We start from the raw sequence: 72,089 nt of genomic DNA, 5'->3' as shown, positions 1-72,089 counted from the left end.
TAGCTAGGGATTTGCCCTGGTTACATAAACACCAGGACCAAAACAGAGTGAAGTCACTTAAACAGTGTAATGGAAAAATCCTGTTTTGTAGTAATAATTTATGGCACCTATTGTGTAAAAACATACAAGGGAAACTTTTATGATTTTAGTCCCTTCACATTGGGAAGAAGTTCGGGACTGGTATAAGTGTTGTACATGGCCTACACATTGTTGTTCCCTACAACAGATATATTTTCTATTAAATAACAGTGTCTTCTATAATTTTTATCATCCCTTGTGGGGGCACTTGGTAATTCTTAGGAATAATAATCCTCCCTATTGGAATTGGTGGTTTAGACAAATAGCTTATATATAGAGCTTACGTGAGCCAGGACAATAGGTTATATGCTTAGCTATGCTGGCGCCAGATAAACCGCAGTGCCAAGAATGTCATGAGCCTAAGGCTCTCATGCATTTCTGTTAACCACATACGCCTTTAGCTAAAGAATGTTAGGTACCACAGTCTATTACTCATTAAAGCTTTGTTCTTAATATATAATAGAATAGCTTACTGTTATTGACCTATTAAGAAAAATACAATGTGAAATTTTAAGTTTGTAATCTTAAAGAAAAATCTGAAACTGATGGAACATGTTCTGACTAATCTCTTTTTTCATCTAGAGTGGAGGGTACAGTAGGGGCTTTAAATCAAGTGTTAATGTCAAATCTTACATAAGACTTGTTTGTAAGATGGTATAAAAGCTGATGCTCTTCACTTAATAAATTGGGTCATCTGCAGCATGTAGCTGAGGAGTTGGCTCCAATTCTTTCTGCGCCTTTTGTAGCCCCTCCTCCTGTTCGTCATCTCCTGGCTGCTGGGGCCGGACCCTGGCAGTCAACTGTGAATTCTGATATAGGTACTTGGTCCTACAGCATTTGTAATATCTTTGCTCTCTGATCACCTCATTGGGAAAATTCTCATGTCCCTCCCCTTGCCTGTATGCTCAGAACTGAGCTATTTTAAATCCCTGGTGATGGTAGGGGGAGAGAAGCCATGGCAGATATGAAGGAAGCTATTTTTGGAAACTTTTTTAAAAAGTCAATTATTGAAGTTCTGTGGACCTACTAATCTTTGAGGGGCATGGTTTGGACCTGTTTTTCCTGGATGTGAGAGCCAGACCTCAGAAGCAAACATGTTTGTCTTTTACTTCCTCTCTCCCTCCCATACTTCCTACATTATTTCTTTCCTGCCTTCCATTATTTCTTCCCCTCTTTCTTTCCTTCCTTCCTTCCTTCTTTCTCTCTTTCTTTCTTTCTTTCTTTCTTTCTTTCTTTCTTTCTTTCTTTCTTTCTTTCTTTCTTTCTTTCTTTCTTTCTTTCTTTCTTTCTTTCTTTCTCTCTTTCTTTCTCTCTTTCCTTTCTCTCCTTCCTTCCTTCCCTCCTTCCTTCCTTCTTTCCTTCCTTCCTTCCTTTCCTTCCTTCCTTCCTTCCTTCCTTCCTTCCTTCCTTCCTTCCTTCCTTCTTTTTTTTTCCTTTTATATTTCTTATAGTCATTTAATGATAAAAATAAGTTTATGTATTGAGCACTTTATTTTGTATATGGTACATTAATGTTCCATATAATACCTTAAGTGGTGTCTGTATTGTGTGTGTGTGTTTGTGTAATACAGACACAAGCATGTAGGCTGTCTGAGAGTAGAGCCATGGCAGGTATTGTGTCTTAGTTATTACTCTCTCCCTAGTGTCTATTATGATGTCTGCACTTTAAAAAAAGAGATGAGCTGCTTCTGTATTTCCACTGAATGGTTTAGTCAAAGTTCATATACTTTATCCATGTGAATGTGTCAGTGTTCTGAAAATTGATGTTGTGTTCCTCTCACCAGACTGGATGAGACATCAGTGTGTGAGTACAGTGTACTGAGAACTGTCTGCACACTGTCACAATCACTTGAGGAACCCTGTGACCACAGGGTAAATGCAATGCTTGGTACATCTAGGTTCCTGGCATTTCTGCTTTCACTTCATTCCCAGAAGAGAATATACAAGCATGAGGAGGAAGAACCAGAGAGGTGTGTCTGAGTTCCTTCTTCTGGGGCTCCCTGTCCATCCAGAGCAGCAGGGCATGATCTTTACCCTGTTCCTGGGCGTGTACCTGACCATGGTGCTAGGGAACCTGCTCATCATCTTGCTCATCAGGCAGCACCCTGGCCTCCAAACCCTCAAGTGCTGCTTCCACAGCCACTTGGCCCTCACAGACATCTCCTTTTCATCTGTCACTGTTGCTAAGATGCTGATGAATATGCAGACTCAGGATTAATACATTCCCTTTGCAGAGTGTGTAAAACAGACATAATTTATTCATATTTATAATTTGCATTGATAAACTTCTTGCAGTAAACGCTTATGACAGGTTTGTGGCTATTTGTCACCTTCTATGCTACACAATCATCATGAGAGAAGAACTATGCCTGTTGGCTGGATCCTGGCCTCTCTCCTGTGCCATTGCCCTGACCCACACCCTCCTCCTGGATCAATGGTCTTTCGGTGCTGACATCATCTTCCACTTCTTCTGGGATCTTGCTGCCCTGCTGAAGCTGTTTTGCTCTAATCTCTCTCTGAATAAGCTGCCCATAGTCAATCTAGGGCCTGCACTTGTCATTTTGCCTTTGAGTGGCATCCTAGTCTCTCATGGCCGCATTGGGTTTTCCATCCTGAGGGTCCGCTCTACTAAAGAGATCTGCAAAGCCTTGTCCACCTGTGGCTCCCACCTCTCTGTGGTGTCTCTATTCTATGGGACAATGATGGCAGTATACTTTTCCTCCTCATCAGGCCAGTCCCATGACAAACACATCGTTGCTTCCATGATGTACACATTGGTCACCCAAATGCTGAATCCTTTCATCTACAGCCTGAGAAACAGAGACATGACTTTGGCTCTGGGGATTCAGAAACAGTAGCCTTTTAGCCAAGTGATAATCACTTATGATCTTATTTTACTCACTGACCTTGCTAGAAAAGACTTAAAATGTTTCATGGTCAGCACCCATGTCTCTAGAACTTTTCTAACTGTCTTTTATATGCTCATCATTATTGGATCAATCTCTTTCACTTTAGTCATAATTTCTTATTGATTTATTCTTCCATAACCCTAAATATGACATTACCCACAACACACATTCATTGTGTGTTCTTCCATGCACCAAACTCCTTTGTTTGTCTGTGTAGGTATGTTTAAGTTTTGGATTTTTTAAAATGTTTTATTATTATAACATTTGGCTTTTTAAAATTTTTTTGGAAGTATTTATATTTTAAGTTTTATTATGTTTATCTATTCTGGAGGGTTGGTTTTTAAGTTATTTAATTGATTATTTAAGTTATCAATTTGAAATATAGTTGACTTAAAATGTGTTAGTTTCAAGTGTAGTGCAAAGTGATTGTATCTTTCATATATATGGTAGTATATATGTATATTTTCAGAGTATTTTCCCTTACATGTTAACCCAAATTATGAGTATATTTCTATGTGCTAAACAATTGGTCCTTGTTAGTTATCTATTTTTTTTAGATTTTTATTTTAATTTTTTTCCCACTGTAGAGCATGGGGACCAAGTTACACTTACATGTATACATTTTTTCCCACCATTTGTTCTGTTGCAATATGAGTATCTAGACATAATTCTCAATGCTATTCAGCAGGATCTCCTTGTAAATCCATTCCAAGTTGTATCTGATAAGCCCAAGCTCCTGATATCTCCCACTCCCTCCCTCTCCCATCCAGCAGCCACAAGTCTATTTTCTAAGTCCATGATTTTCTTATCTGAGGAGATGTTCATTTGTGCTGGATATTAGATTCCAGTTATCAGTGATATCATATGGTATTTGCATTTGTCTTTCTGGCTCATTTCACTCAGTATGAGATTCTCTAGATCCATGTATGTTGCTGCAAATGGCATGATGTCATTCTTTTTTATGGCTGAGTAGTATTCCATTGTGTATATATACCACCTCTTCCTAATCCAATCCTCTGTTGATGGACATTTGGGTTTTTTCCATGTCCTGGCTATTGTGAATAGTGCTGCAATGAACATGTGTCTCTTTTAAGTAGAGTTTTGTCTGGATATATGCCCAAGAGTGGGATTGTGAGGTCATATGGAAGTTCTATGTATAGATTTCTAAGGTATCTCCAAACTGTTCTCCATAGTGGCTGTACCAGATTACATTCCCACCAGCAGTGCAAGAGGGTTCCCTTTTCTCCACACCCCCTCCAGCATTTGTTATTTGTGGACTTATTAATGATGGCCATTCTGACTGGTGTGAGGTGGTATCTCATGGAAGTTTGGATGTGCATTTCTCCTATAATCAGTGATGTTGAGCATTTTTTCATGTGTTTTCTGGCCATCTGTATATCTTCCTTGGAGAAATGTCTATTCAGGTCTTTTGCCCATTTTTCCATTGGGTTGATTGGCTTTTTTACTGTTGAGTTGTATAAGTTGCTTCTATATTCTAGAGATTAAGCCCTTGTCCATTGCATCATTTGACGCTATTTTCTCCCATTCTGTAAGTTGTCCTTTTGTTTTCTTTTGGGATTCCTTTGCTGTGTAAAAGTCCCAGGGGTTTATTTTTACTCTAATTTCTATTGCCTTGGGAGACTGACCTGAGAAAATATTCATGATATTGATGTCAGAGAGTGTTTGATACTATACATAGCAAACCCTTAGGACTCAACCCAAAAATAACTTGAACTGATTAATAAATTCAGCAAAGTAGCAGGCTATAAGATTAGCATTCAGAAGTTAGCTGCATTTCTGTATACCAGCAATGAAATATTAGAAAAGGAATACAAAAATACGATACCTTTTAAAATTGCACCTCACAAAATCAAATACCTTGGAATACACCTGACCAAGGAGGTAGAGGACGTATATGCTGAGAAGTATAAAATTATAATCAACGAAATCAAAGAAGATGTAAAGAAATGGAAAGATATTCCATGTTCCTGGATTGGGAAAATCAATATTGTAAAAATGGCCATACTACCCAAAGAATCTACAGATTCAATGCAATCCCTATCAAATTACCCAGGACATTTTTTGCAGAACTAGAACAAACAATCCAAAAATTTATAGGGAATCACAAAAGTCCCAGAATCACCAAAGCAATCCTGAGAAACAAAAACCAAGCAGGAGGCATAACCCTTCCAGATTTCAAAAAATATTACAAAGCCACAGTCATCAAAACAGCGAGGTACTGGTATCAAAACAGACAGACAGACCAATCAATGGAACAGAATAGAGAAACCAGAAATAAACCCTGACACCTATGGTCAATTAATCTTTGACAAGGGAGGAAAGAACATAAAATTGGAAAAAGAAGGTCTATTCAGCAAGAATTGCTGGGAAACCTGGACAGCTGCATACAAAGCAATGAAATGAAAATACACCCTCATACTATGCACAAAAATAAACTCGAAATGGCTGAAAGAGTTAAATATATGACAGGACACCATCAAAGAGAACATAGGCAACTGTCATCACTTCTTTAATGAGCTGAAAGTTCTCTGTTAGATGGGTTTCTAAGTTTGAAATAAATAAATACTAAGTTTTTGGTAAAAACATCTATGAGTAAAGAGGCATAAAATGGGAGGAGCATGAAGTTCCTGTCATGGCTCAGCAGTTACAAGCCTGATTAATACCCATGAGGACACTGGTTTAACCCTGAGCTCACTTAGTGGGTTAAGGATCCAGCATTGCCTTGAACTGTGGTGTAGGTCTCAGTCAGGTTAATATCTAGATTTGCTGTGGCTGTGGTGTAGGCCAGAAGCTACAGCTCCAAATCCATCCCTAGTTGGGGAATTTCCATATGCCCCATGTGTGTCACTAAAAATGAAAAAAGGTGGGAGGAAAGAGTGCTGGGATGGGGTTCATAATTTCACACCGTGTGGTCTAGGTAGAGGTCATTGGGAACATGACATCCAAAGACATTAGTGAGGACAGGGAAGTGAGCCATGGGGCCACCTGGGCAAAAGCATGGAGATAAGCACCTACAAATACTCTCAGGTGAGATGGTGCCGGGCCTATCCCAGGGACATTAATTGGGCCTCTGTTCCTGGACAGGACTACTTGGGGGAGGGGTGGTGGGTGATGAATTCAGAGATATCAGAGGGCCAGATCGTTAGGGTACTTCGGATCATGGTAGCTGTATTAGCCAAGATTCTCCAGAGAAGTGGAATCAATAGTGTGTGTGTGTGTTTTTGTGTGTGTGTGTGTGTGACAGAGAGAGATTTATAGTGTTCCTTTTGTGGCATTATGGGATTGGTGGCATCTCTCCGTTGGTTAAATGATCCCATTGCTGCAGCAGGCGTAGGAGTCTGCTGTGGCTCGGATCTGATCCCTGGCCTGGGAACTTACATATGCTATAAGGTGGCCAGAAGAGAAGAAATAAAAGAGAGAGAGAAATTTATTTTAAAGAATTGGCTATTATAGTTGTGGAAGCTAGCAAGTGTAAAGTCTGAAGAGTAAGTTGACAGGCTAGAAACCCAGGGAAAATTTGCTGTTTGAGTCTGAAGGCAGGCTGCTGACAGAAAGGTCTCTTCTTTGTGGGAGGTCATTCTTTCTATTAAGGTCCTTAACTGATTGAATAATCAACACCATCATTATGGAGGACAGTCATCTTTATTCAGAGCCTTCAGATTATAATGTTAATCTCATCCACAATGATACTGTCATGGGAAGACCTAGAAGTGTGTTTGACCAAATATCTGGGTACTGAAGCCTAGCCAAGTTGACACATAAAATTAAGCATTATTGTTGAGTTTTTGGTTCTCAGTCTTATTTGGGAACCTGCTGGAAGGGATTCAATAGAGGAATAAGATGGGCATACTTGATTTTGTTATTTTTTTCTTTAAAAATGCCCAGTTTTGGGGGTATAAATGATATACAATAAACTTCATATACATAAAGTATACCATTTGACTCAGAAAACACAATGTAGAACTACAATATGGTCTAGCCATCCCACTCCAGGGCATATATCCAGATAAAATTACAATACAAAAAGATACATGCCTCCTTATGTTCTTAGAATCACTGTTCTCCATAGCCAAGACTTGGAAATAACCTAGATGCCCATCAAGACATAAATGGATACTGAAGATGTGGTGTATGTAGAGAATGGAATACTACTCAGCCACAGAAAAGAATCTAGTAATGCTATTTGCAGCAACGTGATGCAACTAGATAGTCTCACACTAAGAGAAGTAAGACAGAAAGACAAACATCATATGATATCATTTACATGTGGAAGCTAAATATATTACAAATGAACTAATCTACAGAATAGAAGCAGATTCATAGACATATAAAATAGACTTGTGGTTGCCAAGGGGGAGGAGGGGAGAGTGGTATGGATGGGGAGTTTAGGGTTAGTAGATGGAAAATACTGCATTAAGAATGGATAATCAGTGAGGTCCTACTATATAGCACAGTGAACTATCCAGTCTCTTGGGATAGACCATGATGGAAGAGAATTTAAGAAAGTTCATGTACACACACACACACACACACACACACATGCACTGTGTCACTTTGCTATCTGGCAGAACTTGGCCAACATTGTAAATCAACTATACTTTAATTTTAAACAAGGTAAAAAAATGTATACCATTTAACCAATTTTGAAATATATACACATCCATGAAACTATCATTTCAGCCATCAAGATAATGAATTTCCCTGATATCTAACCTCCTGCCCTCACTTTGCTCCTCTCATCTGTCCTCAGGGAAACCACTATTCTGTTTCTGTCACATGGATTAGTTTTCATTTCCTAGGAGATTATTGCAATGGAATCATACAGTGTGTATTCTTTTCTTGCCATCTTCTTTCACTGCGTATATGCATTTTGAGATTCATTCATATTCTACTGTGTTCTAAGAATTCATTCTTTTCACTGCTGAGTAGTATTCCATTGTATGGATATACCAGGGCTATTTCATCCATGTACAGTTATATTTTTCATTTTTTTATTATTGTAAAATTTTAAATTACTTTTATTTTTTAGCATATTTCTGTTTATCTCTTTAAAACTTTCATTAGACTTTATTTTTATCAAAATGTAGTTCATTTGCAATATCGTTTTAGCTTCAAATGTACAATAAAGTGATACAGTTATACAAACACACACATGCACATATTATTCTCAGATTCTTTTTGCTGATCAGTTATTACAAACTATTCAGTATAGTTTCCTGTACTATGTAGTAAGTCCATTCATTACTATCAGTAAGTCCATTGGTGAACATCTGGGGTGTTTCCAGCTTCTTTCCATTAAATAAAGCTCTTATGAATATTCTTGTATAAATATATTTATAGCTATATGTATTTTTTACCTTTGACAAATACATACTCACTTGATAAGAATGTTTAACTCTTTTAAAAATGTTCAAAGTGTTTTGTATTCCCACAAGCAGTGTATGTGTGTTACAGTTCCATCATATCTTCACTGATACTGGGAGCAGCATTCTTTTCCATTTTAGCCAGTCTAATAGGGGTGTATTGGTTAAACCAGTTTACAGAGCTGGAGCACCTTTATTGAAGGGGTGTCTGTTCCTTTGGAAAAGAATCCTGTACACTGTGTATTTTTTTTAACTTTTTGAGTCTCCCTAGCTCCATGAATGATACTTATCATTCCACAACAATTGTCACCATTTAACTGCCATTCATTTTGCCTTAAAATTTTTTTCTGTGCCACCTCCAGTTTGTATGTGTGGTCCAAGAGAGAGATTTCTATTTATATTTTACTCTGTTATGTCTCTAGGTAATATATCAGTATTACATTTGTGGGAAACTTAATGATTATTTAAGTGAATGAATGAATGGATGAATTCATTCAACAGTTACCAGTCAGAATTACCTGTTGTGAGCCATAGCTTATCTCCAGTGATACAAAGACAGTGACATTTAGAAACTGTGCTTTCATTAGGTGCTCATTAAACTATTCTTCAAACTCACACAAAGACTATGATTATTATTTCCACTTTATAGAAATTGAGTCTCAGTTGTATTGATAAATTGCTCAAGCATGCTCTCTTAGCAGGGGAAGAACCCAGAATCTTTTCCAGAGTTTTATATTCAATCCCCCTTCTCCTGAGAAAGGCATAGACCATGGTCTACAATACCTTCCAGGGGAGTAGGGAGATGTGCACATTTTAATGGCCTTTGTGTTCTAATGAAAGTCTGTGTCATTGTTGAGGATGCTGCTAAAGACTTCCACTGCCTGTGCCACACACTGCCCCTTGGAGAAACTATGCTCATGACACAGAGGCCATGGGCAATGGGGGAACTCATTCTTCTCATCACAGACTTGACCAGAATCTTAAGGTACCACTCATATCAGGAATACTTTTCTCCTGTGAAACCAGGTGCAGCTCAGTGCCTGTGGAGCCAAAACATCCTCATTTCTGAGGGTCCAGGAGGGAGTTGAGCAGTTGCCCCAGTGAATTACCTCTCTAGTCAGGTCAGAGGTGGATTCCCTCTGGGGTTTCTTTAGGATGGAGAAAAGGAAATATCCTTGTGCCTCATTTTGCAGCTGGAGAAATGACTGACATGCAAGTCTGTAAAAGTCCTCAAGCAACCATGGTTTGCTTTTTTGTTTGGATCCTGGGTCTTCTGGACAGAAAGTGAGGATTAAGGTAACAGAACAAAGCAGAAGGTATTTGAACTCAGAGCACAGGTATAACTCAGAAGGAGCCCAGAAACCTCCCCATTCATGCATGTGTGTCTGTGTTTAAGTGTGTGTGTGACCATCAGAGAAAGTATATCTATTTGTGTGTGTGTTGTGTTGTAGTGTTGTAGGAGTCTGTGTGTATGCATAACTGACAAACACACTGAATGACACATATTAGGATATAGAGAGGTCAGGGAAGACTGGACATTTCTTGAGTGTGTGCTTATTCTACTTGCATCTGCTGCTTGTGTGACATGTGTAAGACCTTTTGCACTGCTTGTGATTTGAATATGAATTACTTCTTATGATGATAACACCTCAGGTCTAAAATAATTGACAGTTCAGTGTGTTTAGCTGTGTTGTATTTGTGAATTTTTTTTTTTGAGTTTCACAGAGTTTATGTGAAGCTGACTCACACCCTGACTGTTTTTATCTAATGAGAGTATAATCCTGAGAAATCTGTAAATCTCCATTTGGCAAGTGTGCATCTGTGATAGTGTGTTCTTTTATTTAGCAAACCCACACCTTCACTTCTCTCACACAGAAGTTATAAATCTGTGTGTTTGTGTGTGTGTCTGTGACATTCTCCCATGTTTTTACTCTCCACCTGCCTGAGATCAGAATCCACACAGGCAGCTCCACAGGAAACTGACTTTACAGAGCTATTGGCACCCATTTTTCAATGATTTGACTCTAGCGGGATCCCTCAAAACCCAATGTTTTCAACACTCTGCTTTAGTTTTGGTCTAACCATTTAGAAATGAAATGCTCATTTCTGGAATCATGTACTTTGACACTCTGAGTTTTACCTTTTCCCCACGTGATAGCATGGTGTCTGTGGTTTTGGCCATGGTGATTCTCAACATCCACTGCTATTACATGGAATCATGTTAATTGTTGATAGATCTTGCATGTAAGGTGCTTAAGAAGCTATGCACATCATAAGCACTTAGTTAATTGTAGCCTATTGGAGGCCCAAACACCTGACTCTCCATGTCCTGATTGTGGAGGTGCCAATATTTGTATGAAGACAGGACAATCAGCCTCATCCATAGACTCTCTCAACATGAGAGCCCTACCCCACCCCCAGGTTACACACATCTTCCTCTCCTCACTACTGAGAAATATCTCAGCCACTTCTTTGCAGACAGCACTGATGGATTTAAGGTACCATGTCTGTGTTGTTCCTTTCTGATCACATTGCAGCTCCTGGGTGTCATTAGGAACTCTAGTTCTCCTGCAGGAAATTTGGGAGATCCTGGGCTACATCTGACCTAGCAGCTTTCAGTGAGAGGACTGTGCTTAGCAGGAGGGTCAAGTGCCTGGTTCCTCCTTGTGCCCCGTGAACCCTGAGAAACTCCCTGGTCTGGAGCAAGCATCTGCTGACAGTTTCTCACAGAGCATTAATGTACGTTTCTTCTCCCAGGCATATTTTAACATTTATCTTTTCACTTTTAACGTCTCACCTTTGCCTCTCTACCCCCCATAAAAAGAAATGGGTGGATTCTCTCTGTAGTGAAATGATGATCAGAAAATCAATATATGAGATGAATTTCCACTATGCGATATCTATATGAGATTGTTTAAGTGATTTCACAACTCCTGTTGGTAAAATGCAGGGAAATAAGACTGTCTTCTCTGCTTCACAGACACAAATATATAATGATGGATTGAATGATTTGAAGGCATGTATAAGACATTGGCAAACAAAAGGGATGCAAGAATACGAGTGTGGACAGTTATGTGAGCAGGTGGATTCCTTCAAATCCTGAAATATTTCTTCTTAACATCCTGCCTATTTGTCTAACTAAAGATAGGGAGGAACAGTAGGTCATAGGGGCAAAGTTTCCAAGGTATTCTTAAATGCTTGGGAGAGAAATATGACCACAGCTGTTACTATGTCTATGATCATGCTCATTTCCTATTCCTTCTGAGTATATTGATAGAGAAGATTTTTTTTGTAGTTCTTAATTTTTGGGAGGCCATACCTGAGCATATGGCACTTCCCAGGCTAGGGGTTGAATCAGAGCTTCAGCTGCTGGCCTAAATCATATCTGAGCCTTCTCTGGAGCCTCCATCACAGCACATGGCAGTGCCATATCCTTAATCCATTGAGGGTGGCTAGGGATTGAACCTGTACCCTCATGGATACTAGTTGGGTTCTTAACCCACTGAGCTACAATGGGAACTCCTGAGAGTGACATTTTAAAAGCACCACCTTTCCTGGACTATTGAAAAGTTCCATGAGGCAATCATGGAAAAATGTATTTGTCTGCCATTATGCTCATTAGCTAGCAGTTATTATCAGTGTGAAGGTCAATATTGGGAAATAGTGCTGATCAATCAGGTCACTGAATTCTGAGACACCCCAGTCCATCAGCTCTCTCAGCTCTCAGACCCCATCTCAGATCTCAAGTATCTTCATACTGAAGAATAACCAGATCTGAGCCAACTTGGAGGAAGCAGTTTAGATGAGATTGATGTAGGTACATGCACCGAATTAATGTTTATTTCTTGGCAAAGAGGTAAACATGCATTTAGACAAGTTCCAGCAGGGAATTTACCCCAGTGATAGGATATGAGCTCAGAAACTCACCTTAAGAGTGTGAGATCTCAGATAAGTGAACATAAATTTTAGGTCAGCTTCTTGGTCCTTTATGCTGACCACTTCATAATACTGTTTTATGAAATTCCTAAACTTGATACAAGTTTTTTTTTGGGGGGATACAGATCCTCTCATCAAAATAATCTATGCAATTTTTGGTGTTTATTTGATGTGGGACAGTGTTTTTAGATAATAATGCCTAATGAATTAGAATTCTTTATGTCATCTCTATGCAAGTGTGATTATGGCATGTTCACATTTAGAGGGACAACAAAAGGGCAAGAGAGACTTAGCATCCCAAGTCCTAGAGCGAGAAAGTGGTGGGACCAAAATCATAACACATTGAATCAGGCTTCAGGTTCAAACCTTTACTTAGTCTTTGGTCAGGTGAGCCCTCGAGAGTTGATCTCCTGATGGAAGGGCTTCTGTATGTCATATTTATTCTATGTCCAAATAGTAGCTTAATGTCAGAATAATGGTTGATCAAAAAGAAAAAAAGGCAGCATTTGTCCTGGTTTTCATTGAAAGGAAACATGTTGAGTGCTGAGGGTGTGTCACGTGCTTTGCCAACAATAGGTGATAAAAGAAATGGCGGCAGATATTCTTTTTTTCCAAAGAGAAGGTGAGAGAGGCTAGTGTGGTGGCCACAATCATGACTTCAGTGTATCTGACATTTCCTACTCACTTGCTTCCCTAGCAGACAGGAGAGGAGCATGAGGAGGGAGAACCAGAGCAGCGTGTCTGAGTTCCTCCTCTTGGGGCTCCCCATCATGCCAGAGCAGCAGGGTGTGTTCTTTGCCCTGTTCCTGGGCATGTACCTCACCACAGTTCTGGGGAACCTGCTCATCATCCTGCTCATCAGGCTGGACCCTAATCTCCACACCCCCATGTACTTCTTCCTCAGCCACTTGGCCTTCACAGATGTCTCCTTTACATCTGTCACTGTCCCTAAGATGTTGATGAACATGCAGACTCAGGATCAATCCATTCTCTATGCAGGGTGTGTAACACAGACCTATTTTTTCATATTTTTTGCTTGCATTGATAACCTTCTTCTTGCAGTGATGGCCTATGACAGGTATGTGGCTATTTGTCACCCACTGCATTATGCCAGCCTCATGAGTGAGAAGCTATGCATATGTCTGTTGGCTGTATCCTGGCTCCTCTCCTGTGCCTATGCCCTGACCCACACCCTCCTCCTGGCTCAATTGTCCTTCTGTGCTGACCACTTCATCCCCCACTTCTTCTGCGACCTTGCTGCACTCCTGAAGTTGAGCTGTTCAGACACCTCCCTCAATGAGCTGGTCATCTTTACTGTGGGAGGAATGATTTTCATCCTGCCTTTGAGTAGTATCCTGGGCTCATATATTTGTATAGGGACAGCAGTTCTGAGTGTCTCTTCCACCAAGAGATTCTTTAAAGTTTTTTCCACCTGTGGCTCCCATCTCTTTGTGGTGTCTTTATACTATGGGACACTTGCTAGTGTTTACTTTTTTTCATCATCATGGGACTCCACTGACAAAGACATAACTGCTTCTTTTGTGTATGCAGTAGTTACTCCCATGCTGAACCCCTTCATCTACAGCCTCAGGAACAGAGACATAAAACAGGCCTTAGAGATACTTGTCAGTAGGGCTAACTTCTTGAAGTGACAATCTCTAAATCCTCTTACTGCAGTCATCAGCACAGTGGGATATATCTCCTAAAATTAGCATATGGTTGGCAACTCTGTAACTTCAAGTGAATATGCATTCAGCTGTCATATATAGTGGTCATATATAGTGTTATTATGTCAATAAGCCCCAGTTTGTGATTTCCATTGTTAAATATTCTTTATCTTTATTTTTTCTGCTTTTTTATCATCTCATAAAATATGTGAAAAATCCTATACAAAATATGTCACATAATTGTGATTGTGGTTTTGTATTTTTCTCCTATCAGATATGTCTGTTTTTGCTTATATATATTTTATAATATGTTATTGAGAACACTCTGATTTATCACTCTGTTCTGCTCCTTGTGGACTGATTCTTCTCTGTAAGATGTGCTGAAATTGGCTTGCAGTAGCTTCAAGCTGATTGTGAACATCTCTTTTCAACTCCGCAGTCAATGAGAATATTATGGTTGAAATCAGCCATGATGGATATAATTAAATCATGGAAATTTTCAAGTGCTACAGAGTGATGCTCTCCTGTGAATGGGAGCCTTGTCTCATCCACTGAACAACACACCATTGCAGTTATAGTCAGAGGGGATTTCTCTTTATCACCAGCTCCCACTCTCACATCTCATTTACTTCCTCTGTTTTTAGCATAGATGTACCAGCTATCTTTTAGTTGGTGTTTACATGGGATTTCTATTCAATTATTTAAACTTTTTATGTGCTTATAGCTGTAAAGTGTTAGTGGTTAACAGTGTAAATGGGTTTTACACTTTTTATGTAGTTTGTAAATCTTTGTATTTCTGGGGAATTTGATCTATTAACATCTGTTAAATAAGGTTGCTCTGAATTTGTTTTCTGTGTTTCTATATGTTTTCTAATTGAGACATCTTATTTCATATTTATTCTCACTTCTTTTCATCCTTTTTGATTTCTTAAATACATGTTTTGCCATTCCATATCCCTTTGATTTACTTATTAATCCTATATTATGATTATTTTATTATTCTTTTCTGTGCTATATGTAGATATTATGACTTGCTATTCCTTAAAAAATTTTTATTGCAGTATAATGGCCTACACAACATGGAATTTACTATTTTAACACTTTGAAGTATATAATTAAGTGGCATTTAGTACATTCATCACTGCTATTTTCTTCTAGGGCTTTAAATGGAAACTATGGAGCATCAATGCAGTTGAGTACTTTGTAGCTATGAAAAACAATGTCAAATATAATTATGAATCAATATGGAAGGATTTCCAGGATATAGTATTAATCAGAAAACAGCAATGTGAAAAAGAGCATCTATAACATGCTACTTCCTATGTGAAAGAGAAGGGAAAATAATGTATACATGTATCTTCCCATTGAGCAAGAAGAAACACATGAGGAATCAATTCGAAATTAATGAGACTGCTTACCTGCAGGGGGTGGGGTGGGAATAGTATAGAAAGATGGGGGCATGAGTATATTTGTTTATATAGTTTCAAATATTCTAACTTGTACCTACTAAAAAATAAGAAGTAAATGGAAAATAAACAAAATGGAATAAAATAAAAAATAAGCCTAAATATATTTAAATTTAATACCATAATCTGCCTAAAGGGGAAAATAAAGTAATTATTATTGAACACCAAATTTCATCTATAATTTAGTCTCAGAATAATGAAAGAACTGTAAGCACATTTTTTTGGTAAGCCAATTCTATGGGCTGAAGTTAATTTGTCATTAACAGTGGTTTGGGTTCAAGATTCTGAAATTACATGTATTCAAAGATTTAGTAAATAAGTAAACTTGTTCTGGAAAAGAGAATGACTCTTTAATGGGGGAAGGTGCAATGTACACAGAAAAAGAGAGGCTAGAAAGAACTCTATGGTGTCACACTAGAACTGAAGATACCAACTTGAACTCATGGGTTGTAATGTATATAAGCAGATTGAAAGTATATATCAATCTGTCTGGTTCCCATCTCCCATTATTTCTGTCCCACTCCTGATTCATCTCCTATGGGTAACCATTCCTTTAGTTTGCTTGTTTCTAGTTTCTACATCCAGTGTTTCCTTTATATATGCTTCCTGGCTGTATTCTCTGAGATCATTTAAAAGTCTCATAAGCAAAAAACACATGTAATGCCAAATTTGACATTTGAATATCAGTCTCCTCTACCAAGAACCAAAATGACTTAGAAAAAATGGTGATTCTAGGGCTGGGGCCAGGACACTACAAGACCAGGGAAAATTTGCAGATCTTGAAAATTAAAAGTGTTCTAATATCATGGAAATAAAGAAGTCAGCTCAATGGGGCTCCCATTGGAAAAATCTGGAATAGTTATAGCTTCAAAATGAATAACATCAGTGATGGGTTACAACTCAGAGAATAAATAAGAATTCATGAGTCCATGATGATATAAATAAATCAATGAAGAAACAAATGAATGTAGAGTAAGGGGAAGTTCATTCCTATAGGAGAATTCAGCTAATAAACACAGAGGAAATGATTGAATTAGAAAATCACCATTTGGCCACCATATTTGCAATTTTTTTTCAATATAAGAATCATCAATGGATGTTAGATATAGTGGGTCAAACTGTATTAAGAAAAGTGTTGAGGTTATACATTTTCAAAATATGTACCAAATGAGAGTTAATGGCAAAGTTTGAAATAGGTACTTGCTGTAGAGAGCCTGGAAGATACCACCTTAATCAAATGATCAAGGATAAAATCACTAGTAATTGGAAAAAAATTTTTTTCCTTTTAGGGCCACACCTATGGCATATGAAATTTCCCATGCTAGGGGTAGAATTGGAGCTGCAGGTGTGAGGCTACACCATAGCCACAGCAACAAGGGATATGAGCCCACATCTGTGTCTTACATTGCTGTCTACAGCAACGAATGAGGCCAGGCCTTGAACATACATCCTCAGGGATACTATAGGGTTCTTTACCTATTGATCCCCAAAGTAACTCCAAAGAACATAAATTCTTAATGAAGCTGTGCCATTTTTGAAAAAATCTGGGAATGTATGGCTGGTGTGTGGTATTCATTAGGAAGCATGGGTGAAGCCCTTTGCCTAGAACCCAGATATTCATTAAAATGTTCAACATTCTATCACCAAGCAGCTTTACTTACTTTTTTATTGAAGTAGTTTGCAAGGCCTTGGTAGCTCAGTCAGTAGAGCATCAAACTTTAAATCTGAGGGCCCAGGGTTGAAATTCCTGTCCAGGGGCTGGGTGAAATATAGTTTGTGAACAATATTACCATAGTTTCAGCTGTATTATGTGGTGATTTGACATTTTCATACATTATGAAATGATCACAATTATTAATCTAGTAACTATCTGTCCCCAAAAGCTTTTACAGTGTTATGGATCATATTCTTTATGCTGTATATTAAATCCCCATAGTTTCTCTATTTTATAACTGGAGGTTTGTTCGTCTTCACCCACATCACCCATTTCCTCCATCTTCCCAAACACTGTCCCCTCTGGAAGCCACTGGTTTCTGCTCTGTATTTATGAGTCTGTTTTCATTCAGTTTTGTTGATTTGTTGTTTTGATTTTATATTTATCATTGTCTATCTGTCCTGTTTCACAGAGCATTATGCATTCTAGATCAATCCATGTTGTTTGAACATGGTTGTGAATTGTGAGATGCACTTAAATAGCTCCCTTATGGCCAAGTTTTTGCCAAGAAAGGTGGGAAACATTTTTAGTTCCCAGGATGGGTTGGAACAGCCACTTGTTTTCACCGTTGGTGATTCACTTTCATGGTTTTGTGTGTGGATATCCAGTTTCCCAGCACCATTTATATAAGAGACTAACTTTTCCCCATTGTGTATTTTTGTTTCCCTTGTCAAAGAACGATTGAACATCACTTAGCATGATAATTTCTAGGTCCATCCATATTGCTAAAAATGCTGGTATTTCATTCATTTTAATGGCCGAATAATATTCTATGGTGTATATGTACCACATCTTCTTGATCCACTCCTCTGTCGATGGACATTTAGGTTGTTTCCGTGGCTTGGATATTGAAAATAGTGCTGCCATGAAAATAGGAGTACACGTGTATTTGTGAGTCATGATTTTCTCTGGATAGATGCCCAAGAGTGGGATTGCTGGATCAAATGGTAATTCTATGTTTAGTTTTCTGAGGCCTCTCCATCCTGCTTTCCACAAAGGTTGCACAAATTTACAATCCCACCAACAGTTTTTAACAGGGTTCCTTTTTCTCCACATCCTCTCCAGCACTTCTTGTTTTTAGACTTTTGGATGATGGCCATTCAGGCTGGTGTAAGTTGGTACCTCATAGAGGTTTTGTTTGGATTTCCCTACTAATGAGTGATGCTGAACATCTTTTCATGTGTTTTTGGCCATCTGTATGTCTTCTCTGGAGAAATGTCTGTTTATGTCTTCTGCCCATTTTTTGATGGGGTTGTTTGTTTTTTTGGTATGGAGCCACAGAAGGTGTTTATAAATTTTGGAGATGAATCCCTTGTCCGTTGATTCATTTGCAAAGATTTTCTCCCATTCTGTGGGTTGTCTTTTCATTTTATTTAGGGTATCCTTGCTGTACAGAAACTTTTCAGTTTGATTAGGTCCCATTTGTTTATTTTTGTTTTTATTGTCAATACTCTAAGAGGTGGATCTGAGAAGATGTTGCTGTCATTTATGTCAGAGAGTGTTTGGCATTTTCTTTCCTCTAAGAGTTTTATAGTGTCTGGTCTTATATGTAGGTCTTTAATCCATGTTGAGTTTATTTTTGTGTGTGGTGTTAGGAAGTGTTCTCATTTCATTCTTTTCCATGTGGCTGTCCAGTTTTCCCAGCACCAGTTATTGAAAGGACTGTCTTTTCTCCATTGTATATTCTTGCCTCCTTTGTCATAGATGAGTTGGCTGTAGGTGTGTGGGTTGAATTCTGGGCTTTCTGTGCTGTTCCACTGATCTATATGTCTGTATTTGTGCCAGTACCCAACAGTTTTCATGATTGTTGCTTTGTAGTATAGTATGAAGTCAGGGAGCCTGATTCCTCCAGCTCCATTTTTCTTTTTTAGGATGTCTTTGGCTATTTTGGGGCTTTTGCACTATAATGAGAAACCAACATCAAATGCTTTCACTAACACGTGGAACCTGAAAAAAGGACAGAATGAACTTCTTTGCAGAACAAATACTGACTCACAGACTTTGAAATCTTATGGTCTCCAAAGGAGACAGTTTGGGGTATGGGAGGATGCGATGGGGTTGTGGGATGGAAATCCTATAAAATTGGATTGTTTTAACATATGCAAATCAATCAACGTCATACACCACATTAACAATAGAAAAGTCAAAAATCATATGATCATCTCAATAGATGCAGAAAAAGCATTGGAAAAAGCCCAACATCCATTCATGTTCACGACCCTCGCCAAAGTGGGTATAGATGGAACATTCCTGAACATAATCAAATCCATTTATGACAATCCCACAGCAAATATAATACTCCATGGGGAAAAACCGAAAGCTTTCTCACTCAAATCTGGAACAAGACAGGGATGCCCACTCTCACCAATGCTCTTCAACATCGTTTTGGAAGTCCTAGCCACAGCAATTAGACAAACAAAAGAAATAAAAGGCATCCATATAGGAAGAGAAGAGATCAAACTGTCACTGTATGCAGATGACATGATACTATACATAGTAAACCCTAAGGACTCAACCCCAAAACTACTTGAACTGAACAGCAGATTCAGCAAAGTAGCAGGATATAAGATTAACATTCAGAAGCCAGTCAAATTTCTGTATACCAGCAATGAAATATTAGAAAAGGAATACAAAAATACAATACCTTTTAAAATTGCACCTCACAAAATCAAATACCTTGGAATACACCTGACCAAAGAGGTAAAGGAACTATATGCCAAGAACTATAAAACTTTAATCAAAGAAATCAAAGAAGATGTAAATAAAAGGAAAGATATTCCATGTTCCTGGATTGGGAAAATCAATATTGTAAAAATGGCCATGCTACCCAAAGCAAACTACACATTCCATGCTATCCCTACCAAATTACCCATGACATTTTTCACAGATCTGGAACAAACAATCCAATCATTTATAGGGAACAACAAAACAAAGCAATCCTGAGACACAAAAACCAAGCAGGAGGCATAACTCTCCCAGACTTCTAGAAATACTACAAAGCCACAGTCATCAAAACAGCATGGTACTGGTATCAAAACAGACAGACAGACAAATGGAACAGAGTAGATAATCCAAAAATAAACCCTGACACCTATGGTCAATTAATCTTTGACAAAGGAGGCAAGAACATAAAATGGGACAAAGAAAGTCTATTCAGCAAGCATTGCTGGGAAACCTGGACAGCTGCATGCAAAGCAATGAAACTAGAACACACCCTCACACCATGCACAAAAATAAACTCCAAATGGCTGAAAGACATAAATATACGACAGGACACCATCAAACTCCTAGAAGAAAACAGAGGCAAAACACTCTCTGACATCAGCCTCGTGAATATTTTCTCAGGTCAGTCTCCCAAAGCAATAGAAATTAGAGCAAAAATAAACCCATGGGACCTCATCAAACTGAAAAGCTTTTGCACAGCAAAGGAAACCAAAAAGAAAAAAAAAAGACAACTTACAGAATGGGAGAAAATAGTTTCAAATGATGCAACTGACAAGGGCTTAATCTCTAGAATATAGAAGCAACTTATACAACCCAACAGCAACAAAGCCAATCAATCAATGGAAAAATGGGCAAAAGACCTGAATAGACATTTCTCCAAGGAAGATATACAGATGGCCAACAAACACATGAAAAAATGCTCAACATCGCTGATTATGAGAGAAATGCAAATCAAAACTCTCATGAGATACCACCTTGCCAGCTGTATCTCAGTCAGAATGGCCGTCACTGATAAGTACACAAATAACAAAAGCTGGAAGGTGTGTGGAGAAAAGGGAACCCTCCTGCACTGTTGGTGGGAATGTCAACTGGTACATCCACTATCGAGAACAGTTTGGAGATACCTTAGAAATCTATACATAGAACTTCCATATGACCCCACAATCCCACTCTTGGGCATATATCCAGACAAAACTCTACTTAAAAGAGACACATGCACCCACAGGTTCATTGCAGCACTATTCACAATAGCCAGGACATGGAAACAACCCAAATGTCCATTGACAGATGATTGGTTTAGGAAGAGGTGGTATCTATACACAATGGAATACTACTCAGCCATTAAAATAATGACATAATGCCATTTGCATTATGGATGGATCTAGAGAATCTCATACTGAGTGAAATGAGCCAGAAAGACAAAGACAAATACCATGTGATATCACTTATACCTGGAATCTAATATCTAGCACAAATGAACATCTCCTCAGAAAAGAAAATCCTGGACTTGGAAATTAGACTTGTGGCTTCCGGATGGGAGACAGAGGGAGTGGGAGGGTTCGGGAGCTGGGGCTTATCAGACACAACTTAGAATAGATTTACAAGGAGATCCTGCTGAATAGCATTGAGAACTATGTCTAGATACTCATATTGCAACAGAACAAAGGGTGGGAGAAAAATGTATACATGTAAGGATAACTTGATTCCCCTTGCTGTGCAGTGGGAAAAAAATTAATTTAAAAAGAAGTAAATAAGTAAAATAAAATAAAATAAAATAATAAAATTGGATTGTGATGATCAGTATAAAAAATCAATTGAACATACACGTGTGGGTCTATTTCTGGGCTCCACTTTCTGTTCTTTTATTTTATAAATGAATAAATATGTATTTGTTCTAGTAAAACAGCATTTATAGAAACAGACTGACTAAAGAATAAACAGAAAATCCTGGTGCATTTTTTATATGTCTGTTTTTTATATCAGTAACATTACTGTGTTGATTTCTAATTGTAAAGTATAGTTTGAAATCAGGCAGTGCAATGCCTACAGTTCTTACCATTTTGCTCAAGATGGCTTTGGCTTTTGTAGGTCTTTTGTGGTTACACATTGATAGAATAAATGATGGTAATGGGATGTGTGCTCCAACACACTTCAGAGTCAGTGGTATGGGCTCTCAAGTGCTGATCCTACTCTGTTTGGTCCTTTCTGCAGTGGATGGAGTGGCAGATTCCACTGCAGATTCTTCAAAGTTCAAGGGTGTTCATGGCCTCTCCTTCCCCTCATAGGCAGGCAGAGGGAAGACTGTTACATCACTGACATTAGAGACATCTTATGGGACTCCTGTTGTTCAGCCCCTTTGGTCATTGCACCGGATGCATCTCAAGAGGAAGGGGAGTAATTGGGCAATTAACAGAGACGTCTTCTTTAACCAGAAGCTTCTTCTCTCACACCAGGTTTTGGTCTCTGGGGTCTCATTCCTGTTGGAAGAGATCTCACTTCCTATATGAAAAAGTACTAAATTCCTTGAATTTATAATTTCTACACACAAAAACATCTACTGCATGTCTACCATGTGCCAGGCAATGTTCTACATACTGAGAATCTAAATTCTGAGTTAAATCATAATGTATCCCCTTGTAGAGTTTACATTCCAGCGCTCCTGATCCAGCTCATCATGTTCCTTTTTTCCATAGAAGGCTTTAACCTTCTAGAACACTGTAAAATTTATTCATTTTTAATTGTCATTGTTTCCTTACTGGGGTGAATGTTCTAGGGAAGATGAAATAAATTATAAGTTTTCAGTAGGTAAAACTTTTATGAATAAAGGAGGCATCAAAAGGGAAGAGCAAGGAAGTCCTGTCATGGCTCAGCTGTAACAAAGCTGACTAATTTCCATGAGGACAAGGATTTGATCCCTGACCTTGCTTAGTGGGTTAAGGATCCAGCATTGCTGTGAGCTATGATATAGGTCTCAGATGGGGCTCAGATCCCACCTTGCTGTGGCTGTGGTATAGGCAGGAAGCTACAGCTCATATTCTATCCCTAACCTGGGAATTTCTATGTGCCATGTGTGTAGCCCTGAAAAAGTAAAATCAAAATAATAGTGGGGGAGCAAGAATGCTGTAGTGGGGTTCATAATTTCACACCGTGTGATCTATGTAGAGCTCATTGGGAAGGTAGCATCCAAAGACATTAGTGAGGACAGGGAATTGAGCCATGGGCTGCCTGTGCAAAAGCATGGAGATCAGCCCCTAGAGAGGAGATGGTGCCTGGCCTATCACAGGGACATTAATGGAGCTCCTGTTCCCGGACAGGATTAATCAGGAGGGGTGGTGGGTGATTAGTTCAGACATATCAGAGGACAAGATTGTTAGGGCGCTTAAGGTCATGGTAGGTGTATTAGGCAAGATTTTCTGGAGAAGGATTACAAATAGAGTGTGTGTGTGTATAAGAGAGAGAGAGATTTATGGAGTTCCTTTTGTGGCATTATGGGATTGGTGGCATCTCTGCCAAGGGTTAGTGGATCCAGTTTCTGCAGCTGTGGCATAGGTTGCAACTAAGGATATGATCTGATCCCTGGCCTGGGAACTTCTGAATGCCATGGAATGGCCAAAAAAAGAAGAAGAAAAAAGACAGAGAGAAATTTATTTTAAATAATTGGCTTGGAGTTTGTGTTTGATTAGTGGAAATGAATCTGACTTGTATTCATGAGGATGTAGGTTCAATCCCTGGCCTTGCTCAGTGTGTCAGGGATCTGGTATTGCTGTGACCGGTGGTAAGGACAAAGTCATAACCCAGGCCCTGTAGTGCAGCTAAATGTGGCCCCTAGCTTGGGAATTTCCACAGGTTATGGGTGTGGCCTTAAAAAGCATAAGAAAAAAAAGAAAGGAGTGAAAGAAGGGAGGGAGGATAGAAGGAGAGAGAGAGAGAGGGAAGAAGGGAGAGAGAGAGAAAGGAAGAAATAAAGAAAGAAAGGAAGGAAGGAAGGAAGGAAGTTGGCTATTATTATTGTGGAGGCAGCAAATATAAAGTCTGCAAAGTAGGTTGGCAGGCCAGAAACCCAGGGAAAAATTGCAGTTTGAATATGAAGGCAGGCAGGTGATAGAAGTCTCTCTTCTCTGTGGGAGGTAGTTCTTTTTCTTAAGGTCTTTAACTGATTAGATGAAGCCCACCCTCAGCATGGAGGACAGTCTTAGCTTTATTCAGAGTCTTTGGATTACAATGTTAATCTCATCCATAAAGATACTTTCATGGAAACATCTAGAGTTATGTTGGATCAAATATCTGCTAGCCAAGATATTTCCTAGCCAAGTTGGAACACAAAATTAATCATTATGGTTGAGTCTTTGGTTCTCAGTCTGATATGGGAACCTGCTGGAAGGGATTTCATAGAGGAATAACATGACCATACTTGAGTTTGTTATTGTTTCTTTAAAATCACCCAGATTTTTGGAGGTATAAATGACATACAATAAACTTCCTATACCTAAAGTATAAAATTTGACTCAGAAAACTGAATATACAATGTGATCCAATGTAATTAAACACAAACTCCAATGTGATCCAGCCATCCCTGTCCTGGGCACATAACCAGATAAAACTACAATACTAAAAGATACATGCACCATTATCTTCATAGCAGCACAGTTCACAATAGCAAAGGCTTGCAAATAACCTAGATGCACATTAAGAGATGAGTGGATACAGAAGATGTGGTGTAAATAGAGAATGGAATACTATTCAGCCATAGAGAAGAATGCAGTAATGCCATTCGCAGCAACCTGATGCAAGCACATAGTTTTATACTAAGTGAAGAAAATCAGGAAGACAAACATCATGTGATGTCACTTACATGTGGAATCTATAATATGGCACAAATTAACCTATTCACAAAATAGAAGCAGACTCATAGACATACAGAATAGACCTCTGGTTGCCAAGGGGGAGGAGGGGGGAGTGGGATGGATGGGAGTTTGGGGTTATTATCTGCAAACTTTTACATTTAGAATGGATAAGCAATGATGTCCTACTGTATAGCACCTTGACTATATCCAGCCTCTTGGGTTAGACCATGATGGAAGAGGACATAAGAAAGGGAATGTATATGTGTAGGACTGGGGCTCTTTGCTGTACTGCAGAAATGGACACAACATTGCAAATCAAGTTTAATTTTAAAAGAGGTAAAAAAATAAATGATGTCATTTGAATAATTTTGACATATGTACATACCCATGAAGTTACCACCCCAGCCATCAAGATCATGAATTTCCCTGATGTCTACTCTCCTGCCCTCTCTTTGATCCTCCCATCTGTCCTCGGGCAAACCACTATTCTGCTTCTGTCACATGGATTAGTTTGCATATCCTAGAACCTTATTTCAGTGGAATCATACAGTGTATATTTTTTTCTTGCTGTCTTCTTTCACTCTGCGTAAGTATTTTGAGACTTGTTCATGTTGTACTATTTATCAATAGTTCATTCTTTTAAATGGTGAGTAGTATTCCATTTTAATGATATAAAATAGATATTGCATCCACTTACATTTAAATTTAAAAAATTTTTTCTACTTAATATTTTTAATTTTTTAAAATTTCTATTTATCTTTCTTTAGAATTTATTTTTATTGAAATATAGTTAATTTACAATATAATGTTAGTTTCAAGTGTACACTGTGATTCAGTTATAAATATACTAAGATATTTTTCCCTGATATGTTGTTACAAAATATTGAGTATAGTTTACTATCCTATATTGTATGTCAATTTACTTACTAACAGTCTGTTGATGAACATCTGGGGTATTCCAGCTTTTGGCTATTAAATAAAGTTCTTGTGAACATTCTTGTACAAATCTACATATAACTATATACATTCTTTAACCTGGTCATGTTCTAAGTATATTTTTAACTTTTTAAAAAATGTTCAAAGTGTTTTGTATTCCCATGAGCAGTTTATTGGTGTTCCAGTTCCCTCACATCTTCAAAGACACTGAAAACAGCATTCTTTTCAATTTTAGCCAGTCTAAAAAGTGTGTAATGGTGTAAACCAGTATACAGACCTGAAGCCACTTGATTGAGTGGTGTCTGCGTTTCTTTGGAAAAGAATCCTGTAACACTGGGGTATTTTTTTAACTTCTCGAGTCTCCCTAGCTCCATGCATGATGCTCATCATTCTTCAGCACTTGTCACCATTTACCTGCCACACATTTTGCCTTAATTTTTTTATATCACCTCTCACTTGGATGTGTGTTGTAAGGTAGGGATTCCTGATTATATTATTCCCTGTTATGTCTCTAGAGACTATATCAGTATTACATTTGTGAGAACCTTAATGAGTATTTAAGGGAATGAGGAAATGAAGGAACAAATGAATTCATTCAACAGTTACCAAACACAGTTTCCTGTTGGGAGCCATAGCTGATCTCTAGTGATACAAAGACATTGACTATAAAACTTAATATTTACTAAGCTTGCATTATGTGCTCATGTAACCATTATTCCAACTCACACAGACTATGATTATTATTTCCACTTTATAGGAAGTTGTGTAGGCCTTGGAAAAGTTGCTCAAGGTGATCTCTTAGCAGGGGAGGAACCCAGAGTCATTTATCCAGAGTTTTATATTCAATCCCTCTTCTCCTGAACAAGGCAAAGAAAGACCATGGCCTAAAACCTTCCAGGGAAGAGGGAGATGTTCACATTTAAAGGGCCTTTGTGTTCTAATGTAAGCCTGTGTTGGTGTTGGGGGCAGAAGCCCTTCGACTGCCTGTGCCATTCACTGCTGTTGGGAGAATCTGTGCTCATGATACAGAGGCCACGGGCAATAGGGGAACTCCTGCTTTTCCTCAGAGACTTGACAAGAAACCCAAGATACCACTGATATCAGGGACAATTTCTCCCATAAAACAAGGTACAGCTTAGTCCCTGTGGACCCTAATCATCCTCCTTTCCAAGGGGCCAGGAGGTACTTGGGCAGTTGCCCCAGTGGACTGCTTCTCTAATCAGGATTGGGGTGGATTCCCTCTGGGGTCTCTTTATGATGGAGAGAAGGAAATCTCCTTGTGCATTGTTTTGAAGCTGGAGAACCAACATGAGAGATTGTATGGTCCTCAGGCCACCAAAGTTTGCTCTTTTTCTTTGGATCCTGAGTCTTCTGGACAGAAAGTGAGGATTCAGGTAACAGAATGTAGGAGAAGGTATTTGAACTCAGAGCACAGGTATAGCTCAGAAAGAGCCCAGAAACTTCCCCAGTTGTGCATGTTTGTCTGTGTGTAAGTGTGTGTTTGTGACCATCAGAGAAGTTATGTGTATTTGTATGTGTGTTGTGTTATAGGAGTCTCTGTGTGTATGTGTAACTGCCAAGCACACTGAATGACCCACATTAGGATATACAGAGGTCAGAGAAATCTGGATATTTCCTCAGTGTGTGCTTATTCTACATGCATCTGCTGCTTGTGTGCCATGTGTAAGACCTTGTGCACTGCTTGTGATTCCAATATGAAGGGCTTCTTGTGAATACAGTGTCTCTGGTTTAGGATGCTTGACAGTTCTGTGTGTGGCTGTCTTGTACACATGTATTTTGCTTGTGAGTTTGCAGAGATTTGTGTAAAGCTGACTGACACACTGACTATATTTACCTAGTAAGATTATAATCCAAAGGAATCTATAAATATCCATTTGGCAAGTGTGTGTAATAGTATGAGTTCTTTTGTGTAGCAAACCAACAGCTTGACTTTCTTCACACAGAAGAGATAAATATCTGTGTGTGTGTGTGTATGTGTGAGTGAGTGAGTGCGTGATATTCTCACATTTTTTACTCTCCACCTGCCTGAGACTAAAGGCTAAAGAGGCAACTCCATAGGAAACAATTTGATTTTCAGATCTATGGCATCCATTTTTCTATGATTTGACTCCTTCTGCAGGGCCTCTGGAAGCCCAATATTTTTGATGCTCTGCTTCAATTTTGTTCAATCCATTTATAAATGAAAGACTCGCATCTGGAATCACATTCTTAAACACTCACATATTTATCATTTCCCTAACTAACTAAAATAGCTTAGTTGCCTTGGGTTTGGCTGTGGTGATTCTCAGCATCCAGTGCTCTGACATGGGCTCATGCTATTTTCTGACAGATCTTGTCCATAAGGTGCTTAAGAAGCTATGCATATCATAAGCCCTTAGAAAATTTTAGCCTCTTGGAGACCCAAACCCCTGACTCTACATGTCATAATTTAGCAGGGGACACTTTTTTTTGGTATGAAGACAGGAAAAGCAACCCCATCCATAACATCTGTCTCAATGAACCACTCCTAGGTCACACACTGTCTCCTTTTCACTACTGAGAAATTCCTCAGCCACCCCTTTGTACGCCGTGGTGATGGAATCAATGTACCACATCTGTATTGTTCCCTCCTGTTCACATTGCAGATCCAAGGTGTCATATGGAGCTCTGGTTCTCTTGCAGGAGATTTGTGAGTTCCTTGGCTAAGTCTGACCCAGCAGTTTTCAGTGAGAAGCCTGTGCTTGGCAGGAGGGTTAAGTGTATGTTCCCTCCTTGTGACCCATGAACTGAGTCAGTTAATAACCCCAAGCAACTCCTTGGTAGGGAACAAGCACCCGCTGACAGTTTCTTATACAGGGTTAAGGTCAATTTCCTCTCCAAGGCATATTTTAACATTAACCTTTTCACTTTTAACATTTCACCTTTGCCTCTCTACCCCCCCCCCCATAAAAAGAATTGGGTGGATTGTCTGTAGTGAAAAATGATGGAAAAAAATATTTGAGACCTGGTTCCTCTATGCAGTATCTATGTGAGAATGGTTAAGTGATTTCACTACTCTTGGTAAAATGCAAGGAAAAATCACTGTTTGCTGCCCCCCTAGACAGAATTAAACAGTGCTGGTTTGAATGATCTTGAAGCCACATGAAAACCATAGGCAAACTAAAGGGCTGCAGGATTATGAATGTGGACTCTTATCTCAGGAGAAGGACTCCTTCAAATCCCAAAATACTTCTTCTTAAGGTCTTGTCTATTTGTCTAACTAAAGAAAGGGAGGAAGAGTAGAGTCATAGGATCAAAGTTTCCAGTATAATTTTAAAAGCTTGGAAGAGAAATGTGACTAGAGCTGTTACTAACTCTATTATCATGGTCATTTCCTACTCCAAGTATGTTGATAGTGCAGTTTTATATTTTTTAAATTTAAAAATTTTTTTAAGTCTGCACCTGTAGCATATGGCAGTTCCCAGGCTAGGGATTGAATCAGAGCTGCTGACCTACACCACAGCCACAACCATGCCAGATCTTATCTCCCTCTGCAACCTATACCAGATTTCATGGCAATGCTGTATTCTTAGCCCACTGAGTGAGGCCAGGGTTCAAACTGGTATTCTCATGGATACAAGTTGGGTTCTTAACCCACTGAGCTACAATGAGAACTCCTGATAGTGAATTTTAATAGCACCTCCCTCCTAGGACTCTTGAAAAGTTCAGTGAGGCAATGATGGAAAAATGTATTGGTCTACCATTGCGTTCATTATGTCAGTTATTTTCAGTGTGAAATTCAATATTTGGGAATAGTGCTGGTCAATCAGGAAACTGACTTCTAAGAGACACCCCAAATCCTTCAGGATCTCTCAGTTCTCAGACCCCATCATAGATATCATGTGTCTTCCTAATGATGAATACCCAGATCTGTGCCAACTTGGAGGATCAGATGTAAACAGAGATAGATAGAGGTCCATGCACTGAAGTAAGGTTTATTTCTTGGCAAGAAGATAAACATGCATAAGACAAGTTCGAGCATCGAACTTACCCCAGTGATATGATATGAGCTCAGAAACTCACCTGAAGATTGTGAGAGGTCAGATAAGTTAACATAAATTTTAGGTCAGCTTCTTGGTGCTTTATGATAATCACCTCATAATACTTTTTTATTAAATTCCTGAACTTGATACTTTTGGGGTGGCTATACAGATTCTCTCATAAAAATAATGTATGCAATTTTGGTATTTATTTTATGCAGGAAAATGTTCTTAGATATTAATGCCTAATGAATTAGAATCTTTTTTTTACCTCTCTGAAATTGTGATATTTGCATCTTCACATTATCCAGGGACAACATGAGGCCAAGAGTGATTTAGCATCTCAAGTCCTAAAGCAAGAGTGTGGTGGGGCCACAATCATAACAGGAAATCTGGCTTCAGTTTCCCACCTTAGTTAGTCCTTGGTCAGGTGTATTCTTGAGGAATATTCTCATGAGATAAGAGGTTCTGTATGTCATATTTATCCTTCTGTATCCAATTAGAAGCTTAGTGTCAGAAACATGGTTAATTACAAAGAAAAAAATGAATTTCCTGGTTTTTATCAAAAGGAATCATGGTGAGTGTTGAGAGTGTGTCACTTGCTATGGCAACACTATGTGATAAAAGAAATGCACTTATCCTTTTTCTCCATGAGAAGCTGAGATACCTAGTGTGGTGGCAAAAATTCTGAATTCAATATCTCTGAGATTTTCCACTCACCTTCTTCCCCAGCAGACCAAGAGAGGAGCATGAGGAGGGAGAACCAGAGCAGCATGTCTGAGTTCCTTCTCCTGGGGCTCCCCATCAGGCCAGAGCAGCAGGGCGTGTTCTTTGCCCTGTTCCTGAGCATGTACTTGACCACAGTGCTGGGGAACCTGCTCATCATCCTGCTCATCAGGCTGGACCCTCACCTCCACACCCCCATGTACTTCTTCCTCAGCCACCTGGCCCTCACAGATGTCTCCTTTTCATCTGTCACTGTTCCTAAGATGTTGATGAACATGCAGACTCAGAATCAATCCATTCTATATGCAGGGTGTATAACACAGACATATTTTTTCATATTTTTTGCTTGCATTGATAACTTTCTTCTTGCATTAATGGCCTATGACAGGTATGTGGCCATTTGTCACCCTCTACACTACACCATCATCATGAGGGAGGAGTTGTGTCTGTGTCTATTGGCTGTTTCCTGGCTATTCTCCTGTGCCTATGCCCTGACCCACACCCTCCTCCTGGCTCAAATGTCCTTCTGTGCTGACCACTTCATCCCCCACTTCTTCTGTGATCTTGCTGCCCTGCTGAAGCTGTCCTGCTCAGATACCTCTCTCAGTGAGCTGGTCATATTAATTGCAGGGTCTGTTTTTCTCATTTTTACCTTGAGTGGCATCCTGGTCTCTTATGGCGGCATTGGGTTCTCCCTCCTGATGGTCCACTCTACTAAAAGGCTCTGTAAAGCTTTGTCCACCTGTGGCTCCCACCTCTCTGTGGTGTCTCTATTCTATGGGACAATGATGGCAGTGTACTTTTCCTCCTCATCAGGCCAGTCCCATGACACAGACATCATTGCTTCTGTGATGTATACAGTGGTCATTCCCCTGCTTAATCCTTTCATCTACAGCCTGAGGAACAGAGACATGAGATTGGCTCTGGGGATTCTTTTCAGAAATATTCACATTTTTGCCAAGTGAGAATCACCTAATCACATTCTTATTTCACTCACTGCCCTTTCCTTAAAAACTGTGAGTTGATCACCCATGTCTCTAGCAGTTTTCCTCACTGTCCTTAAAATTTTCACTGTAATTGGATCAATCTCTTTCACTTAGGTCATATTGCTTATCCCTTTATTCCTTCATAACCAGATATATGTCATTTCCCACTATGCACATTCAATTTTTCATCTTCAAATCGTCAAACTCCTTTGTGTATTTATGTGTGTTTAAATTTTGTTTTTTCAATGTTATATTGTTATTACTTTTGGCTTTTTTTACAGCTTTTTAAAGTATATATATATATATGTATTTAAGTCTTATGATTATCTGTTGGGCCTTAGTTTTCAAGCAATTAATTAATTAATTAATTTGAAGTATACTTGCCAATCTTGTGTTAGTTTTAGTTGTACAGCAAAGTGATTTCAGTTTTAAATGTTATATACTATATATATTTTTCAGTTTTTTCCCTTATATGTTATTACAAAATATCAAGTATAGTTCCATATTCTATACAATTGGTACTTGTTACTTACCTATTTTTTGTATAGAAATGTGCATATGTAAACCCCAAGCTCCTGAGTTGTACCTCCCTGCCTTCCCCTGTTGGTAACAGTAAGCTTGTTTTCTATGTTTGTGGGTCTATTTCTGCTTTGTGTATAAGTTCATTTGGATCATTTTTTTAGATACCTCCTATAAGCAATATCATATGATGTATTTTTTTTCTTTCTGGTTTACTTCATTTACTATGATAATCTTTGTCTCCATCCATGTGGCCACAAATGGCATTATTTCATTCTTTATATGACTGAGTGCCTATTCTATTAAATACATGTACCACTTCTTTATAATTTATCTGTTGAAGCATATTAATGTTGCTTCCATGTCTTGGCTTCTTGGCTTCCAAATCTACAAACATTCAGTTATGATTGTATTGTTTACTTTTAGGAAACTCCAAAATGCTTATATTTTCAATGCAGTATCAAATTAGTAAAAGTATATTTGATGGTTTGCTATGGTGTGCAACAGTCCACCTGTTGCACTTAATTGTGTGTATCTTTGCACATTTAAATACTGTTTAGTTTTGTTTTCTTATGGTTAAAATGTGCACATGAATATGAGTTTGAGCTACCGGAAAGATTTAATTTGAGAGTGTGTATAGGAGTTCCCATCATGGTACAGTGGAAATGAATCTGACTAGGAACCATGAGGTTGCAGGTTTGATCCCTGGCCTCACTCAGTGGGTTAAGGATCCAGCTATGCCATGAGGTGTGGTGTGGGTCCCAGATGCAGCTCAGATCTGGCATTTCTGTGGCTCAGGCATAAGTCTACAGCACCAGCTCCAATTAGACCCCTTGCCTGGGAACCTCCATATGCTGTGAGTGCAGCTCTAAAAGGACAAAAGACAAAAAAAAAAAAAAGAAAGAAAGAAAAGAAAAAGAAAGTGTGTTTAAAACCCTTGGAACAGTGCCTGAAATTATCAACATTGGCTTGGAAGCCTGGATTGGACATTTTTTATAACAGGGGATTCTAAGTGACTCAAAACAGGTAGGGTACAGCAAACCACACTGAAAGCCCATGGCATAGGTTCAGTAATTATCTTCAAATGTAAAGAGTTTCATATTCTTTTTAAGAGGTGCCTCGTACTTTGCGCCCTTTTCCCATTTTCATCTTAGAAAATTACAAAGGTTTGAACCTGGCTTGATGTAAAGATATGAACTTGAACACAGAGATTTCTCAGTTCTTATTGACACCTTTGTACTCAATATGGGACAAAGCAGTTGTTCAATAGCTATTTTTTCATTGAAGAATAAATGTCCATGTGTTTCCTTGGGAAAAGACTGCTTCATGTGAGTGACTGATGTATTATTGGAGCCTTGACAATTTTCAAGCCCTCATGTTGTAGTCATTATCACAGTGAGATTATCACCTAAAATTATCACAAGCTTGACAACTCTGTAAATTTAAATGAAATGCATTCAGCCATCATATATAGTGATAATATGTCAATGAATTCCAGTCTGTTACTTGCATTGTTAAATATTCCTGATCTTTTAATTTTTTCTTCTTCTTCATCATCTCTTAATGCTATGTGAAAAATCCTATACAAAATATGTCACATAATTATGATTGTGGTTTTGTCATTTTCTCCTTTTAGATACATCCATTTTTGCTCATATATTTTTTATACTAGGTTATTGAGAACACACCGATTTAGCATCATGTTCTGCTGCTTGTGGACTGATTCTTCTCTGTAAGATGTGTTAAAATTGGCTTGCATTGGCTTCAAGTTGATTGTGAACATCTCTTTTCAACTCCAAAGTCAATGACACCTTGCTGGTGAACTGAAGTCAGCCATGATGGGCTTAAAAACACTATGGAAATTGGCAAATGCTACAAAGTCATTCTCTCCCTATGACAGGGAGCCTTTTCTTATTCATTGAACAGAACACCATTGCATTTATAGTTGAGGGGAGATTTCTCTTTAGCCATGGCTCCTACCCTCACATCTCATTTACTTCCTCTGATATGTGTTTAGATATGCAAACTTTCTTTTAGTTAGTGTTTACATGTATTTCTTTTCCACAACAGTTTAAACTTTCTTATGTCCATATATCTGGAAAGTGTTAGTTCTTTGACATGTAAACTTGGGTTTTGCTCTTTTTATGTAAGTTGACAATCATTGTATTTCTGAAGAATTTATCTCTTAACATCTCATATAATCAGAATATATTTGTTTTTTTTTCCTTTTTTAATTTATTTTTTATTGTTATTTCCCCCACCACACTTTTTTCCCCCACTGTTCAGCATGGGAATCCAGTTACACATACATGTATACATAATTTTTTTCTCCCATTGTGCTGTGTTGTAAGTATCTCGACATTGTTATCAGTGCTACACAGCAGAATTTCATTGTTAATCCATTCCAAAAGCAATAGTTTACATCCCTTAACACCAAGCTCCCAATTCCTCCCACTCCCTCCTCCTTCCCCCAGGGAACCAAAAGTCTATTCTCCATGTCCATGATTTTCTTTTCTGTGGAAAGTTTCAGAATGAATTTGAATTTATGTTTTCCATGTTTCCATATATTTTCTAATTTAGACAACTGATTTTGTATTTATTCTTGCTTCTATTTATAATTTGTCATTCCATATCCTCTCCATAAAATTATCATTTATTATTATTATTTTATTATTATTCTCTGTGATTTATGTAGAGATTATGACTTGCTTTTTCTTAAAAATATTTATTGTGATATAATGTACTACACAACATGAAATTTGCCATTTTAACCTTTTGGGGTATAGAGTTAGGTGGCATTTAGTACATTCATCACTGCTATTTTCTTCTAGGGCTTCAAAACTATGGAACATCAATGCAGTTGAGTACTTCACAGCTCTGAAAAAAATATTGGCAAAGATATCTATGAATCAGTATGGAGGGATTTCCAAGTTATATTATTAAATGGAAAAAAGCAGTGTATAAAAGAGCATATATAGCATGCTACTTTCTATGTTAGAAAGAAAGGAAAATAACATATACCTGTATCTTCCCATTAAGAAGAAGTAACACATGAGGAATCAATTTGAAACTAATGAGACTGATTACCTATAGGGCATGGGGTGGGGATACAATAGAAAAGATGGGGAGATGAGTCCATTTATTTGTATAGTTTTGACTACATTATCTTTTACCTACTAAAAAATAAAAAGAAGGTGATGGAAAATTAAAAATGTAGACTAAAACAGAAAATGAGTGTAGCTATATTTCAATTAGTAACATAATCAGACTAATGGGAAAATAAAGTAATTAAGTTACTATTGAACACTGAATTTTCTATATACACTACTCTCACAACAACTAAAAAACTGTAAGCACATTTTTTGGTAAGCAAATTTTTTGAGCCAAAGTTATTTTGTTATTAACAGTGGTTTCAGTTCAAGATTCTGAAATTACATGTATTCAAAGATTTAGTAAATAAGTAAACTTGTCCTGGAAAAGAAAATGACCCCTGAATGGAGGGAAGGTGCTATGTACATGGAAAAATGGAGGCTGGAAAGAACTCTATGGTTCAAACTAGTATTGAAGCTACAGGCTTGAACTCATGTGTTGTAATATGTATTAACAGATTGAAATTATATATCAACATCTGTCTGGTTCCCATCTCTCATTCTTTCTTTCCTACTCCTGACCCATCTGACTAGTTTGCTTGCTTCTAGTTTCTACATCCTGTGTTTTTTATATATGTTTCCTGGCTGTAGTCTCTGAGATCACTTAGAATTCTCATAATGGACAAATTCACATAATGCCAAATTTGTATGAATATCAGTCTCCTCTAAGGAAAACCAAAATTACCCAGAAAAATGGCTTGTTCTAGGGCTGGGACCAACACAACAAGGCCAGGGAAATTTTGCTGGGCTTGAAAATGAAAAGTGCCTAGTGAATCATGGGGACATAGGATCCAGCTTGATAGGGCTCCCATTGGCCAAATCTTGAATAATCAGAGCTTCAAAATGAATAATATCAGTAATGGGTTACAACTCAGAGAATAAATAAGAATTCATCAGTCCATGATGTTATAAATAAGTCAATTAAAAAATCTATGTGGAGTAAGGGGGAGTTCCTTCCTATAGAGAATGCAGCTAATAAACAGAGGAAATGATCAAATTAGAAAATCATCATGTGGCCACCAACTTTACTATAGTACACTCAATATAGGAGTCAACAATGGAGGTTAGATATAGTGGGTGAAATTGTATTAAGAATAGTGTACTGGTTATATAGTCTCAAAATCGCTACCAAATGATACTTAGTTTATTACAAAGGTTAAAATAGTAAGTTAGTGTAGAGAAGCTGGCAAACACCACCTTAAGCAATTGATAAAGGGTAAAATCACTAGTAATTGGATTTTTTTTCTTTTTAGGGCCACACCTGTGGCATGAGGAAGTTCCCAGGCTAGGGGTAGAAAGGGAAGTGTAACTACCAGCCTACACCAAAGCACCAACAGCAAGGGCTCCTAGCCTCATCTGTGGGCTACAATGTTGGAACCTGTGGCAATGCTAGAATGTTAACCCAATGAGCAAGGCCAGGGATACTAGTCAGGGTTCATAATCTGCTGAGCCACAAATGGATCTCCGAAGAACACAAATTCCTAATGAAGCTTCTGCAGGTTTTGAAAAAATCTGGGAATGTAAGGCTGATGTTTGGTATTAGGAAACATGGGTAAAGCCCTTAGCCTAGGACCCAAAAGTTCATAAAAATATTCAGCATTATGATGACTGTTTGAGGACAATTCCAACACCAAGCATCTTTACCAACTTCTTTATTGAAATATAATTTGTGGGACCTGGGTAGCTCAGTCCATAGAGCATCAGAGTTTTAAATTGTGGGTCCATGTTCAAGTTCCCATCCATGTGCTGTCAGAAATATTGTTTGCAAACAATATTATGTTAATTTAAGGTGTATTATGTGATGATTTGTCATTTTCATGGATAAAAAAGATCACCTCAATTTTAAATATAACTATCTGTCCCTACATGCTTTTACAGTATTATTGATAATATTCTTTATGCTGTATATTAAATCATCATGGATTCTTTATCTTATAACTGGAGGTTTGTTTCTTTTCATCCACATCACCTTTTTCATCCCTCTCCCCCAGACACTGTCCCCTGTTGCAACCACTGGTTTCTTCTCTATATGTGTATGAGTCTGTTTTTATTTAGTTTTGTTTTGATTTTTAGACTCCAGATATAAGTGAGATACCATGATATACACCTTTGCCTCTCTGCTTTATTTCACAAAGCATAATAGCTGCTAGATTCATCCATGTTGTTGGAACCTGGCTGTGAACTCTGAGATGCACGTGATGCACTTATGGCCACGTTGTTGCCAATCTGAGATGCAGGTGATGCACTTATGGCCACATTGTTGCCAATGGAGGTGGAAAACACTTTAAGTCCCCAAGACAGGATGGCACAGACCATTGTTTTCACTGTTGGGAATTCACTTTCATCCTTTTGTGTGTGGATATCCAGCTTCCCAGCATCATTTATTGAAGAGACTCACCTTTCCTCATTGTATGTTTTTAGCTCCATTGTCAAAGATCAGTTGATCATATATGTGTGAGATTCTTTCTGGGCTCTGTATTCTATTCCAATTTTTTGTATATCTGTTTTTATGTCAGTAACATACTGTATTGATTTCTAAAGTTTTGAAGTATAGTTTGTAATCACAAAGTGTGATGCCTAAAGTTTTGTCTACTGACAGATTCCTACACAGTGTTAATGTCAGTTTCCTCTGCCAGGCATATTTTAACATTTACCTTTTCACTTTTAACCTTAGGCTCTCTATTGCCCATAAAAAGAAATGAGTGGGTTATTTGTAGTGAAAAATGATCAGAAAATCAATGTTTTAGATTAGCTTCCACTATGCAATAACTATGTGAGATGCCTTAAGTGATTTCACTACTCCTCTTGGTAAAATACAGGGGAAAAAACACTGTTTTATACATTCCAGCCAGAAATAAAAGATATTGGACTGAATGAATTTGAAAGAATATGAAAATCATTGGCAAACTCAGGGTCTGCAGGAATATGAGTATGGACAGTTATCTGAGCAGGCGGACTCCTTTAAATCCCAAATATTTCTTCTTAAGATCCTGCCTATTTGTCTAACTAAAGATTGGGAGGAACAGTAGAGTCATAGGAGGAAAGTTTCCAGTATATATTTAAAAACATTGGAGAGAAATATGATTAGAGCTATTACTAACTCTATGATCATGGTCATTTCCTACTCCTTCTAAGTATGTTGATAGTGCAGTTTTATATTTTTTCAATTTTTAAATTTTTTAAAGGGCTGCACCTGCAGCATATGGCAGTTCCCAGGCTAGGGGTCAAATCAGAGCTGCAGCTGCTGGCCTACACCACAGCCACAGCAATGTGACTGTGGTGTCTGAAACCTACACTGCAGCTGAAGGCATCACTGTAACCTTAGCCCACTGAGGCCAAGTTTTGAACCAGTATCCTCATGGATGTGAGCGTGGTTCTTAACCCACTGAGCTGCAATGGGAACTTCCAAAAGTGAAGTTTTATTTTTATTTTTATTTTTATTTTTTTATTTTCCCACTGTACAGCAAGGGGGTCAGGATATCCTTACATGTATACATTGCAATTACATTTTTCCCCCCACCCTTTGTTCTGTTGCAACATGAGTATCTAGACATAGTTCTCAATGCTATTCAGCAGGATCTCCTTGTAAATCTATTCTAAGTTGTGTCTGATAAGCCCAAGCTCCCAATCCCTCCCACTCCCTCCCTCTCCCATCAGGCAGCCACAATCTCTTCTCCAAGTCCATGATTTTCTTTTCTGAGGAGATGTTCATTTGTGCTGGATATTAGATTCCAGTTATAAGTGATATCATATGGTATTTGTCTTTGTCTTTCTGGCTCATTTCACTCAGGATGAGATTCTCTAGTTCCATCCATGTTGCTACAAATGGCATTATGTCATTCTTTTTTATGGCTGAGTAGTATTCCATTGTGTATATATACCACCTCTTCCGAATCCAATCATCTGTCGATGGACATTTAGGTTGTTTCCACGTCCTGGCTATTGTGAATAGTGCTGCAATGAACATGCGGGTGCATGTGTCTCTTTTAAGTAGAGCTTTGTCCGGATAGATGCCCAAGAGTGGGATTGCAGGGTCATATGGAAGTTCTATGTATAGATTTCTAAGGTATCTCCAAACTGTTCTCCATAGTGGCTGTACCAGTTTACATTCCCACCAACAGTGCAGGAGGGTTCCCTTTTCTCCACACCCCCTCCAGCACTTGTTATTTGTGGATTTATTAATGATGGCCATTCTGACTGGTGTGAGGTGGTATCTCATGGTAGTTTTGATTTGCATTTCTCTTATAATCAGCAATGTTGAGCATTTTTTCATGTGTTTGTTGGCCATCTGTATATCTTCTTGGGAGAACAGTCTATTCAGGTCTTTTGCCCATTTTTCCATTGGTTGATTGGCTTTTCTGCTGTTGGGTTGTATAAGTTGTTTATATATTCTAGAGATTAAGCCCTTGTCAGTTGCATCATTTGACACTATTTTCTCCCATTCTGTAAGTTGCCTTTTTGTTTTCTTTTGGGTTACCTTTGCTGTGCAAAAGCTTGTCAGTTTGATGAGATCCCATGGGTTTATTTTTGCTCTAATTTCTATTGCTTTGGGAGACTGACCTGAGAAAATATTCATGATGTTGATGTCAGAAAGTGTTTTGCCTCTGTTTTCTTCTAGGAGTTTGATGGTGTCCTGTCGTATATTTAAGTCTTTCAGCCATTTTGAGTTTATTTTTGTGCATGGTGTGAGGGTGCGTTCTACCTTCATTGCTTTGCATGCAGCTGTCCAGGTTTCCCAGCAATGCTTGCTGAATAGGCTTTCTTTGTCCCATTTTATGTTCTTGTCTCCCTTGTCAAAGATTAATTGACCCTAGGTGTCAGGGTTTATTTCCGGATTCTCTATTCTGTTCTATGGGATGCTGCGAAAGCAGTGCTCAGAGGGAAATTTATAGCAATATAGGCCTTTCTCAAAAAAGAAGAAAGATCCCAAATGGACAACTTAACCCTCCACCTAAATGAATTAGAAAGAGAAGAACAAAAATGTCCTAAAGTCAGCAGAAGGAAGGAAATTATAAAGATCAAAGAAGAAATCAATAAAATAGAGACTCAAAAAACAATAGAGAAAATTAGTAAAACCAAGAGCTGGTTCTTTGAAAAGGTGAACAAAATTGACAAACCCCTGGCCAGACTCACTAAAAAGAAGAGAGAAAGGGCCCAAATAACCAAAATTAGAAATGAAAAAGGAGAAATCACAATGGATACAGAAGAAATACAAAAAACCATAAGAGAATACTGTGAACAACTGTATGGCAACAAGTTTGACCATCTGGAAGAAATGGACAATTTTCTAGAATCTTACAGCCTGCCAAAACTGAATCAAGTAGAAACAGACCAACTGAACAGACCAATCACTAGAAATGAAATTGAAGAGGTCATAAAATCACTCCCTACAAATAAAAGTCCAGGACCAGATGTCCTCACAGGTGAATTCTATCAAACATATGAAGAGGAATTGGTGCCCATCCTCCTGAAACTCTTTCAAAAGGTTGAAGAAGAAGGAATACTCCCAAAGACATTCTATGAGGCCACCATCACCCTCATTCCAAAACCAGGCAGAGATACCACCAAAAAAGAAAACTTTCGCCCAATATCATTGATGAATATAGATGCAAAAATTCTCAACAAGATCTTAGCCAACCGAATCCAACAACATATCAAAAAAATTATACACAATGACCAGGTAGGGTTCATCCCAGGTTCACAAGGATGGTTCAACATACGCAAATCAATCAGCATCATACACCACATTAACAAAAAAAAGTCAAAAATCATATGATCATCTCAATAGACGCAGAAAAAGCATTTGATAAAGTTCAACATCCATTCCTGATCAAGACCCTCACCAAAGTGGGTATAGAGGGAACATTCCTGAATATAATCAAAGCCATTTATGATAAACCCACAGCAAATATAATCCTCAATGGGGAAAAACTGAAAACCTTCTCACTCAAATCTGGAACAAGACAGGGATGCCCACTCTCACCACTGCTCTTCAACATAGTTTTGGAAGTCCTAGCCACAGCAATTAGACAACCAAAAGAAATAAAAGGCATCCATATAGGAAGAGAAGAGATCAAACTGTCACTGTATGCAGAGGACATGATACTATACATAGAACACCCTAAGGACTCAACCCCAAAACTACTTGAACTGATTCATAAATTCAGCAAAGTAGCAGGATATAAGACTAACATTCAGAAGTCAGTTGCATTTCTGTATACCAGCAATGAAACATTAGAAAAGGAATACAAAAATACAATACCTTTTAAAATTGTACCTCACAAAATCAAATACCTCGGAATACACCTGACCAAGGACTATATGCCAAGAACTATAAAACTTTAATCAAAGAAATCAAAGAAGATGTAAATAAAAGGAAAGATATTCCATGTTCCTGGATTGGGAAAATCAATATTGTAAAAATGGCCATCCTACCCCAAGCAATCTACAGATTCAATGCAATCCCTATCAAATTACCCATGACATTGTTCACAGAACTAGAACAAACAATCCAAACATTTATATGGAACAACAAAAGACCCAGAATCGCCAAAGCAATCCTGAGAAACAAAAACCAAGCAGGAGGCATAACTCTCCCAGACTTCAAGAAATACTACAAAGCCACAGTCATCAAAACAGTGTGGTACTGGTACCAAAACAGACAGACAGACCAAAAGTGAAGTTTTAATAGCATAACTCCTAGGACTCTTGAAAAGTTCTATGAGGTTATAATGGAAAAATGTATTTGCCTGTCATTGTGTTCATTAAGCTTCCATTATTATCAGTGTGAAGATCAATATTGGGAAATAGTGCTGGTCAATCAGGTCACTGAATTCTAAGAGACACTCCAATCCTTCAGTTCTCTCAGACCCCATCTCAGATCTCAGGTGTCTTCCTAAAGAATAATATACAGATTTCAGCCACCCTGGAGAATAAGGTATAGATGGAGATAGATGGAGGTGCATGAGATAAAGTAAGGTTTATTTCTTGGCAAGAAGATAAATATGCATTAAGACAAGTTCAAACAGCGAACTTAGCACAGTTATAGGTTATGAGCTCAGAAACTCACCTGAGGAGTGTGAGAGTCAGATTAGTTAACATAAATTTTAGGTCCTTCTTTGTACTTTAGGCTGACAACCTGATAGTACTGTATTATTAAATTCCTGAACTTGATAGTTTGTGAGTGGTATATGAAAAAAAATTATGCATGGAATTTATGGTGTTTATTTTATGCAGCAAAGTATTCTTAGATATTAAAAACCTAATAGATAGAATCCTTTTTGTTAACTCTATGAAGTTTTGTAATTGGCTTCCTCAAGTTACAAAGGGACAACATGAGCCAAGGAGATTTAGCACCCCAAGTCTACATCGAGAAAGTGGTGGGACCAAAATCATAACACGGGGAATCTAGCTTCAGATTCATTTAGTTAGTCCATGGTCAGGTGTGCCCTCGAGGATTAGTCTCCTGAGGGAAGAGGTCCTGTATGTCATATTTATTCTTCTATATCCAATTAGTAGCTTAGTGTCAGAGATATTGTTGATAAAAGAAAAAAAATTGCTGGTTTTCCTTGAAAGGAATCATGGCAAATGTTGAGAGTTTGTCACTTGCTTTGGCAACACTAGGTGATAAAATAAAAGTGGGCATTCATTCTTTTCCTCCATGAGAAGGTGAGGGAACTAGGATGGTGGCCACAATTGGAACTTGATATTTCCCACTCACCTCCTTCCCCAGCAGACCAAGAGAGGAGCAAGAGGAGAGAGAACCAGAGCAGCATGTCTGAATTCCTCCTCCTGGAGCTCCCCATCCAGCCAGAGCAGCAGGGCATGTTCTTTGCCCTGTTCCTGGGCATGTACCTCACCACAGTGCTGGGGAACGTGCTCATCATCCCGCTCATCAGGCTGGACCATCACCTCCACACTTCCATGTACTTCTTCCTCAGCCACTTGACCCTCATGCATGTCTCCTTTTCATCTGTCACTGTCTCTAAGATGTTGATGAACATGCAGACTCTTGATCAATCCATTCCCTATGCAGGGTGTGTAACACAGACATATTTTTTCTTATTTTTTGTTGGTATTGATAACCTTATTCTTGCATTGATGGCCTATGACAGGTATGTGGGTATTTGTCCCCTCTACACTATGCCATCATCATGAGGGAAGAGCTGTGTATTTGTCTGCTGTCTGGATTCTGGCTACTCTCCTATGCCTATGCTGTGACCCATTATTTCATTCTTATAGGGTTGAGTACTATTCTATTCAATATGTGTACCACATCTTCTTTATCATTTATCTGTTGAAAGACATTAAGTTTGCTTCCAGTCTTGGCTTCTTGCCTTCCAAAGCTACAACATTCAGTTAAGATTCTATTGTTTACTTTTAGTAAAGTCCCAAATGTTTATCTTTGCAATGCAGTATCAGGTGAATAAAGTACATTTGATGGTTTTCTGTGCTGTGATTCCACCTGTTGCAGTTACTTGTGTGTATCTTTGCACATTTATATAATGTATACTTCTGTTTTGTTATGGTTAAAAAGTGTGAAAAAATATTTATTTGGGAGGTTCCCATCATGGCTCAGTGGTTAAGGAGTTATATTTGTGGCTCATTGGTTAATGAATCTGAGTAGTTTCCATGAAGACACAGGTTCAATCCCTGGCCACGCTCAATATTTTAAGGATCCAGCATTGCTGTGAGCTCTGGTGTGGATCGCACATTTGGCTTGGATCCCACATTGCTGTGGCTGTGGTGTAGGCTGGCAGCTACAGCTCTGACTCAATCCCTAGCCTGGGAAGCTCCATATGCCACTGGTGCAGCCCTAAAAATACAAAAAAAGAATATTTAATTGAACCACTGTGAAGATTTAATTTGAAAGTATGTGGAAAACCCTTGGAACAGTACCTGGAAGTATTACCATTGGTTTGCAAACCTGGATTGAACATTTTCAAAATAGGGGATTTTAAGTAACTCAAAACCTGTAGGGTGCAATGAACTATTTTGAAAGACCATGACATAGTTTCAGTAAATCTCTTCAAATGTAAGGACTTTCATATCCGTTTTAAGAGGAAAGGAATGATTGATACCTCTTACCTGGTGCCCTTTTCCCATTTTCAACTGAGCAAATTACAGAGGTTTGAGCCTGGCATGATGAAAAGATGCAAATTTGAACTCAGAGACTTCTTAGTCAACAACTGAGAAGTCTGTTGACTCCTATGTACTCAATATGGGAAAAAGCAGTTGTTCCTTAATTTTTTATTGAATGAAGAATGAATGTCCATCAGTTTCTGTGGGAAAAGACTTCATTAATGTGAGGGTTTGATGTGTTGTTGGAGCCAGAATTGGAAAGACTGATTCATTCACCAACAATTAAGAGAAATAAAGGGAAAGTAGCAAAAATTAAGACTTTTGATAGGACAGAGGACATGACTATAGTCTTATGGCATGTTTATTGACATTTCCCACTTTTCCAATTCCCATCTGAGGCAAGAACAGCATGAGGAGGGAGAACCAGAGCAGTGTGTCTCAGTTCCTCCTCCTGGGGCTTCCTCATCTGGCCAGAGCAGCAGGACATAATCTTTGCCCTCTTCCTGGGCTCATACCTGACAACCTGCTCATCATCCTGCTTGTCAGGCTGGACCCTTGCCTCCACAACCCCATGTACTTCTTCCTCATCACTTGGCCCTCACAGATGTCTCCACTTCAATTGCCACTCTTCCAGAGAGGCTGGTGAACTTGCAGACTCAGCAAAAATCAATCCCCTATGCAGGGTGCATTTCCCAGATATATTTTTTTCACGTTTTATTTTCTTGACAATTTCCTTCTCACAGTGATGGCTTATGACAGGTATGTGGCCATTTGTCAGCCTCTCCACTACAGCACCATCATGAGGCAGGAACTGTGTGTCTCCTTAGTATCTGGGTCCTGGTTCCTCTGTTGTATCTATGCCCTGTTACAAACCCTCCTCTGGGTCCAATTGTCCTTCTCTGTGGACAATACCATCCCCCACTCCTGAAACCTCATTGCCCTCCTGAAGTTGAGCTGTTCAGACACCTCCCTCAATGAGCTGGTCATCTTTCCTGTGAGAGAAACACTTTTAATCCTGCCTTGGTTTAGTATCTTGGGCTCATATATTCACATAGGGCCCACACTTTTGAGTGTCTCTTCCACCAAGAGACTCTTTAAAGTTTGTTCCACCTGTGGCTTCCATCACTTTGCAGTGTCTTTATACTACAGGACACTTGCTAATGTTTCCTTTTTCTCCTCATCTTGGGACTCCAATGACAAAGATGTTACTACTTCTGTTGTATATGCAGTAGTCACTCCCATGCTGAACCCCTTCATCTACAGCCTCAGAAACAGAGACATAAAGGAGTCCTTAGAGATATTTGTCAATATGCCTACCTTCTTGAAGTGCCAATCTCTAAATCCTCACATTGTAGTCATGAGCACAGTGAGATCATCTCCTAAAATATCATATTGTTATAAACTCTGTAACTTCAAATGAATATGCATTCAACAATCACATATTTGTTAATATGTCAGTAAGGTCCAGCTTTTTCTTTCATTGCCAATGTTCCTTATCTTTATTTTTTTCTGCTTCTTCATCATATTATAATATATTGCCAAGACCAGCTCAGCAGGATGGGACTGAAGAATGGGTCTTGTGAAACTTAAGGAAAAAATTAACATAAAACAAGACACAGAGACATTTATCTTTTTTTTTTTATTATTTTCCCACTGTACAGCAAGGGGGTCAGGTTATCCCTACATGTATACATTGCAATTACAGTTTTTCCCCCACTCTTTCTTCTGTTGCAACATGAGTATCTAGACATAGTTCTCAATGCTATTCAGCAGGATCTCCTTGTAAATCTATTCTAGGTTGTGTCTGATAACCCAAGCTCCCGATCCCTCCCACTCCCTCCCCCTCCCATAAGATATTTATCTTGAGTAAAGGTGGGAACCAGGGGACTCAAGGTCTCAGGGACCAAGAGCACCACCTTAAGAAACCACACTGCTTTTATTGTGTTTTTTAGGATTATGTCACACGAGAAGGGGGTTGTAGGTGCAGGATATAGGTTTTTTTTTAAGTTATTTTAAAAGTCACATAGCCAGTTGCTGATTAAGCTTTTATTCTGAACTTTAGGCATTTAACAATCACTAGAATTTGAGGAAGCTTGGTGTCAGCTATCTATGCATAGCATCTAGAGAATCACCATTGTGCTTCTGCAGCCAGTGTGCCTATCTGCAGCAACTGGCAGTGCCTAGGTTTGCACCTTGGTTCTTCTTTGCTAATGCATATCCAGCTAACAATCCCTCATAAACCCCTTGGGGCTATGGGGCTCCTCTTTTATTCTTAAGAGCACGTATCATGTTGTGCAAAGGGCATGCCAGTTGGCACAGGTCCCACTTGCCTAGACCAATGCATTAAGTCCTCATTCAGCTGACCCAATGAATAAACTATGCCTCTAGGCCTTTGTTCTTAAGCTTAAGTCATGCACCGTCACTGTGACTGTTTTTCAAGCAGGAAGATGGGGTAAAGTAAGGCAGGACAAGATGGAGTTTTCACCAAAGAGGCTAAGAAAATATTGTAGAAACTTGTCTCATGACAATATATGAAAAAAATCCTATGCAAAATATGTCACATAATTATGATTGTGGTTTTTTTCTTTTTCTCCTTTTAGATACATCCGTTTTTGCAAATATATTTTTTATACTATGGTATTGAGAACATACCAATTTAGCATCGTGTTCTGTTCCTTGTGGACTGATTCTTCTTTGTAAGATGTGCTGAGATTGGCTTGCATTGGCTTCAAGCTGATTGTGAACATATCTTTTCAACTCCAAAGTCAATGACACCATCCTGGTGGATTGAAATCAGCCACAATGGGCATAAATACACTATGGAAATTGGATAATGTTGCAAAGTAATGCTCTCCTATGATAGGGACTTAGATCCTCATGGATGCCTGTCAGGTTTGTTAACTGCTGAGACACAATGGGAGCTCCAGGGTTTTGGTCTTTTTATGTATGTTGACCATAATTGTATTTCTGGAGAATTTGATCTATTAACATCCAATATAATCACAATGTATTTGAATTTCTGTTTTCAAGGTTTCTATGTTTTCTACTTGAGATATCTGATTTCATATTTATTCTCACTTCCATTTATCCTTTTTGATTAATAAAATGTATATTTTGTTATTCCATATCCCCTCCATTAACTCATTAATCATTCATTATTATTTTGTTATTTTTTCTGTCCTCTAGTTTTTCCTTAAATTTGTTTTTTATTATGGCATAATGTCCTACCCAACATGATATTTACCATTTTAACCATTTGAGGTATACAAGTAGCTGGCATTTAGTACATTCATCACTTCTATTTTATTCTAGGGCTTCAAAAGAAAACCATAGAGCACCAATGCAGTTGAGTACTTCATAGCTATGAGAAAACAATGGCAATGATACCTATAAATTAATATGGAAGGTTTTCCATGATATATTACTGAATGGAAAAAAGCATTGCACAAAGAGCATCTATAGCATGCTACTTGCTATGGGGAAAAAAGGGGAAATAATATATACTTGTATCATCCCATTGAGCAAGATAAAACACTTGAGGAATCAATTTGAGACTAATGAAACTGATTACATACAGGGGTTGTGGTGGGACTAGGATAGAAAAATGGGGAGATGAGTATATTTATTTGTAGAGTTTTGACTACATTATCTTTTACCTACTAAAAAATAAAAGTAAGGTGATTGGAAATAAGGCAAAATAAAATAAAACAAATAATGAGCCTAACTATATTTTGAGTTAATACCATAATCAGACTAAAGGGGAAAATAAAGTAATTTAGTCATTATTAAACACTGAATTTTGTCTATAAACTCCTTTCACAATAACTAAAAAACTGTAAGCACATTTTTTGGTAAGCAAATTTTTTGAGCTAAAGTTATTTTGTTATTAACAGTGGTTTCAGTTCAAGATTCTGAAATTACATGTATTCAAAGATTTAGTAAATAAGTAAACTTGTCCTGGAAAAGAGAATGACTCCTGAATGGGAGAAAGTTGCAATGTACATGGAAAAATGGAGGCTAGAAAGAACTCTATGGTGTCAAACTAGAATTGAAGATACCAACTTGAACTCATGGGTTGTAATGTGTATAATCAGATTGAAATTATATATTAACATCTGTCTGGTTCCCACCTCCCATTCTTTCTGTCCCACTTCAGACCCATCTCCTATGGATAACCATTCCTTTAGTTTGCTTGTTTCTATTTTCTACATGCTGTGTTTCTTTTATATATATTTCCTGCCTGTATTCTCTGAGATCACTTAGAAGGCTTCTGATGAACAAACACATGTAATGCAAAATTTGATTTTTGAATATCAGTGTCTTCTAACAGGAACCAAAGTGACTTAAAAAATGGCTGATTCTAGGGCTGGGGCCAGGATACAACAAGACCAGGGAAATATTGCTGAGCTTGAAAATAAAAAGTGCTCCCTGAATCAAAAGGACACAGAAGCCAGCAAGAAGGGGCTCCCATTGGCCAAATCTGGAATAATGGAAGCTTCAAAATGAATAGCATCAGTAAAGGCTTACAACTCAGAGAATAAATATGAATTCATGAGTCTGTGATGATAGAAATAAATCAATGAAAAAATGAATGAATATGGAGTAAGGGGAAGATCCTTCCTGTAGGAGACTACAGCTAATCAACATAGAGGAAATGCTCAAATTAGAAAATCACCATTTGGCCCCCACATTTGCAATAGTTTATTCCATATATGAATCATCAATGGACATTTGATATAGTGGGTGAAATTTTGATTAAAAAGTGTTGTGATTATATAGTCTCAAAATATATACCAAATGATACTTAATTTCAAATTTTAAAATGGCAAGTTACTGTATAGAAGCTGCAAATACCACATTAAACAACCGATCAATGATAAAATCCCTAGTAATTTGAAAAAATATTTTTTCTTTTTAGGGCATATGGGAGTCCCAATGTTAGGGGTATAATTAGAGCTGCAGCTGCCAGCTGACACAACAACCACAGCAACAGGGGATTCAAGCCACATTTGTTTCCTGCAATGCAGCCTGCAGTAACACTGGATCCTTAACCCAATGAGTGAGGCCAGAGTTTTGAACTTGCATCCTCCTGGATACTAATGAGGTTTGTAACCTGCTGAGCCACAAAGGTAACTCCAAAGAACACAAATTATTAATAAAGCTGTGCATTTATTGAAAAAAATCAGTGAATGTAAGGCTGATGCTTAGTATTAACTAAGAAAAATTGGTAAAGACCTTAGCCTAGGATCCAAATGTTCATAAAAATTTTCAGCATTATGAAAGTTAGTTTGTGGACTATTCTAGCACCAAGCCATTATACTAAATTCTTTACTGAAATATAATTTGTATAGCCTGGGTAGCCAAGTCAGTAGAGTATAAGACTTTTAATCTGAGGGTCCAGTGCCCAGGTCCCTGTCCAGTCACTGTGTGAAATTTAGTCTGCAAACAAATATTATGTTAGTTTCAGGGGTATAATATGGTGACTTGATGTTTTGACACATTATGAAATGATCACCACAATAATTAATCTAGTAACTCTGTCCCATAAGCATTTACACTATTATTGATCATATTCCTAATGCTGTACATTACATCCCAAGGTTCCTTTATTTTATGACTGGAGCTTTTTTCCTCTTCATCCACATCTCATATTTCATCCCTTTCCCCCAGATACTGTCCCTTCTGGAAATCACTGGTTCCTTCTCTGTGTTTATGAGTCTGTTTTCATTTAATTTTGTTGATTTGTTGTTTTGATTTTTAGCCTTTATAAGTGAGATGCCAGGATATTTATCATTATCTTTCTGACTTATTTCATAGAACATAATACCTTCTTGATCCATCCATGTTGTTGGAACATGTCTGTGAACTGCTCCTGACTGGCTCCCTTATAGCCACATTTTTGCCAATGAAGGTGGCAAAGATTTTTGTCCCCAGGAGAGGATGGCACAGACAGATGTTTTCACTGTTGGGGATTCACTTTAATGCGTTTGTGTGTGGATATTCAGTATCCCAGCACCATTTATTGAAGAGACTCACCTTTCCCCTTTGTGTGTTTTTGGCTCCCTGGTCAAAGATCAGTTGATCATATAGGTGTGGGTTTCTGTCTGGACTCCATATTCTGTTCCATTTTTTAATATGTGTATTTTAAAGGCAGTAATATATTGTGTTGATTTCTAAAGGTTTGAAGTATAGTTTGCAACCAGGAAGTGTGATGCATATAGTTTTGTCCATTTTGCTCAAGATGGCTTTGGTTTTGTGGGTCTTTTGTGGTTTCATATGGATGGAATAAATGATGTGATGGCATGTGAGCTCCAACACACCTCAGGGTCAGTGGTGTGGGAATCTCTTTGTTCCTTTCTGCAGTGGATGGAGTGGCAGTTTCCAAGGAATGTCCTTCAAAGTTCAAGGGTATTCATGGCCTCTCCTCATGAGCAGGTAGAGGGAAGACCAATGTGTCACTGACATTGGAGATATCTTCTGGGATTCCTGTAGTTCAGTCCCTTTGGTCCCTGCACTGGATCCATCTCCAGAAGAAGGTGAGAAATTGGGCAATTAACTCATTTGTCTTCTTCTCTAAACAGAAGCTCAGTGGTATGTTCCCTGGGGTCTTGGTCCTGTTGGTAAATGTGGGATCTTCCCTGCTCATTTTCTCCTTCTTGTAAACAGCCATGGAAGTTCTAAATATCCTTAGGGCATGGAGGCATAGGAGATGAGTCCTCGTGTAGTAGCCTGGACCAGCATAGGTTGGAACAAGGTGGGGAACCATCCCTTGGCCGTGTTGTGTGTGTTGATGTGAGGACTAGGAAGAAGAGGTAGAGAAAATGTGTGTTTATGTTGCTTGTATAACCTTGTCTTTTTAGTGACTGATTTACACACTGACCTACTTGGTTCCACCAGCCTCAAGTGGCCTTAACATTAAAATTAATTAAAATGACTTTAAATTATCATGTGGGTTTTTCACTTTCCCTATTATATTTCAAGTCTCCAGTAGCCACAGGAGATTGGGTCTTCTCTATTGGATAACAATGCTATAGAGTATTTTCATACTTGTGGAAAGCCCTACTGTACAGTGCTGATAACTAGACCATGAAGTTTGGAAATCTGCAGTTCATGTGTGTGTTTGGTGGGTTTGCTGTTGCATCTTCCTTCTTTTTATGTTATTTGTGTTTTGGTTGGAGCACATGTGATTCTTAGTGTGTGTAGAGAAGTTTCTGTGTGTGTGAGTGTGTATGCTTTGTGAGTTGTGTGGGTGACTGGATGTGGTCTTTGCTTTTTTAAAAACAGCTTTTGAGGTTTAATTGATATATGCAAAACTGCACATATTTAATATATGTAATTTGAGGAGTTTGGACATGTGCACACACTTGTGAAGCTACCACCACAATCAAGGTCATCAACATACCTGTCTCCTCTCAAAATGTCCTTGTGTCCTTTTGATGTGGTAAGAAATCTTAACATGAGATTGACTCTTTTAAGGAACTTTTAGGTGCAAAGTATGGTATTCTTGACTCTAGGTATTATGATGTATAGAACATCTCTAGAACTAATTCATCTTGCATAACCAAAACTTTATTTCAATTAAATAACAACACTGCATTTCTCCTTACCCCTAGTCCTTGGTGACTGGCATTTATTCTCTGTTTCTATGAGTTTCTCAAAGTGAAATTATACAATATTTCTTCTTGTAGGACTGGATTAATTCACTTAGCATAGTATTCGCAATTTCATCCATCTTGTCAGAAATGGCAGGATTTCCAATTTTTAAGCAAAAATTATAATCCATTGTGTGTATATGCCACCTTTATACATTCATCTGTCAATGGATATGAGGCTTGTTTCCATAGCTTATCTACTGTGCACAGAGCTGCAATGCACATGGGAGAGTAGATACATCTCTGAGATCTTGATTCCAGTCCTTTCTGGTCTACACCCAGAAGTGGGATTGTTGGATGATGTTGTAGTTCTAGTTTAAATGTCTTGGGGAATCTCCATACTGTTTTCTGTAATGGCCACACCATTTTACATTTCCACCAACAGTGTAGCATGGTTATTGTTTGCATATTTTTTAAATTGTCATTGACAAAAGATTTCATTTTGAAGTTATAAGTAAGTTGGTGTAAATCCATGCAATCCTTGCTTCTCACTAGGTTGAGTATAGGTTGGACAGTGCCAAAAAAGCAGGACCTGGGATTTTTTTTTTATGTCACTATGCTTCATGCTGAGTGTCTGTTTCTGTGTATAACACACTCAGATTCTCCTCCTCTCCTTGAATGGCTGTAGAGCAGAGAGGGCCATGGAAGGTCCTTCAAAATATGTGTATGCATTTGACCTGGTCAGACATCTTCACAGCCTTAGTCTTCCTTTGTCTCAGCTCTAGACATAAACAGGCAGCAATCAACCTCCTCTTTATGCTAAATTGGTGACACTTTGTCCAGATGGTTTGGACAGTGTTACTCACTGATATTTAATGATTTCCACATTTCCACTGTGGGGAACAGGGTGGGATCAATTTAGGTATCTTGTCTAGTAAATCAGATGTCTGTGAATTCTGATATAGGTCCTTGATCCTACAGCATTTGTAATATTTCAGCTCCCTGGTCACCTCACTGGGCAAATTCACATGTCCCTCACTTTGCCTGTATGCTCAGAACTGTGCCATTTTAAAGCCCTGGCGATGGAAGGGGAGAGAGAGAAAATGGCAGATATGAAGGAAGTTTTTCTTGAAAAAAATTTTAAAAATGGAATGAGTCAAGTGCTGTGGACCTAGTAATTAATCTCCAAGGGCCATTGTCTGGGCCTGTACTGTTTTCTGGATGTGAAAGTGAGACCTCAGAAGTAAACACATATTTTCAGGAAGCTACTTGAGTTTGCTTGATGGCCTCTTATATCTTTGTTTTCTTTAATACCTGATGTCTGCTTACACATCCTGCCTAAATAATGAGCTGATTTATTTAATTTTGGGGTCATTCTTCTTTTGATTGCTATTTTTAGGCAGTATTTATTGACTCTTCTGATATATTTTCTAAATTAAAATTTTTTATTTTGTTAAAATATATGTAACAAAATGTAACATTCCAATGATTTTTGTGTAAATTTCTGTGGCACTAATTCATGTTGTTGTACAACCACCACCACCATCAACCTCCAGAAATTTTTATCTTTCCAAATGTAAACACTGTACCCGCTGAACAGATGCCATTCAATTTTTTGTCTCTATTAATTTGATTCATCTAGGAATCTCATATGAATGGACTCTTACAGTATTTACATTTTTGTGATTGCAAGATTTAACTTAGCCTGTCTTCAAGGTTCATTCATATTGTGGCTGTATCAGAATTTCTTTCCTTTTTAAGGCTGAAGAGTCTTCCACTGTATGTATAGACCACATTTTATTTAACCAAGCATTTAGGTATAAGATATGCATTGTTTCCATCTTTTGGATTCTGCGTATAATACTGTTTAACATGAGTGTATAAATATTTCTTTGGCCCCTGTTTCCAATTACTCTGAGTATATAAGCAGAGGTAAAATTGCTTAATAATGTGGAAATTCTATTGAATTTTTTGAGGAACATTCATAATTTTTGTCTTTTCCTTCCTATCTCCCTCCCTTGCTTCCTTCATTCCTACCTTATTTTCTACATTCCTTCCATCACTTCTTACTTTTTCTTTTTTTCTTTCATTACTTCTTCTTTCTTTCTTTTGTATTGCTTACAGTCATTCTAAAAATAACAATAAATTTGTGTGTTGAGCACATTATTTTTTACATGGTACATTAACTTTCCAAATAATGCTTTAAGTAGTATATGTGTGTGTGAGTGTGTGAGTGTGTGAGTGTGTGTGTGTGTGTGTGTGCGCATGTAATAGAGACACAAGCACATATGGAATTTGACAGCAGAGCCATGGAAGTGACTATGTCCTATTTATTACCCCATACCTACTGTCTAGCATGATATCTCCAATTTGTGAAAGAGAGAATGAGCAGTTCCTTATTTCCACTAAAGGGTTTGATTGAAGTCATATACTTTCTCCACATGACTGTTTCAGTGTTCAGAAAAATCATGTTTTGTTGCTCTCACCAGACTGGATGAGGCATCAGTGTGTGATTGCAGCGCAATGTGATCTGTCTGCACATGACAGAGTCACTCTGAGAAACCATGTGAACATGTGGTAACTGCAATGATGAATAATTCTAAGTTCCAGGAATTTCTGATTTCTCTTCATTCCCAGATGAGAGGAAAGCAGCATGAGGAGGGAGAATCAGAGCCATGTGTTTGAGTTCCTCCTCCTGGGGCTTCCCATCCAGACAGAGCAGCAGGGTGTGTTCTTTGCTCTGTTCCTGGGCATGTACCTGACCACAGTGCTGGGGAACCTGCTCATCATCCTGCTCATCAGGCTGGACCCTCGCCTCCACACTCCCATGTACTTCTTCCTCAGCCACCTGGCCCTCACGGATGTCTCCTTATCATCAGTCACTGTCCCTAAGATGCTGATGAACATGCAGACTCAGGATCAATCCATTACCTATGCAGGGTGTGTAACACAGACCTATTTTTTCATATTTTTTGCTTGCATTGATAACCTTCTTCTTGCAGTGATGGCCTATGACAGGTATGTGGCTATTTGTCACCCTCTACACTACACCATCATCATGAGGGAAGAACTGTGTCTATGTCTGTTGGTTGGATCCTGGCTCCTCTCCTGTGCTGATGCCCTGACCCATACCCTCCTAATGGCTCAACTGTCATTCTGTTCTGAAAACATCATCCCCCACTTCTTCTGTGACCCTGCTGCCCTGCTTAAGCTCTCCTGTTCAGACATGTCTCTCAACGATGTGTTAGCATTCACTTCAGTATCTGTGGTTCTCCTTATTCCACTGAGTGGCATCCTGGTCTCTTATGGATGCATAGGGCACTCCATCCTGAGGGTCCCCTCTACTAAAGGGATCTGCAAAGCCTTGTCCACCTGTGGCTCCCACCTCTCTGTGGTGTCTCTATTCTATGGGACAATGATGGCGGTGTACTTTTCCTCCTCATCAGGCCAGTCCCATGACACAGACATCATTGCTTCTGTGATGTACACAGTGGTCACCCCCATGCTGAATCCTTTTATTTACACCCTGAGGAACAGAGACATGACATTGGCTCTGGGGAGTCAGAGCCAATAACCTTTTTGCCAAGTAAGAATCACCTAACCATGTTCTTATTTCATTCCCTGCCCTAGTTAGAAATGCCTAAAATTGCTATGTGTTGGTCACCCATGTCTCTAGCACCTTCCTCACTGTCCCTTAAGTGGTCATTGTTATTGGGTCAATCTCTTCCCTTTACTCATACCTCTTGCCATTGTTTCTCTATAATCCTAAATATGACATTACCCACAGTGCATGTTCAACTCGTGGTCTTCAAAACACTAAACACCTTTTTGTATATGTGTATGTTTAGAGTTATTTTTCAATGTGTTATATTATTATAATATTTGGCTTTTTAAAGCTTTATTGTAGTATATATATATTTTTTTTGTTTTATTATTAACATCTATTCTTGGGCATTGCCTTTTCAGTTGTTTAATTGATTTTTAATTAATTAATTAATTAGAAGTATAGGTACCTTACAATGTTGTTTCAGTTTAATGTGTAGAGTGAAATAAATAATTTTTCAATAAATTACATAGTTTTTAGCATGTATATATAAATATATGTATATACTTACATTCAGATTGTTTTCCCATATATATTGTCACAAAATATTGAGTACTGTTCCATGTGCTATACAATTCACCCTTGTTAATTATCTATTTTGTATACAGTAGTATGTATATGGTAATACCTAACTCTTAATTTGTTCATTCCCCTTTTTCCCTTAGATAACCATAAGTTTGTTTTCTGTGTCTGTTTATCTACTTCATTTTTGTGCATAAGTCATTTGTATCTTTCTTTTCTGGCACTTTAGGACAGCACCCAAGGCATATGGAATTTCCCAGGCTAGGGTTTGAATTGGAGCCACAGCTGCTGGCCTAAACCACAGCTACAGCAATGCAGGATCTGAGCCACTTCTGCAAACTATACCACACCAAAGGGCAATGCTTGATCCCTGACCCACTGAAAAACGTCAGGGATCACACCCACATCTTCATGAATACTAGTTGGATTATTTCCATTGTGTCACAATGAAAACTCCCCATATCATTTTTTTAGATACCACATATAAATGATATCATATGATGTATGTTTTCACTGTCTGTTTTACTTCATTAAGTATGATAATCTGTAGCTCCATTAATGTTGCTACAAATGGCATTATTTCATTCTATTTATGGCTGAGTAGTATTCTATTATATAGAGCTACTACATCTTCCTTTTTAATTTATTTGTTGGTGGACATTTGGGTTGCTTCCATGTCTTAGTTTCTTGCCTTCCAAAGCTACAAACATTCAGTTAAGATTCTAATGTTTCATCTTAATAAAGTCCAAAATACTTATCTTGTCAATGTAGTGTCAAATTAATGAAGTACTTTTGATGGTTTTCTAAACCTAAATAAACTTTAATTTCATCGTACTTTTGACAATAGGGGAGCACAGAGTAGGCAATCCAATTACCAAATTTCCACATTCCCGGAAGTTTTCTCTCTAAATTGGATGTTTGTGTTGTGAACACTCTACAGCTATTGGAGTAATTTTAGTCTGGGAAATGAGTGTTATCTTTTATCCAGAGATCTCACTTCCAATATGAAAAAGCACTAAATGCCTGAATTTATAATTTTTGCACACAAAAACATCTACTGCTTGACTACTATGTGCCAGGCATTGTTCTACATTCTGAGAATACCAGTTTAAAAAAATGTATCCCCTTGTAGCACTTATATTACAGCACCCCTGATTGAGCTTATCATTCTCATTTTTTTCATAGAAGTTTTTAACTTTCTAACACTCCATAAAATTTATTTTTTTAATAGTGTCATTGTTTCTTTACTGGCCTGAAAGTTCTATGGAAGATGACTTTCTATGTCTGAAATAAATTCCAAGTTTCTAGTAGTAAAAACTTCTATGAATAAATGAGGGAGGAAAAGGGAGGAGCGGAACTCCCATCATGGCTCACTGGTTAATGAATATGACTAGGAACCATGAGGCTGTGGGTTCAATCCTTGGCCTCACTCAGTGTGTTAAGGATCTGGCATTGCCATGAGATGTGATGTAGTTCACAGATGCAGCTCAGATCCCATGTTGCTGTGGCTCTGGTATAGGCTGGCAGCCTACAGCTCTAATTAGACCCCTAGCCTGGTAACCAACATATGCCATGGGTGAGGCCCTAGAAAAGGCAAAAAGACAAAAAAATAGTGAGGAGCAAGGGGTGCCTGTCATGGCTCAGCTGTAATAAACATGACAAATATCCATGAGAACACAGATTTAATCCCTGGCCTTGCTTATTGGTTTAAGGATCCAGTGAGCTGTGGTATAGGTCTCAGATGAGGCTCAGATGAGGCTGTGCTATAGGCAGGAAGCTACAGCTCATAATCCACCCCTAGCCTGGGAATTTCTATATGCTGTCTGTGTAATCCTAAAAAGTAAAATCAAAATAATGGTGGTGGAGCAAGAGGACTGGAATGGGGTTCATAAGTTCACACTGTAGTCTAGGTCTAACTCACTGGGAAGGTAGCATCCAAAGATATTAGTGAGGACAGGGAAGTGAGCCATTGGGCTGCCTGGGCAAAAGTATGAAGATCAGCACCTAGAAATACTCTGAGGGGAGGTGGTGCCTGGCCTATCCCAGGGACATTAATTGGGGCTCTGTAACTGGACAGGATTAAGTCAGGAGGTATAGTGGGTGATTAATTAAGAGATATCAGAGGACCAGATTCATAGGTTATAGTAGGTGTATTAGACAAGATTTTCCAGAGAACAAATAGGGTGTGTGTGTGTGTGTGTGTGTGTGTGTGTGTGTGTGTGTGTAAGAGAGAGAGAGATTTATGGAGTTCCTATTATGGCATGATGGGATTAGTGGTGTCTCTGCAGTGGGTTAAAAGATCCAGTTGCTGCAGCTATGGTGTAGGTTGCAGCTAAGGATCTGATTTGATCCCTGGCCTTGGAACTTTGCTATGTCATGGGATGGCCAAAAAAGAAGAAAAAGAAAGACATTTTAAAGAATTTGCTTGGTGTTCCTGTTTGGCTCAGTGGAAATAAATTAGACTTGTATCCATGTGGATGTGGGTTCAAACCCTGGACTTTCTCAGTGTTTCAGGGATCTGGTGTTGCTGTGAGCTGCAGTGTAGGACAAAGTTGTGGCTCAGATCCCGCATTGCTGTAGCTGAGGTTTAGGCCAGCAGCTGCAGCTAAATGTGCCCCATAACTGGGAAATTTCCATGAGTCATGAGTGTGGCCTTAAAAAGTAAAAGAAAAAAAAAAAGAAAGGAGGGAGAGAGGAAGGAAGAGACACAGAGAGAGAAAGAAAAAGAAAGAAAGAAACAAAGAAAGAACAAAAGAAAGAAATTGTCTATTATAATTGTGGAGGCTAGCAAGTGTAAAGTCTACAGGGTATGTTGGCAGGCAAGAATCCCACAGAAAAGTTGCAGTTTGTGTCTGAAGGCAGGCTGCTGACAGAAGTGTCTCTTCTCTGTGTGAGGTGTTTTTTTTGTTTTTTCTCAAGATCCTTAACTTATTGGGTCAGGCCCATCCTCATTATGGAGGACAGTGTGCTTTATTCAGAGTCTGTGGATTACAATGTCAATCTCATCCACAAAAACACCTCCATGCAAATGTTTAGAATTGTGTTTGACCAAATATCTCGGTACTGTGGCCTATCCAAGTTGACATATAAAATTAACCATTATAGTGGAGTTTTTGGTTCTCAGTATGATTTGGGAACCTGCTGTAAGGGATTCTATGGAGGAACAACATGGCCTTACTTGTTTTTGTTATTGTGTTTTTAAAATCACCTAGATTTATGGAGTTATAAATACAAAAAACTTAATATACCTAAAGTATTCCAGTTGACTCAGAAAACTGAATATGATCCAGCCATCCCACTCCTGGATGTATATCCAGATAAAACTACAATTCAAAAAGATAATGCAACCCCTATGTTCATAGCAGCACTGTTCAGAATAGCCAAGACTTGGAAATCACCTACCTGTCCATCAAGACATGAATGGATACAGAGGAGGTGGTATGTATAGAGAATGGAATACTACTCAGCCATTTGAAGCAACATGATGCAACAATATAGTCTCATACTAAGGGAAGTAAGTCAGAAAGACAAACATCATATGGTATCACTTACATGTGGAATCTAAAATATGGTGCAAATGAACCTATCTACACAACAGAAGCAGACTCATAGTCATACAGAACAGACCTGTGTTTGCAAAGGGGGAGGAGGGGGAAATGGGATGGGTGGGGTGTTTTGGGTTATTAGATGTAAACTTTTGCTTTTGGAATGGATACACAATGAAGTCCTACTGTATAGCATAGGGAACTATATCCAGTCTCTTGGGATAGCCCATGATGGAGGAGGATATATGAAAGGGAATGTATATGTATAGGATTGGGTCTCTGCTATACTACAGAAATGGGCACAACATTGTAAATCAACGTTAATTTAAAAGAAAGTAAAGAAAATAAAGTAAATCATTTGACTAGTTTTGACCTATGTGCACACCCTTGAAATTATCACCACAAGTCATCAAGATCACAAACTTCCCTGATGTCTCCTCTCCTGCCCTCTCTTTGCTCCTCCCATCTGTTCTCAGGGGAACCAGTAATCTGTTTCTGTCTCAAGGATTAGTTTGCATCTCCTAGAAGCTTATTTCAGTGGAATAATAGAGTCTATTCTTTACTTTCTGCCTTCTTTCACTGTGCATAAGTATTTTGAGATTTATTCATGTATTTTGTATCAATAGTTCATTCTTTTCAATGCAGAGTATTATTCCAGCTTAAGGGTATACTACAGCTGTTTTAACCTCTCACATCTAATTTTTAAATTTTTTTATTAATTTTTAAACTTTCTGCTTATCTTTTTTACTTTCATAAGACTTTACTTGTTATTAAAGTATAGTTCATTTACAAGGTAGTGTTATTTTCAAGAGTACAGCAAAGTGATTTTTATACACACATAGGTATGTATATTCTTTTTGTATCCTTTGCCCTGATCAACTTTTATAAAATATTGAGTATAGTTTCCTGTGATGTACTATATTATAAGTCAATTCACTTACAAAGAGCAAAATCATTGATGAACATCTAGGCTGTTTCCAGCTTTTGGTTATTAAATAAAGCTGATATGAACCTTTATAAATCTATATAAAACTATATATATTCTTTTTCTTGTACAAATACCTGGTCATGTGCTAAATAATGGTTAACTTTTTTTTTAAATGTTCAAACTGTTTGTATTCCCCTGAGCAGTGTATGAGTGTTCCAGTTCCATCATATCTTCAGTGACACTGAGAGCAGAAATCTCTCCAATTTTAACCAGTCTAATAGGTGTGTAATGGTGTAAACCAATTTACAGACCTGGAGCCACTTGATTGAATGGGCATCTGTGTTCGTTTGGAAATGAATCTTGTAGCCCTTGTGTATTTTTTTTAACTTCATGAGTCTCCCTTTCTCCATGCGTGATTCTCATCATTTCACAGCACTTATTACCATTTATGTGCCATTCATTTTGCCTGAATTTTTCTCTGCATCACTTTCCAATTGGATGTGTGTTGTAAGAAAGTGATTCCTGATTATATTATTATATGTTATGTTTCTAGAGAATATATCAGTACTACATTTGTGGGAACCAAAAAGATTATTTAAGGGAATGAGGGAATGAATGAGCTGATGAATTCATTCAACAGTTACTGATCACAATTGCCTGTTGTGAGCCATAGCTGATCTCTAGTGATACAAAGACACTGACAATAAACTTTAACATTTATTTTAAGCTTTCATTAGGTGCTAATTTAACCATTCTTTAACTCACACAAAGACTATGATTATTTTTTCAGCTGTATAGAAAATGAGTCTAAGTGGCCTTGGATAAATTGTTCAAGTATGCCCTCTTAGAAGTGTAAGAACCCAGAGACTTTATTTCCAGAGTATGAAGTCAATCCCCCTTCTCCTGAACAAGTCATAGATCTTACCCTACAAAACCTTCCAGGGGAGTGGGAAGACATGCACATTTTAAGGGGCTTTGTGTTCTAATGGAAGACTGTGTCCTTGTTGGGTAATCTGCAGAAGCCCTTCCACGGCCTGTGCCACACACTGCTATTTGGAGAAGCAGTGCTTGTGACAGGCCACGGCCAATGTGGGAACTTCCTGTTCTTGGGGACTTGACCAGAAGCCAAAGTTACTGGTGTTATCAGGGACACATTCTCCTGTGAAACCAGGTGCAGCCCAGCCCCTGTGGACCCTAATTATCCTCCTTCCCAAAATGCCAGGATGAAGTTGGACGGTTGCCCCAGTGGACTTCTTCTCTAGTCAGGGCCTGGGAGTGATTCCCTCTGGGATCTCTTTAGGATGGAGAAAAGTCAATTTCCTTGCATATCATTTTGAAAGTGGAGAAACTACGAGACAGTCTGTACAGGGCCCCAGGCCACCATGGTTTTCTCTTTTTCTTTTGATCCTGGGTCTTCTGGACAGAAAGTGAGGATTCAGGTAACAGAATGAAGCAGAAGGTATTTGAACTCAGAGCAAAGGAATAGCTCAAAAGGAACCCAGGTAACTCCCTAGTCAGGCATGTGTGTTGGTCTCTAAGTGTGTGCGTGACCATCAGAGACATTAGGTGTATTTGTGTGTGTGTTGTGTCATGCAAGTCTATGTCTGTATGTGTAAATGACAAACACAATGAATGCCACACATTAGGATATACAGAGATCAGAGAAGCCTGAACAGTTCCTCAGTGTGTGCTTATTTTACATGCATCTGCTGCTTGTATGCCATGTGTAACACCTTGTGCATTGCTTGTGATTCCAATGTGAATGACTTGACAAAAACAGCTCTGATCTAGGATTCTTGAGAGTTGTGTGTATACTTGTGCCGTGTGTGTGTATTTTCTATGTGAGATTTGCATAGATTTGTGTGAAGCTGACTCACACCCTGACTGTATTTATCTAGTGAGAGTATAAGCCAGAGAAATCTATAAATCTCCATCTGGCAGCTGTGTGTCTGTCACAGTGTGTGAGGACTTTTGTGTAACAAACCCATACCTTGCCTTTCTTCACATCACAGATATAAATATCTCTGTGTATGTGTTTGTGAGACATACTCACATTTTTTACTCTCCACCTGCCTGAGGCCAGAAACTACACAGGCAGCTCCACAGGAAACTGACTTTGCATAGTGATTGGCATCCAATTTTCTGTGACTGGATTCCTCCAGCAGGAATCTTGGGAGCCCAATATTTTGACACTCCTTTGGTCAATCCATTTAAAATGGCATCCTCATTTATGGAATCATGTACTTTGACATTCTTATCTTTATTATTTCCCCACTTAATAGCTTGGTGGCCATGGGTTTGGCCATGTGACTCTCAGCATCCAGTGCTCTTACATGGGATTGTGGTATTTGCTGGGAAATCTTGTCTGTAAGCTGCTTAGGAAGCTAGGCACATCACAAGTGCTTAGCAAATTGAAGACCTTGTGGAGACCCAAATCCCTGACTCTCCATGTCCTGATTGTGCAGGGACAGTATTTGTTAAGAAAAGCAGAAAATCAGCCCCATTCAATAGACTTTCTCACAATGCCTCAGCCTTAGGTTACATTTTATCTCCTCTTCAGTACTGAGAAAGTCCCAGACACCTCTTTGCAAGTGGTGCTGATGGAATCAGAGTAGCACATCTGTTTTGATCCCTTATGTTCCCATTGCAGCTCCTGGGTGTTATTAAGAGCTCTGGTTCTCCTGCAGGAGATCTGTGAAATCCTGGACTAAGTCTGACCCATCAGCTTTCAGTGAGAAGCCTGTGCTTGGCAGGAGAGTCAAGTTCCTGCTGCCTCCTTGAGCCCTGTGAACTGAGTCAGGTAATAACCCTGAGCAGCTCCCTGGTCTGGAGCAAGCATCTGCTGAAAGATTCTTACAAAGGGTTAATGTCATGTTACTCTCCCAAGCATATTTTAACATTCACCTTTTCACCTTTAACATTTCACTTTAGCTCCTCTACTCCCCATAAAAAGAAATGGTGGATTTTCTGTAGTGAAAAATGACCAGAAAACCAATGTTTGAGACCTGGTTCCACTATGCAACATCTATGTGAGCTTGTTTAAGCAATTTCACTACTCCTGTTGGTAAAATGCAGGGGAAAAATACTGTTCTTTGCTTCCCTGACAGAAATAAAGTTTGATGGATTGAATGATACAGAAGGCATATGAAAGCCATTGGCAAACTGAAGGGCTGCAGGTATATTAGTGTGGACAGTAATCTGAGCAGGAGCACTCCTTAAAATCCCAAAATATTTCTTCTTAAGGTCCTGACTATTTCTCTAACTAAAGAGATGGTGGAACAGTAGGTTCATAGGATCAAGGATTCCAGTATATACTGAAAAGTATTGGAGAGAAATGTGACTACAGCTGCTGCTAACTCTCTGATCATGCTCATTTCCTACTCCTTCTGTGTACATTGATAGTACAGTTTTGTATTTTTTTAATTTTATTTTTTTTAGAGCTGCACCTGCAGCATATGGCAGTTCCTAGGGTAGGGGTTGAATCAGAGCTGCAGCTGCTGACCTACACCACTGCCACAGCAATGACAGATCTGAGACCTGTCTGCAACATACACTGCAGCTCCATGGGATTCTTAAAACCATGAATGAGGACAGAATTCAAACTGGCATCCTCATGGACACTGGTCATGTTCTTAACCCACAGAGCTACAGTGAGGACTCCCAAAAGTGAAGTTTTAATAGCACCTCTCTCCTAGGACTGTTGAAAAATTCAGTGAGGCAATCATGGAAAAATGAATTTGTCTGTTATTGCATTCATTAACTTTCCATTATTATTAGTGTGAAGAATAATATTGGGAAATAGTGCTGGTCAATCAGGTAACTGAATATTTTTTTATACTTTTTACTTTTTATTTTATTTTTTGTCATTTTGCCTTTTCTAGGGCTACTCCCATGGCATATAGAGGCTCCCAGGCTAGGGGTCTAATTGGAGCTGTAGCCACCATCCTATGTGACAGCCATAGCAACATGGGGTCTGAGCTCTGTCTGTGACCTACACCACAGCTCATGGCAATGCCAGATCCTTAACCCCTGAGCAAGGCCAGGAATTGAACCTGCAACTTCATGGTTCTCAGTCAGATTCGTTAACCACTGAGCCATGACAGGAACTCCAGGTAACTGAATTCTAAGAATACACCCCAATCCTTCAGTATGTCTCAATTCTCAGACCCCATCTCAAGTCTCAGATATCTTCCTAATGATGAATATCCAGATCTGAGACAACTTGTAGGATCAGATATAGATGGAGATAGATGAAGTTACATACACTGAATAAAGGTTTATTTCTTGGCAAGTAGATACACATGCATTTAGACAAATTCAAGTGGGGAACTTACCGCAGTGATAGGATATGTGCTCAAAAATGCACCTTAAGACTGTGAGTTAACATAAATTTTAGGTCAGCTTCTTGGTCATTTATGCTGACCACCTCATAATACTGTTAAATTCCTGAACATGGGAGTTCTCATCACGGCTCAGTGGCTAACGAATCCGACTAGGAACCATGAGGTTGCTGGTTTGGTCCCTGTTCTTGATCAGTGGGTTAAGGATCTGGCATTGCTGTGAGCTGTGGTGTAGGTTGCAGATTCAGCTCAGATCCCACATTGCTGTGGCCCTGGCATAGACCAGTGGCTACAGCTCCAATTTGACCCCCAGCCTGGGAACCTCCATATGCCATGAGAGAGGCCCTAGAAAAGGCAAAAGACAAAATAAATAAATAAATAATAAATAAATAAATATATAAATAAATTCCTGAACTTTACACTGTTTTTTTAGGGGGTATGCAGATCCTCTCATAAAAACAATGTATGTAATTTTTGGTGTTTATTTTATGCAGAAAAGTGTTCTTAGATATTATGGGAATCCTTTTTATAATATATCAAGCTGTGATATTGACATCTTCATGTAACAGAAGCACAACATGAGGCTGAGAGAGATTTAGCCTCCCAAGTCCTACAGTGAGAAAGTGGTGGAACCAAAATCATAACACAGCGAATCTGGCTTCAGGTTCATTTGGTTAGTCCTTGGTCAGGTGTGCCCTTGCGGGTTAATCTCCTGAGGGAATAGGTCCTATATGTTGTATCTATTCCTCCATGTCCAGTTAGTAGCTTAGTGCCAGAAACATGGTTGATTAAAAAGAAAAAATGAAGAATTTTCTCTCATTTACATCACAAGGAATCATGTTGAGTGTTGAACGTATGTCACATTCTTTGGCAACACTAGGTGATAAAAGAAATGCAGTCAGTTATTCTTTTTCTCCATGATAAGGTGAGAGCCCTGGTGTGGTGGCCACAGTCATGAATTCAATGTCTCTGATATTCCCACTCCCCTCCTTCCCCAGCAGACAGGAGAGGAGCATGAGGAGGGAGAACCAGAGCAGTGTGTCCCAGTTCTTCCTCCTGGGGCTCCCCATCCATCCAGAGCAGCAAGGCATGTTCTTTGCCCTATTCCTGGGCATGTACCTGACCACGGTGCTGGGGAACCTACTCATCATCCTGCTCATCAGGCTTGACCCTCGCCTCCACACCCCCATGTACTTCTTCCTCAGCCACTTGGCCCTCACAGATATCTCCTTTTCATCAGTCACTGTCCCTAAGATGCTGATGAACATGCAGACTCAGGATCAATCCATCTCCTCTGCACACTGTGTAACACAGATGTTTTTTTTCATAATTTTTGCTTGCATTGATAACCTTCTTCTTACGGTGATGGCCTATGACAGATATGTGGCTATTTGTCACCCTCTACACTATACCTTCCTCATGAGGGAGGAGCTGTGTCTTTGTCTGTTGGCTGGATCCTGGCTTCTCTCCTGTGCCTATGCCCTGACACATACCCTCCTCCTGGCTCAACTGTACTTCTGTGCAGACAACATCATTCCCCACTTCTTCTGTGACCTTGCTGCCCTACTTAAGCTGTCCTGCTCAGACACCTCTCTCAATGAGCTCTTCATATTCAGTGCAGGGGCTGCAGTTGTCATTTTTCCATTGTGTGGCATCCTTGTCTCTTATGGCCACATTGGGGTCTCCATTCTGAAGGTCCCCTCTACTAAAGGGATCTGCAAAGCCTTGTCCACCTGTGGCTCCCACCTCTCTGTGGTGTCTCTATTTTATGGAACAATGATGGCAGTGTACCTTTTCTCCTCATCAGGCCAGTCCCATGACAAAGACATAATTGCTTCTGTGATGTACACAGTGGTCACCCCCATGCTGAACCCTTTCATCTACAGCCTGCGAAACAGAGACATGACATTGGCTCTGAGGATTCTTTTCAGAAACAGTAATCTTTTTGCCAAGTGAGAATCATCTATCCATGTTCTTATTTCACCTACTGAATTTATTAGAAAATCCTTGAAAATTTTGTATTAGTCACCCATATCTCTAGCACTTTTCCTCATTGTCTTTCAATGACTGGAAAAATCTCTTTCCCTCTAGTCATATCCCTTGTACATTTATTCTTCCATAATGCTTCATATGACATTACCCATAATACATATTCCACTTCCGTTCTTCAAAGCAGCAAACTCCTTTTTTGTGTATATGTATGTGCGCTTAAATTTTGATTCTTTTGATGAGTTATGTTACTATTAAATTTGGCTTTTAATTAGCTTTTTAAAAGTATATATTTTAATTCTTACTATGTTCGTTTCTTGGACATTGGTTTTTAAATTATTAGTTGATTAATTAGTTAATTTGAAGTACAGTGGACTTGTAATGTTGTGTTAGTTGCAAGGATAGAGCAAAGTGATTCAGTTTTAAATATATTATATACCTCATATATTTTTTCAGATTGTTTTCCCTTATATTATATTAAAAAATATTGAGTATAGTTCCAAGTTTGTACTGTTGGTACTTGTTAGTTATCTGTTTTATATATAGCAGTGTTTATGTATTAACCCCAAACTCAATAGTTGTACCTCCCCCCTTTCTTATTTTGTAACCATAAGTTTGTTTCTGCGTCTGTGGGTCTATTTCTTTTTTGTGTATAAGTTCATTTGTGTCATTTTTTTTAGATACCACACATGAGCAATATAATATGATATATATATTTCTCTATCTGGTTTATTTCATTTAGTATGATAAACTTTAGCTCCATCCATGTTGCTACAATTGGCTTTATTTCACTCTTTATATTGCTGAGTGATATTCTGTTAAATATAAGTACTGCATCTTCTTTATCATTCATCTGTTGATGGATGTTTTCATTGCTTCCATGCCTTGGCTTCTTGCCTTCCAAAGCTACAAACATTCAGTTAATATTCCATTGTATACTTTTAATAAAGTCCAAAATGCTTATCTTTGAAATGCAGTATCAGGTTAATAAGGTATTTTTGATGGTTTGCTATGTAGTGTTTCCACCTGTTGCACTTAATTGTGTGTATCTTTGCACATGTAAATAATGTATACTTTGTTTTGTTATGGTAAAATGGGTATAATACTATTTATTTGGGTCACTTGGAAGATTTGTTTTGAAAGTGCATGTAAAACACTTGGAAAAGTGCCTGGAATTATTGACAATGGCTTGGAAGCCTGCATTGGGTATTTTTTGTAACGGGATTTTAAGTGACTCAAAAGAGGTAGAATGCCATGAACTATACCAAATGGCCATGACAGGGAGTTCCCATCATGGCACAGTGGAAAAAATACAACTAGTAACCATGAGGTTGCATGTTCAATTCCTTCCCTTGCTCAGTGGGTTAAGGATCTGGCATTGCTCTGGCTCACAGATGTAGCTTGGATCTGGCATTGCTGTGGCTGAGGTGTAGGCCAGCAGCTGCAACTCCAACTATACCCCTAGCCTTGGAACCTCCATATGCTTCAGATGTGGCCCTAAATAGACAAAAAAAAGCCCATGATATAGCTTCAGTAAGTCTCTTCAAATGTTCAAATGTAAGGAGGTGCCTCTTACTTTGTTCCCTTTTCCCATTTTCATCTCAGTAAATTACAGAGGTTTGAACCTGTCTTGAAGAAAATATATAAACTTGAACATAGAGACTTCTCTGTTCTTGTTGACTCCTGTGTACTCATTATGGGACAGACCAGTTATTCAATATTGTTTATTGAAGGAAGAATGAATGCCCATTGGTTTCTTTGGAGAAAGACTTGGTTAATGTGAGGGTTTGATGTATTATTGGAGCAAGAATTGGAAAGACTGATTCATGAACCAACAATTAAGAAATAAAGAGAAAGGTAGCAAAAGTTAAGACTTTTCATGGTATAAAGGACACGACTATAATATTGTGGCATGTTCATTGACATTTCCCACATTCCCCAAATCCCAGCTGAGGAAAGAACAGCATGAGGAGAGAAAACCAGAGTGGTGTGTTTGAATTCCTCATCCTGGGGCTCCCCATATGGCCAGAGCAGCAGAGCGTGTTCTTTGTCCTAATCCTGGGCGTGATTATAGGGAACCTGCTCATCATCCTGCTCATCAGGCTGGACCCTCACCTCCACACCCCCATGTACTTCTTCATCAGTCACTTGGCCCTCACTGACGTCTCCCTTTTATCTATCATGGTTCATGCAGATTCAGGATCAATCCATCTGAGTCTATCATGAACATGCAGACTCAGGATCAATCCATCCCCTAGGCAGGGTGCATTTCCCAGATCTATTTTTTTCTCAGTGTTTGGTGGTCTTGACAATTTCCTTCTCATGGTGATGGCTAATGACAGGGATGTGACCATTTGTCAGCCTCTCCACTACAGCACACATCATGAGGTGTGTCTCCTCAGTAGTTCAGTCCTGGTTCCTTTGTTGTATCCATTCACATTTGCAGACCCACCTCTTGGTCCAACTGTCCTTCTGTGCTGAAAGCATCATTACCACTACTTCTGTGACCCTGCTGTCCTCCTGAAGTTGAGCTGTTGACACACCTCCCTCAATGAGATGGTCATTTATACTGGGGGAGGGATGCTTTTCATCCTGTTTTTGAGTAGTATCTTGGGCTTGTATATTATTAGGGATGGCAGTTATTAGTGTCTCTTCCACCCAGACACTTCAAAGTTTTTTCAAAGCCATTTATGACAAACCCACAGCAAATGTAATACTCAATGGTGAAAAGCTGACAGCCTTCCCACTAAAATGTGGAAGAAGACAAGGATACCCACTCTCATCACTGTTATTGAACATAGTACTGGAAGTCCTAGACACAGCAATCAGACAAACAAAAGAAATAAAAGGCATCCAAATAGGAAGAGAAGAGGTAAAACTGTCCCTGTATGCAGATGACATGATGTTATATATAGAAAATGCTAAGGACTCAACCCAAAAACTATTTGAACTGATTAACAAATTCAGCAAAGTGGCAGGATATAAGATGAACATTCAGAAATCAGTCACATTTCTGCATACTAAAAATTAAATATTAGAAAAGGAATTCAGAAATACAATACCTTTTAAAATTGCACCCCCCCCCAAATCAAATACCTCAGAATACATCTGACCAAGGAAATAAAGGGCTTATATGCTGAGAACTATAAAACTTTAATCAAAGAAATCTAAGATGTAAAGAAATGGAAAGATATTCCATGTTCCTGGATTGGGAAAGTCAATATTGTAAAAATGGCCATACTACCCAAATCAATCTATACATTCAATGCAATCCCTATCAAATTACTCAGGACATTTTTCACAGGACTAGAACAAACAATCCAAACATTTATATGGAACAACAAAAGACCCAGAATTTCCAAAGCATTTCTTAAGAAAAAACCAAGCAGGAGGCATCTCTCTCCTAGACTTCAGGCAATATTACAAAGCCACAATCATCAATACGGTGTGGTACTGATACCAAAATAGACATACAGACCAATGGAACAGAATAGAGAACCCAGAAATAAACCCTGACATCAGTGGTCAATTAATCTTTGACAAAGGAGGCCAGAACATAAAATGGGAAAAACACAGTCTTTTCAGCAAGTATTCCTGGAAAACCCGGACAGCTGCATGCAAATCAATGTAATCAGAACACACCCTCACACCATGCACAAATATAAACTCAAAATGGCTGAAAGACTTAAATATAAGACAAAACACCATCAAACTCCTGGAAGAAAACATAGGTAAAACATTCTCTGACATCAACCTTACAAATGTTTTCTCAGGTCAGTCTCCCAAAGCAACAGAAATAAAAGGGGAAAAAAAACCAACCCACAACCACCAACAAAAAAACGATGGGACCTAATCAAGCTGGCAAGATTTTGTACAGCAAAGAAAACCAAAAAGAACACAAAAAAACTTACAGAATGGGAGAAAATAGTTTCAAATGATGCAACTGCAAAGGCTTAATCTCTAAAATATACAAATGTGTTATACTACTCAACAGCAAAAAAAAAAAAAAAAAAAAAAAAAGAGCCCACAATCCAATGGAAAATGGGAAAAATAGGTGAATAGATATTTCTCCAAGGAAGATATATAGATGGCCAACAAGCACTTGAAACAATGCTCAGCATCCCTGATTATTAGAGAACTGCAAATCAAAACTACCATGAGATACAACCTCACAACAGTCAGAATGGTCCTCATTAATAAGTCCACAAATAACAAGTGCTGGAGGGGTTGTGGAGAAAAGGGAACCCTCCTGCACTGTTGGTGGGAATGGAAGCTGGTACAACCACAATGGAGAACAGTATGGAGGTACATTGGAAATCAATTCATAGAAACACCATATGACCCAGCAACCCCACTCTTGGGCATATATCTGCACAAAACTTGCCGTAGAAAAGACACATGCACCCGCATATTCTATTCACAATAGCCAAGACATGGAATCAACCCAAATGTCCACTGATAGATGATTGAATTTGAAAGATGTGGAATATATACCAAATGGAATACTACTCAGCCATAAAAAAGAACAAAATAATGCCATTTGCAACAACATGGATGGAACTAGATGCTCTCATCCTGAGTGAAGAAAGACAGAAAGAGAAAGACAAATGCCATATGATATCACTTATACCTGGAATATAATATATGGCACAAAGGAATCTTTCCACAGAAAAGAAAATTATGGACTTGAAGAATAGATTTGTGGCTGCCAATTGGGATGGGGAGGGAGTGAGAGGTACTGGGAGCTTGGGGTCAATCTGGGAAGAATGTTGCCTTCAGGATGGATTAGAAATGGGATCCTGCTGTGTGGCAATGGTAACTGTGTGTAGCCGCTTATGATGGAACATGTAATGTGAGAAAAAAATGTATACATGTAAGTGTACCTGGGTCACCTTACTGTACAGTAGAAAAAATATGTGTTTAAATAAATTATAAAAAAAATCTTTTCAAGACATAAAAAAATGAAATAAAGTTTTTTCCATCTATGGCTCCCATCGCTTTGTGGTGTCTTTATACTACAGGACACTTGCTAATGTTTATTTTTTCTCCTCATCATGGGGCTCCAATGACAATGACATAATTGCTTCTGTTGTATATGCAGTAGTTACTCCCATGCTGAACACCTTCATCTACAGCCTCAGGAACAGAGACATAAAACAGGCCTTAGAGATATTCATCAATAAGACTAAATTCCTGAAATGACAACTACTAAATCCTCTCATTGAAGTCATGAGCCCCGTGAGATGTATCTCCTAAAATTATCATATGGTTGGCAACTGTGTAGCTTCAAATGAATATGCATTCAGCCATCATATATAGTGTTAATACATCAGTAATGTCCTGTTTGTTTCTTGCATTGATAATATTCCTTACCTTTAATTTTTTCTGCCTTTTCCTCATCTCTCATAAAATATGTGTTATTTCCTACACA

At 38.5% G+C, this 72,089-nt stretch overlaps 4 protein-coding genes and 1 pseudogene across 4 annotated transcripts; all 5 read left to right on the top strand.

Annotated features, from left to right (window-relative positions):
- Window positions 1–2,026: 2,026 nt before the first annotated feature.
- Window positions 2,027–13,959, top strand: LOC110259699 (olfactory receptor 1J4-like). Its single transcript, XM_021085421.2, has 2 exons — window positions 2,027–2,515; window positions 13,020–13,959. Exons 1-2 carry the CDS (start codon window positions 2,430–2,432, stop codon window positions 13,957–13,959), a joined length of 1,026 nt encoding a protein of 341 aa, XP_020941080.2. The 5' UTR covers window positions 2,027–2,429.
- Window positions 13,960–30,426: 16,467 nt separating this feature from the next.
- LOC110257110 (olfactory receptor 1J4-like) lies at window positions 30,427–31,368 on the top strand. The gene has a single exon (XM_021075861.2). It carries the CDS (start codon window positions 30,427–30,429, stop codon window positions 31,366–31,368), a length of 942 nt encoding a protein of 313 aa, XP_020931520.2.
- An 11,537-nt stretch (window positions 31,369–42,905) lies between these two features.
- LOC100621348 (olfactory receptor 1J4-like) lies at window positions 42,906–52,515 on the top strand (annotated as a pseudogene).
- A 1,868-nt stretch (window positions 52,516–54,383) lies between these two features.
- LOC110259697 (olfactory receptor 1J4-like) lies at window positions 54,384–55,304 on the top strand. The gene has a single exon (XM_021085406.1). The coding sequence runs from the start codon at window positions 54,384–54,386 to the stop codon at window positions 55,302–55,304; it is 921 nt and encodes a 306-aa protein (XP_020941065.1).
- Window positions 55,305–65,683: 10,379 nt separating this feature from the next.
- LOC110259694 (olfactory receptor 1J4-like) lies at window positions 65,684–66,625 on the top strand. Its single transcript, XM_021085402.1, has one exon. The coding sequence runs from the start codon at window positions 65,684–65,686 to the stop codon at window positions 66,623–66,625; it is 942 nt and encodes a 313-aa protein (XP_020941061.1).
- Window positions 66,626–72,089: the final 5,464 nt, after the last annotated feature.

Source organism: Sus scrofa, chromosome 1, assembly GCF_054392235.1.
Source record: "Sus scrofa isolate SSC_HxYL_T2T_F1_AM1 chromosome 1, Sscrofa_HxYL_maternal_Yorkshire_Landrace_v2.0, whole genome shotgun sequence".
NCBI classification, from domain to species: Eukaryota; Metazoa; Chordata; class Mammalia; order Artiodactyla; family Suidae; genus Sus; species Sus scrofa.
This window is presented reverse-complemented; position numbering and strand designations above follow the sequence as displayed.

Bases quoted from the DNA above. Each gene is read 5' to 3' on its own strand.
- LOC110257110 (XM_021075861.2), top strand. From the start codon at position 30,427: ATGAGGAGGGAGAACCAGAGCAGCATGTCTGAGTTCCTTCTCCTGGGG.
- LOC110259697 (XM_021085406.1), top strand. From the start codon at position 54,384: ATGAGGAGGGAGAATCAGAGCCATGTGTTTGAGTTCCTCCTCCTGGGG.
- LOC110259694 (XM_021085402.1), top strand. From the start codon at position 65,684: ATGAGGAGGGAGAACCAGAGCAGTGTGTCCCAGTTCTTCCTCCTGGGG.
- LOC110259699 (XM_021085421.2), top strand. From the start codon at position 2,430: ATGAGAGAAGAACTATGCCTGTTGGCTGGATCCTGGCCTCTCTCCTGT. The intron at 2,516-13,019 runs GTCTTTCGGTGC...ACAGGAGAGGAG, and splicing joins ACCCTCCTCCTGGATCAATG to CATGAGGAGGGAGAACCAGA.